Source organism: Saimiri boliviensis, chromosome 1, assembly GCF_048565385.1.
Source record: "Saimiri boliviensis isolate mSaiBol1 chromosome 1, mSaiBol1.pri, whole genome shotgun sequence".
Taxonomy (NCBI): Eukaryota; Metazoa; Chordata; class Mammalia; order Primates; family Cebidae; genus Saimiri; species Saimiri boliviensis.
This window is the reverse complement of record NC_133449.1, coordinates 19,884,917-19,956,821: the sequence shown is the minus strand read 5'-3', so window position 1 is coordinate 19,956,821 and position 71,905 is coordinate 19,884,917. Positions and strand designations below refer to the sequence as shown.

Sequence of the window (71,905 nt, the reverse complement as noted above, 5' to 3'; positions counted from 1 at the left end):
ACATGCTCCCAACAGGACTTCATCCTCATTTACCACATTTGCTATAAGGCAAATGAAGTTGGCAAGAAAGGATCTCACCTCGGAGAATGTCTCCCTTGTCCCAGATTCACAAGGATATTTTTTACACCCTATTAAACCACAAGAGCCATTTTATAAATGTCATCATCATAGTCTTTTAATATTTTACATTAAAAAACTGTATACACAGCTTATAGAACTTTTATGTAAACATCATAAGCTCACCATTTTGTCATTTGTAAGTTTATTTAAAAAATAAAAAACAAGACAACAATTTAGTAGAAGTACCACTGGGGGGGAAGGGAGGGGAAGAAAGGAAATACAGGGGCAGGGGTATTCTCTGTACAGAGATGCAGAGAAAATTTCACACAGCTTTAGAGAATGCCTTGTGAAAAAAAAAAAATAGGCCCCAATACTTGTTACTGCCCTTTATCAAAATTGTGTGCATAACCTGCACAAATAAAATCACAAAACAGTGTTTCCACTTTCTTCAAGAAAACAAAGCAAAATTTAATGGGTTTCTTTTCCCTCTCCTTGTTAAAAGTCATTTTTTAAAAACATCAGAAGTAGATGAGGTTACAGCGTACAAGTGTGGTCAGAATGCTACTGTCGTATGCAAATGACAAGTGCATTAAGTGTCAATGAAACAATTGTGCAAATAATTTTTAAAAAACAAATTTCAGCCTTTAAATAAATCAAACAACATCAGTTTCTTGGACTGAACAATTTTCACTTGAAGGACAGGCACAAAGTTCGCTTATGGCAAAAACAAGCCCACAGCGCACCCTCCCTCCTCCCGCCGGTGGCTGGCAGAGGGTTCGCAAGGGGCCGGCCCACAGGAGAGGCTGCGCTGGAAGCTATATCCTCCCCAAGTCAGTTTTAATTGTCTTCCCCAGGCATCAGAAAGATGGCCAAGTCCTGTTCATGCTTGGACGGGACTCTGGCCCAGCCTGGGCCGGAGCGCTCACCCATCACCACCCTTAAATAACACCATCTTAGCTCCGAAAATAAAATTATATCTATATTTATATAACATCCCCCCATCCTCCCCGGCCCTCCCCTCCCGCAGTACCCCGGGTCTATGTTACAGACAAGGGATATCAGGCGCACGCTGGTGAAGGGCGAACATCTGATGGGGCGCGGCCACACTCCCGCGCCAATCTCGCCCCCGGGGATCAGAGACGGGGGTGGGGTGAAAATGGGGCGAGGAGAGTCGAACAGACACACAGCCACACACTCTGAGGCCCGGCTCTTCAGAAAAGCATGCTCAGGGGACCCTTGGCACTCAGCGGGGAGCCCAGGCCTGTGCAACACAGCTGGACGCACACAGACACTGGGAAAGGGGCGCCCGACGCCCACGCCGAATCCTGGCGCGAGCCGGAGCCGCTAGCAAACAGATGCCAGGCAGTCCAGTAGGGTCCTTGTGGAACACGGGTCTCCTCTTCTCCGGGCTCGTGGGAGACGGGTCCAGGAGGGAGAGCCGCGCCGACAGGGGCAGGCGCGACGGGCGCGGCCCTCATAGCACCTTGCAGCAGTTGATGCAGCCGTTCTGGGAGCCGTAGCGCTTCTGCAGCGCGGCGCGCGTGGCCGTCTCGAAGACCTCGCGCACGCCTTCCTTGGTCTTGGCCGAGCACTCGAGGTAGTCGTAGGCTTGGATGCGCACGGCCATGGCGCGGCCGTCATCCGTGCGCACGGGTTCCTGCTTCATGCGGGCCAGCTCTGTGCGGACATGCTCGTCGCTGCGCAGGTCTTTCTTGTTGGCCACCAGGATGATGGGCACGTTGGGGCAGAAGTGCTTCACCTCGGGCACCCACTTCTCGGGGATGTTCTCCAGTGAGTCCGGGCTATCCACCGAGAAGCACATGAGGATGACGTCGGTGTCCGGGTAGGAGAGCGGCCGCAGGCGGTCGTAGTCCTCCTGGCCCGCTGTGTCCCACAGCGCCAGCTCCACCTGCTTGCCGTCCACCTCGATGTCGGCCACATAGTTCTCGAAGACGGTGGGCACGTACACCTCGGGGAACTCGTCCTTACTGAACACGATCAGCAGGCACGTCTTGCCACACGCGCCGTCGCCCACCACCACCAGCTTCTTGCGGATGGCCGCCATGAGCGGGCCGGGCCCGGGCAGCAGGAGGGGGCCCGCGAACGCCTCGCTGCCGTCCCGCTCGCCGCTCACTGCTCACCTCTGGCTGCGCGCAGGGGGCGAGGGTCGCTAGCTGCAGCCGGGCCCTGCGGTGGCGCGTTCTCTCGCTGCGCTCCGGCTGCCGCGGCGGGGGCGATGGGGGCGCGGGGGCATAGGGCGCACAGTGCGTCTCGCCGCGCTGCTTCCGGGCGGTGGTCGCTCTGCTCGCCCCGGGCCGGGGGTCGGCGGCTTTGTGCGTTACGCGGGCTTGGGCGGCGGACTCGGCCTAGCTCCCTCCCTGGTCTCTCCGGGCTTCACCGAGCAAACAAGAGAAAACACGACTAAGCCAGACTGCGGCGGCAGATGAGGGCTGCGGCCCTAGCGCCCGCTATTTAAAGAGTCCGGCCACTTTCTTAATATAGCCGTCCAATGGGAAACGAGCCGGCTGAGCTCATCGCTGCGGAGCTTGGCTCTGATTGGCCGCTCGCTGCAGCCCAAAGGCGGGGCAGGGCTAGTTTGATTGACGGCCCAGGCCGCGGGGCTGGGAGACGCAGCGAGCGGGGAGTCTGCGCCGCCGCTGGCGCTGCGGGGCTCTGGCGGCACCCGGGTCCCCTCCTTCGCCGCGGCGTCTGCGCGCGGGGCCCGGGAACTGGCTGCCTGGACCCTAGGAGGTCTGGGAGAACGGTTCCGTCGCTGAGGCGGCACTCAGTGGGCGTTGGCGCCTCCCCTTCAGAATTGCCCCTCTTCCTGGCAAACTTGGGCGGGTGGTCGGACCTGTAGAGGAGGGGCGGCTTTTTTAACGTGGTTTTGTTTTTAAATAAACAGACACACACGCACCCACCACACACACACTTTTGTTTCCAAGGAAGAGGGTTTTCTCCTTTTGGCGGCCTCCCTTCCTGTGGTCTAGGGCCCCACCCCGGTACTCGCCCTGGGCCAGCCTCGGGTTTGGACCCGAGAGGCGACAGGCCAGCTGCAAACTGGCTCTTCCAAGTCCCGCCGCTCCCCGCTTCCTAACCCCCTAGGGCTCCACGTGAAGATTGAGGGAAGGAGTGCGGAGTGGCAGAGCTGGACAATGGAGAGGGAAGGTCGAGGCTGGAGCACTTGGAGGAAGTCACCCGGCACGGAGAAGCACCCTCGGCCCCCCTTCTCACGATGAATTCTGATCCCGGTCCTTAAAGCTGCGAACTGTCTGAGATAAATTGTGCAACAGAATATACAATATTGTACAATAGAATGTACAATATTTTGGATACGATAGAAGCCAACCACCCCAAGACCCCTGAGGGGACGAAAAGGCTTGAGGCTGGGGAAGAGGGGCGGAGGGAGGGGCTTGCAAGGGGTGGGTACAGCAAATTTGTGGGTGTCTCCTCTAGTGGGGCGCCAGATCCCTGGCCTCTTGACGCACACCAGGACTGAACTCATTTATCCTGTAGATCCTGCAGGAGCTAACAGTACCTCTGATCCGGAAAGACCCAAGTTAACCGATTTCGACGGACAAAAGAGGAAGAAGAGGGCAGGGGGAAAGGGGAGTCTGGGAGGGCTCCCGTGAGGAAGAGACAGCCTGAACCCAAGCAGGAAGGTGGGAAAGGGTAGGGCAGACCCTAGGAGCTGCGCGTGCTGGGGCTCCTGAGCGCCGAAGTATTAACTACATGGGCTGGGCTCTGTCCATCCATTGCAGGGAAAATGGATGCAGTCTGGTTTTTCAGCAAAGGAGGAGTCCACCACATCACCCGGAGATTGCCTCCGGTCTCCGCCTCTGTCTCACTCTCTGTGAGTTATCGGAGGGCCAGGATTCCGTCTTATTTCCGCATCTTGAAGATCCAGCACAATGCCTGACATTTACAAGAATTCAGTAAATGACTGTGGAGAATTAACCAGAATGTTCAGAAACGCAGGTGGAACTTTCTGGGGGGTTCTTATCTCAGTTCTACACTCTGCTTTAACAACCATCTAACCAAGCTGGGCACGGTAGCTCACGCCTGTAATCCCAACACTTTAGGGGCCCAGGCTGGAGGATTGTTTGAGCTCAGGAATTCAAAACCAGCCTGGACAACATGGCAAAACCCCACCCCTGTTCCTGCAAAAAAATAAAATGGGGTGCGGTGGGAAGGAGGGTGGCCTGTGCCTGTAATCTCAGCTACTCAGGAGGCTGAGGTGGGAGGTTTGCTTGAGCCCGGGAGGTCAAGGCTGTAGTGAGCTATGGTGGCAACATTCCCACTCCAGCCTGGGTGACAGAGTGACACCCTGGCTCAAAAAAAAAAAAAAAAAAAAAGTAAAAAATTAAAACATTTAAAAAGTCAAAAAAATATTTAAGCAAACCATGCAGCCAACTGTGACTGAACCCCGGTGTTTTCACATATTATTCATATGTTAAGAGTTAGGTCCCCATATGGCTCCACAGATGAAATCAGATCAAATAAGGCAGTAGTGCCGCTAACCCCAGAATCCTTCCTAAATGGAACATCTTATTTAGACAACTGTGCTTCCCTCAGACTGGGTTCGCATAACCAGCTTTTTTTGGGGGGTGGGTGTTGGTTTTCAGATCTAAGTAACTGATGTCAGCAAGTAAATAGTTTTTCTGCTAATTGATTTAGGGATCCAATCTGGAAGCTTTTTTTAGCCTATTAGAAAAATCTTATTCACACAAATTTTTCTTCTTTTAGTCAAACCCTTTTATAGCCGTACTGTTAATACTGCTTTCCTTGGTCTTAATATAGCTTGGGAATCTTGGCTATGTCCTTAAACTTCATATATTAAGAGATATGAAACAAAGCTTTGTACCACGTGTTGTTTTCTTCAAAAAAAAAAAAAAAAATCTGGAAAAGGGGTTGAACTCATTCGTGTTCTGATTTCCAGGAATATATATGAAGTGTTCCAAGCTCAAATCTCAATTTTTTTTTTTTTTTTTTTTTTTTTTTTTTTTTTTTGAGACGGAGTTTCGCTCTTGTTACCCAGGCTGGAGTGCAATGGCGCAATCTCAGCTCACCGCAACCTCCGCCTCCTGGGTTCAGGCAATTCTCCGGCCTCAGCCTCCTAAGTAGCTGGGATTATAGGCACGCGCCACCATGCCCAGCTAATTTTTTGTATTTTTAGTAGAGATGGGGTTTCACCATGTTGACCAGGATGGTCTCGATCTCTCGACCTTGTGATCCACCCGCCTCGGCCTCCCAAAGTGCTGGGATTACAGGCTTGAGCCATCGCGCCCGGCTCAAATCTCAATATTGCAGTAATTTCTAAAACTATGCAGTTGGTAAATATGCCAAAGTAAACAAATAGATCTGTGTTCTGCAGCAACTTCTTTTCATGGTATTATTATTATTATTTTTTAATCCAAGATACTTTGACAAGCTCTGCAGGGACTGGCTGCTTCCAAGACTGCCTCACTCACCAGATAAACTTTTCCTAACTAGGTGATATGCCAGACAAGCCCTTCCTGCCCCTCACCCTTCATAATATATTTCCCTCAGACAGGGATAAAATTTGATTTTTCTATGAAAACAAGTCATTTTATTTTATTTTTTTGAGATGGAGTCCCCCTCTATCACCCAGTCTGGAGTGCAGTGGTGTGATCTCAGCTCATTGTAACCTCCGCCTGCTGGGTTCAAACAATTCTCTTGCCTCAGACTCCTGAGTAGCTGGAATCATAGGTGTGCACCACCATGCCTGGCTAACTTTGGCGTTTTTAGAAGAGACCGGGTTTTCCCATGTTGGCCTGGCTGCTCTCAAACTCCTGACCTCAAGTGATCCGCCCACCTCAGCCTCTCAAAGTGCTGGGATTACAGGCATGAGCCACCACACCCAGCCAAGAACAAGTCTTTTTAGCAATTAACTTTATTAACATATTCATCTTATGACATAACGTACCCACAGCAGTGAGACAGGGAGGTTGTCTTTCAGACAAAAGGAGGATATTAATCTATCTCCAATCTTTGCTCTGATTTATTTGATTTTGTTTGCCAAGTGTCTCCTGTAAATCACTCTCCATCCCTCAAAGACCAGACCAGCTTTCAAATTTTCATTAGATTTTAGTGCCACCTTGTGGCATTCTTTATGGGACATTTTTCCTTAAAAAAAGTAGAGAAAATCTTTAGTCAAAAATTATGCATTTTATGGATATTTTTTATTTTAAAACATTTCAGAGCATATAAAACTCTGAATAATGTTTTACAAGTATATGTTTATACTCATATTACTGTTTCATATAAACTTTACAAAAATATTAATGAAAATGCCATTCAGTGAAAAAAATTCCTTCCTAAATTGTCACTTCTAAAAGAAATTAGAAGAAAAAGATAAAGTCTATGGATCTTCATTGACTTACAGACTAATAGACTTCAGTTTTCCTTAATTATAATGTACAGAAACGTAAAACAACTTTAGCCACAAAAATCATTCCATTTTTGCCCCAGTGAAGAAAGCCATTGTTGTATACTCTGGTGTAGTTAGAAGTAATAGTAATTCATGTACTAGGAACCAGCAATGCAATAGACATTCCTGACAGGTATTTACTTTAAAAAGTTTTCCTAATTTAGGAGTAGTTTAATGTCTCTAAAAAAAAGTCAATCTTCTGTCTCTATGCAATGAGCTTTAAAAATGGAAAAGTTGCACTGGCTATACTATTTCATGTGGAAGAACTGAGACAGTCCCGTCTGGTCCATTTGGAGCCCATTTGGTCGGGAGTTTCATGATGGAGGGGCACTCAAGCTGCTTTCTGGGTGGGGCCTCCAGCTGGGAGCAACAGCAGATGAAATATCCTTCTCTTACTCTAAATGTGTCCCAGAGCTCAGAAGGAGAAGGCTGAGCTCATAAAAGAACCACCATAGCTAGACGATTAAACTTAGGCACGTGGGCGTTGAACTCTGATCAAATCCTCCACCTGTCCAGCCCAGAGCAAGGCCAAGGGGAACAGGCATTGGGCAGTGGGACCACTCCTGATCTCTCTAAAACTGCAGTCAAGGTTGGGCACAGCGGCTCACACCTGTAACCCCAGCACTTTGGGAGGCCCAGGCGGGCAGATCACCTGAAGTTAGGAGTTCAAGACCAGCCTGGCCAACATGGTGAAGCCCTATCTCTACTAAAAATACAGAAATTAGCCCGGCATGGTGGCGGGCACCTATAATCCCAGCTACTCAGGAGGCTGAGGCAGAGAATTGTTTGAACCCAGGAGGTGGAGGTTGCAGTGAGCCGAGACCACACCATGCATTCCAGCCTGTGTGACAGAGCAAGACTGCATCTAAAAAAAAAAACAACTGCGGTCAATACAGTAGCCAGTAACCACATGTGGCTATTAAGTACTTGAAATGTCACTAGTGCCACTGGGGAACTAGGCTTTTCATATTATTTCATTTTAATTACATTTAAAAACTGTTATTTGATTCAATTTGAGGAAAACTTTCAGGTATGTTTGAAATGACTTGGGTATGTAAATCTGCTTTTTCAAATGAAAATTTTATGAAATCTAAATACAGATTCTTTTTTTTTTTTTTTTGAGACAGAGTTTCGCTCTTGTTACCCAGGGTGGAGTGCAATGGCGCGATCTCGGCTCACCACAACCTCCGCCTCCTGGGTTCAGGCAATTCTCCTGCCTCAGCCTCCTGAGTAGCTGGGATTACAGGCATGTGACACCATGCCCAGCTAATTTTTGTATTTTTAGTAGAGACGGGGTTTCACCATGTTGACCAGGATGGTCTCGATTTCTTGACCTCGTGATCCACCCACCTCGGCCTCCCAAAGTGCTGGGATTAAAGGCGTGAGCCATCGCGCCCGGCAATACAGATTCTTTTTGATGAAAATTTGGTGTCCATATTGAGATGTGCTCTAACTATAAGCTAAACACTAGACTTTAAAGACTTGGATTGAAAACATGTAAAATAGTTTATTTTTATATGTTTATATTAGTAACATGCTGAGACGGTAATACTTTGGATATAGTGTTTTTTTTAATGTATGAGATTTTTTGAATATATTATTCAAATTAATTTCACCTTTTTAGGTTTTTTTTTTTTTTTTTCTTCTTGAGACAGAGTCTCACTTTGCCACCCAGGCTGGAGGGCAGTGGTGTGATCTCGGCTCACTGAAGTTTCCACCACTCAGGTTCAAGTGATTCTTGTGCCTCAGCCTCCCAAGTAGCTGGGATTACAGATGTGTGTCACCATGCCCAGCTAATCTTGGTATTTTTAGTAGAGACAAGATTTGCCATGATAGCCAGGCTGGTCTCGAACTCCTGGCCTCAAGGGATCTGCCCACCTCGGCCTCCCCCTGTGCTGGGATTACAGGCTTGAGCCACCACACTCAGCCACCTTTTTAGCTTTTTAATGTGACAACTAGAAAACTTTAAATTACACATTTGAGCCACATTATATTTCTACTGGACAACACCGGGCTAAAATGTCTACAAATTCAGATGGCTCCCAGGCTCCTCCTTCAGCCACCATCCTCCCAAGGGAGGGTCACCGCTGAATGAGTCCCCTAAAATTCATTCCATCTTTCTGCTGGTAAGACTTCTTTTCATTTGTCCTGAGCTCATCACTGGGTTTCAGAGAGGGTCAGACACAGATGAAGGCTGAGGTTTGGAGCAATTTGGAGCCTGCCCTCTCGCGTTGACTGACTGCTTTCTATACCTGCCCCTCTGTCCTTTTCAGCTCCTCCCCGATAGCAGCTCCTGCTGCAAAGCTCTCCAACTCCTCCTCAACACCAGACAGCATTTTCTTGAACAGGAGAGGCTGTGTTTGGGCCTTTTTGCATGGTGACCTATTTTCCTTTCCAAAAAAGAAAATCAAAATCTAGTCCTTGTTCAATTGTGGTAGGAAAGTGGTGGGTGTAGATTGTTTTTAGGAAGTCTCCTATGAGCCCCAGTCTTCTCAATCCAATTCAGTAAACACAGTTGGAGGGGAGAGGGTAGACAAGGGGAGCCAAAGGAGGAAAAGGTGAGGGCAAGGACACACACACACACCTCACACCCACGCTACATGATGTCACAAATGTGTAAACGAATAGTGGAGTTGGATTCCCGCCGGACATAACATTTGAACAGAGCCTTGAATAACAAGTAGGATTTTTCCAGAAGGAGAAACCCTGCTGGGTACAGTGGCTCATTCCTGTAATTCCAGCACTTTTGGAGGCCAAGGTAGGAGGACTGCTGGAGCCCAGGAGTTTGAGACCAGCCTGGCCAACACAGGGAGACTTCATCTCTACAAAAAAAAAAAAAAAAAAAAAATTAAATTAGCTGGGCATGGTGGCGAGCACCTGTGGTCCCCAGCTACTTGGGAGGTTAAAGTAGAAAGATCACTTGAGCACAGGCGGTTGAGGCTACAGCGAGTCATGATCACACCACCATACTCCAGCCAGAGCTACAGAGTGACATCTTGTTGCAAAAAAAAGAAACAAAAACAAAAACAAAAAACGAAAGACAAGCCCATTTACACCATCTGAAACATTTGCTGTGTGGATTTTATATGGAGAAAGAGTCTGACTAGTTCCATTTGATAGAAAGGAGAAGCTGCCAGGGGCAGAAGTAGAAAAATGTTGCTCCTTGCCCGTGCATGAGCTTTGCCTCATGACAGCAAAGTATGAGGTTCCTCCAGCCCTGAGAGATGGGAGGGCAGAAGGGAAAGAGGAAGCTTACAACAACTTCCCATTGTGTAAGTGCTGTCACTACAAAATCCACCCCTGCAAATGCTTGCCAGTTTAGTGGGGTATGCTAAAATTGCACATTTATTAATTTAACGAAAGTTACAAGAAAGTGGTATGGAGACCCAGTGAACAGAAGGAGGTGCCAGGGAGCTGGAGACTTGCTTTTTAGCCCTGGCATGTCCTAGCTCTATGGCCTTAAACAAACCATCCCTTCTAGGTCTCAGTTTTCCGATTTGTAAAATGAGAGGTAAAACTCAGCCGTCCTGCAGGTAGCCTAACTGTGTGTAAGCCATCAAGTAGTGGTAGCAATTGTGGAGAGCTGGACCACATGCCATGATTCAACTAAGGAAGCTAAAAATTTAAAAATACACTACTGTGTTGTTCAAAAAATGCACAGGCAGGCCAGGCACTGTGGCTCATGCCTATAATCCCAGTACCTTGAGAGGCCGAGGCGAGAAGATCACTTGAGGCCAGGAGTTCAAGACCAATTCTGGGCAATATAGCCAGACCCTGTCTCTATTTCTTCAAAATAAAATAAAAGAAGAAAGAGAGAGAGAAAGAAAATGCACAGGCAGCACAGGCTAGATTTGGCCAACAGAATTAGTTCATAGCTCCTGAGCTGGATGAATTTCATTTTGAACAGAGCACGGGGATCTCACCTGCTGAAAAGAATACTGTCAATCCTTTCATAAAGTGGAAAAGGAAAACCCTTTTATAAAGCAAACAAATTTTATTTAGTTTTGTTATTCAAGACCTTCTTTTATTTTAGTTGCTTAAACTGAGATCCAAAGAATGAAATATTTTAAAGAATGCAACCTAGAGGAATGTGGTCTTAAGTAAGAGTAAGTTGTTATCCCAGCTGAGGGGGTTTAGTGCACAGAGGGGCGGGAAGTCTTGCCCCCAGTGCCTATCTAGAGGGGAACAAAACATCCAGTTTTTTCTCTTCCCTTTCTTTAGCCTTGAAAGCAAATGATCTAATCAAAGTATATTTACACAGGGATGATTCACTTGTGTACTTATGATGTCAGAATATTACAATAGGGAGGAGTTTAATTCACAATGGATTTCCACACTCCAGTGCATTACCACTGAAGATGTGTTTGTAGCTATTTATAGCATGAGACAGAACCTATATTAGGAGCTACTGCTCAGAACCAGGAAATAGGGGAGTAGGTGATGCATTCGTGGGAGGACCCTGTGCCTTTGCTCCAGCCGCACTGCTCAGCGAGATGTGGCACAGGAAGGGCTCTCCTTTCTCAGGGTCCTCAGCTGGAGAGGAGAGGACAGAAAATCTTTTTTGTTGACAGCTTTTTTTTTTTTTTTTTTTGAGACGGAGTTTCGCTCTTGTTACCCAGGCTGGAGTGCAATGGCGTGATCTTGGCTCACCGCAACCTCCGCCTCCTGGGTTCAGGCAATTCTCCCGCCTCAGCCTCCTGAGAAGCTGGGATTACAGGCACGCGCCACCATGCCCAGCTAATTTTTTGTATTTTTAGTAGAGACGGGGCTTCACCATGTTGACCAGGTTGGTCTCGATCTCTCGACCTTGTGATCCACCCGCCTCGGCCTCCCAAAGTGCTGGGATTACAGGCTTGAGCCACCACGCCCGGCTGTTGACAGCTTTTTGATAGACCTGCTTTATTTGTGGACTGTGGAGTCATGTGGTTTCTGCTCAGCTTCATCACAATGTATAAGAAAGCAGTTGATGCATTTTTAAAATCTGTATAGATGTAAGGGGTCCGAACGCAGTTTTGTTAACATGGATATATTGTGTGTGTAGTGGTGAGGTCTGGGTTTTGAACGTAACCATCCCCTGAGTAATGTACATTGTGCCCATTAAGCAATTATTTATCCCTCACCCGCTCCCACACTTCCAAGTCTCCAATTCCACAACCTATGTCCATGTGTACACATTATTTAGCTCCGTTTATACATGGGAACTTGCAGTACTTGACTTTCTGAGTTGTTTCACTTACAATATCTAGTTCTATGTATGTTGCTTCAGAATACATGATTTTTAAAAAAATTTTAATGGATGAATTGTATCCCATTGCGTATACAGACCACTTTTTCTTTATCTGGCCATCCATTGATGGCACTTAGGTTGATTCCACATCTTTGCTATTGTGAACAGTGCTGGTATACACTTAAAAGTTCAAGTAACTTTTTGACATAATAATTTCGTTTCCTTTGGGTAGATACTCAGTAATAAAATTGCTGGATCAAATGGTCTTATAGCTTGGAAATCTCAATGATATGCCTGGAAAGTTAACTCACTCATTCATTTATTCATCCTACTGATGCCTGTTAGGTGCCTTCTGTATAGCAGGGACCTAGGTAAGGGGCCGAGCTGCCATGCTTTAAGGAGCTCAGGGACTGTGTACAGTTGACATCTCACAGCTATCAAACATCCTAACCCTAAATGAGGTAGAGACAAGGCTTGAACCTGGCAAATATGAAGGAGATGATGATAGTTGCCGCTCTTATTCAAGCACTGATTCTGCAAACATACTCTGGGCCAGGAATGGGACACTGGGAGGAATTAGGTAGAGTCCCTGCTCTCAGAAGAGCTACAGTCCATAAATAGAAGTGACACTACAGCACAATCCTCAACAATTAAACGATTTCAACCAAGTGTGGCAAGCATTGTAATGGGTAAGCACTGGGAAGGAGCATAAGGAGGTCACAGGAGGCTTGTACTATGTGGTGCATTGCGCTTCGTTGCCCTCTGTGAGCTGCACCCCCAGCGTTTATCTTGCATAGTTCTTTACTGTGATGATCTTGAGCTTGGCCATGTAACTAGCTTGGCCAGTGGGATATCAGCATTCATCATATGAATATGCACGCTGAAGCTTGATAAGTACTTGCACACTGGGGCTTGCTCTTTTGAAATGCTTATTCCTGGAGAATACCCACCATGGTTTCAGGAAATTCAGTTAGTCATGTGGAGAAACCCATATTGAGGAGAATTGGGCCCCTGACCCATTAGCCTCAGCTAAGCTATCAGCAGATGGCCAGCACCAACTGCCACCTCCGTGGATGGGGCCATTTGAATCCTTCATCCTAACACCCAGCTAACCCCATGGGAAGAAGAACTTGCCTAAGTCAACCTGCAGAATCAAAAGAAATAATAAATTGTTGCTCTCTTAACCCGCTGTGTTTTGGGATTGCTTGTTCCATGGCAATGGATAACCAAAGCAAGCTGAGTTCCTCATGGCTGCATGGAAGTTAGCTAGGCCGATAGAAAGAGGGCATTCTAGATATAGGGGCATTAGATTGCCTGCGTATCTAGGCACTAGCAGCTCAGTACGGTGGGAATGTGGGGTATAAGGTGGCAGTTACTGGCACTGGGGAGGCTCACCTGAAGGTGAATCCAGAGTCTGCAAGACCACCCCTCATTTTGCAGATTTGCTAAAAGAATGCATAGAATTCAGCATGTAGTTGTACTCACAGCTGTAATTGATTACAGCAAAAGTACACAAAGCAAAATCAGCGAAGGGAAAGGCACATGGGTGAAGTCTGGGGAAAATCAAGTGCAAGGGAAACTGCTCTTCTGTCCTCAGAGTTCTCTCCCCGTGGCATCACTCAGGACATGCTAATTATCCAGCAATGACTTGTGACAACCCATGTAGAATATTGCCAACCAAGAGGATTCGATGCCTAGGATTTTTCTTGGGTGCCTATGCTAATTTTTTTTAAATTTTTTTGAGACAGAGTCTCGCTTTGTCACCCAGGCTGGAGTACAATGATGCAATCTCAGCACACTGCAACTTCCGCCTCCCAGGTTCAAGCAATTCTTCTGCCTCAGTCTCCCAATAGCTGGGATTACAGGTGCCTGCCACCATGCCCAGCTAATTTTTTGTTTTTTTCATAGAGACAGGGTTTTGTCATGTTGGCCAGGTTGGTCTTGAACTCCTGACCTAAGGTGATCCACCAACCTCAGCCTCCCAAAGCGATGGAATTACAGGTGTGAGCCACTGTGCCCAGCAGTGCTGGTTAATCTTTATGTCAACTTTGTTAGGCTATGGTTCCCAGGTGTTTAATCAAACACCAGCCTAGATATTGCTATGGAAGTATTTTTTAGATGGGATTATAATTTATATTACTCAAATACTTTGAGTAAAGCAGATTGTGTTCTGTAACGAGGGTGGGCTTCATCTAATTAGTTAAAGGCCTTGAGAGTAAAGACTCAGAGAAAAATATTTAAAACTCCATATAAATAATGAAGAAAAAGGAAAAAAAAAAGATTCAGGTTTCCCTAAGAAGAAGAGGGTATTCTTCCCAAAACTGCTACACAGACACCCTGCCTGAGCTTCCAGCCTGCAGAACTGGGGCTCGAGGCACGGCATCAGCTCTGAATTTTTAGCCCGTCAATCTGCCCTACAGATTCTGAACTTGCTAGCTCCCACAATCATGAACCAATTCCTTAAAATAAACCTCTCTCTCTTTCTCGTTCTGGAGAACCCAATTCAGGGGTGGTCAAATAGGTACCTTCTACCTGGCATGTACCCAAATTTCAGGCTTTCAGAAGGAAGGCAGGTGTTCAGCATAAATCATATTGTTTAGACAAACAATTTAGGCACAGTGAGCCACTTTGTCACTTCCTGGTGAGAACTGTTCCAACCCCAGGCAAGAACCAACGTGCTTCTTATGAAGCAGGCCTTCCTAAGAACAGGCAGTGGAGACCACTGCGTTCTTATTTTCTGTAGGGAAGGAAAACAATTTAAATTGAGGGAACAGGGAGCCAGTGAGGTTTTTTTATGTAAACATGTTACTGCACTGAAGGTTTTAAGAAGGAAGTAGCATGGTTGTGTTTTGTTCCATGAGTTGTCGGCGGTGTTGGGGGTGGCTCACAGAGCAACGGAGGGAAGCAGGCTTGAGATTAGGAGGCCTAGGCCAGGCTCCATGCCTCACATCTGTAATCCCAGCACTTTGGGAGACTGAGATAGGAGGATTACTTGAACCCAGGAGTTTGACACAAGCCTGGGCAATATAGGCAGACCCTGCCTCTACCAAAAAAAATAAAAATAAAAATAAAAATTAGCCAGGCACCTCCCTATAGTCTTAGCTACTTGGGAGGCTGAGGCGGGAGGATCACCTGAGCCTCAGAGGTCGAGGCTGACTGTGATTGAGCCACTGCATTCTAGCCTGGGTGGCAAATTGAGACCCTGTCTCAAAAGAAAAAAAAAAAAAGATGAGTGGCCTCTCTGGCTATCAGACAGAGCAAGGGTAGAGAGATGGGGATAGATATGAGAAAACAACAGGACCCTTGGTAGGAATGTCCCCACCTCCTGAGCAGTCACCTCCACTCCCACTCAGTGGGAGCCTGGGAGCCTCAGAGAAAGTTGTGTGTGTGTTATGTGTGTTGAGTGTGCTGTGTGTGTGCTGTGTGTGTTGTGCGTGGTGTGTGTGTGGTACGTGTATTTGTGTGTGTGTGTGTGTGTGTGTGTGTGTGTGTGTGTGTGTGTGTGTGTTTGTGTCTTGAGCCATCCTGACTCTCACTTTCCTCTCCTGGGTTACCAGGTGAGAGATGAGATGGGCACCTGCCGTGGCTGGCAGAGAGGAGGCAGGGGGAGTGCTGTGTCTGTATCCATGGTGGTGGTCACTCAACCACCTGGAGACCTAAAGCCCCCACAGGGACAGGGACAGGCCCTTGTCCCCCTCCCACCTCCCATCGAAATCCACATAAGGCTTGTGCCCTCCAGAAACTCAAGGGCACACCTCAAACTTCATAGCTGAAGGGATTTGGTGAAACATTAGGCTTTCATTACTCGAAGCGCTGGTCTCTGGACCAGCAATACTGGCATTTCTTGAAAGTGTTGTAGAAAAGCAGAATCCAGGCCCCAGCCGAGCCCAGGCCCTACATGATCAGAATCTGGGTTTTAACAAGATCTCTATGTGAACATTAAAGTATGAGAAACACCACCCTCTGCTTGTCCTGCTGAGCTGGTGATGGTGTGGCTGTGGCGGTGAAATCCAGGGCTGGGTACCATGAAGGCAGACTGCAGCCTCCTGTTTAACTTTTGGCTGATGTTCCTGGAATTCAAAGTAAATCAAGTCCCTAGAATTTATGTAATAATAGAATACTACTAATACTAATAAGTTATACTATTATAAAATAAATAAATCACACTTAAATATTACTAGTAGTACTAATTATAATGATTCTAACAGGAATTATCATTAACAATTTGGGGACCTTGTGCGTTGGCTCCTATTAAGGTCTTGATGCATGCAGTATCTCGTCTAACTTCATAACAACACTTTTCCTAGTGACGGAGACAGAATGTGTTCTTGATGAGTGCCTTCTTCAGCAGCCACCTCCCCTTTGTCCCTCTTCCAGGTGATTCCGAGCTGGCCTGCCAGCCCTCACCCTTTCTTGTTGTCCTTAACGGAGAGGAGACTTGAAAGGGGACTAGCAGCTAAATTGATGCACTTTTTTTTTTTTTCCGCTCTTGTTACCCAGGCTGGAGTGCAATGGTGCGATCTCGGCTCACTGCACCCTCCGCCTCCTGGGTTCAGGTAATTCTCTTGCCTCAGCCTCCTGAGTAGCTGGGATTATAGGCACACGCCACCATGCCCAGCTAATTTTTTGTATTTTTTTTTTTTTTTTTTAGCAGAGACGGGGTTTCACCATGTTGACCAGGATGGTCTCGATCTATTGACCTCATGACCCACCCACCTCGGCCTCCCAAAGTTCTGGGATTACAGGCATTGATGCCCATTTTTAAAGGGCCTGGAGCTTGTCTTGGAAGCAAGCACCTGGTCCAGAAGACCACAAAGGAGTCAAGAGAGAGTGGAGGTGGGAGAGGAAGGAGTCAGCCCAGGACAAAGATGCAGACAAGAGAGGAGGAAGATTTGGGGGAGAAGCAGCTCTGGTTTTGATGAGCCAACTCTGGAATGGGCTGGGTAAGGAGAATGTTCAGGGAATTTGTGTGTGTGTGTTTTGCTCTGTAGCTCCCCTTTGCCACCTCCTTGGGAGAGTTTTATGTATATATTTACATTTCTTTCCCAAATATTTTTTGAGTTGGAATGATGTGCCTTCTGAATGCAATGTGGAACTGAGCTTGAACCCAAAGCGATCCGACCTTATTTCTGTTACACTCTTAGCCCCACAATTTAGAGATAAGGAAGCAAAGGTTAGAGAGTTTGAATAAATTGCCTAGGGTTACACAGCCAGCAAATGTTGAAACAAGTTTCCCATAAGCAATCTGTGCAGGTGGACAGCAGTCCTGTGCCACATGATCGGTTCAGATGAGTGTTAAACCTCTTCTTACTATTCCCATTGCTATTTCAGATTCCTCCAGGTAGAGGGTCTTCCTCCTCCTCCTCCTCCTCCTCTTCCTCCTCCTCCTCCTCTTCTTTGTGAGACAGGACCTCACTCTGTTGTCCAGGCTGCAGTGCAGTGGTGCCATCACAGTTCACTACAGCCTCAACCTCCTGGGCTCAAGCAATCCTCCCACCTCAGCCTCTGAAGTAGCTGGCCCTACAGGTGTGTGCCAATACACCCAGATACTTTTTGGACTTTTTGTACAGATGTGATCTTACTTGTTGCCTAGTCTGGTCTCATGCTCCTAGGCTCAAGTGATCCTCCCTCCTAGGCCTTCCATAGTGCTGGGATTACAGGTGTGAACCACCACACCCAGCCTGGGTAGAGGGTCTTCTAATTGCCGGTTCGCACACAGAAGTAAGTCTAGAACTCTTGAGCCGTGAATGGCATTTCATGCACTCCCTTCATTGAAGTATGTTTCCCAAATTGCCCCCTCATCCTCCTTTCCCTTCTCAATGAACCACCTACTCCCTTCCTAAAACACCCTCTGTATGGGCCTCTCACAGGTGCCGTCTGTATGAGTGGACATTTCCTGAGGTCTTCATCAAGGTTTGCCCTTGTACCTTAGCCAGCAGCTGGGGTGGCTGATGAGAAGATGATGGGCATTTTAGAGCACAGCTGGTATAGGAGGTCTTGCCAAAACCATGCCCTTCCTTAGAGATCATTTACGGAGCCCATACTGAGAAAATAGCCCTCCCTGGAGGCAACTCTCTCTGCTGCCCCTCCAAAACCCTCTCTGACTTAAAAGCTCTATTGTTATTAAATAAAACTAAGTTCACCAGGGACCTCTTTACCCACCAAGGGTCAGAAGGGCTTCAGCTAGGCAATGTTGAAGACATTGGACTGTGGAAAAGGCTAGTTAAAAGAGGGAAAGGGAAACGTCTACATTTTTTATTCTAAAATGACTCCAGTATGAGAAAAATACAGGTAACAATATCAGCCACCCAGCTTTGCCAGTCTTTGAATTTCTTGCATTTATGTGAAATCACTTAGGTACATGTGAAACTCCTGTGTACCCCTCCCCAATCCTATTAAACATGCTATTTAATATCCCTATGATATATTTATAACTTTACCACATAGGACGATATCAGAAAGAATATCTGGTTGGGTTTTGCATGTTTTTTTAACTTTTATGTAAATAGTACTATATATAACTTCTACAATTTGCTGTTTCCACTCAATGGCATGTCACACTGAAATTTAGCTATGCAAATGCATGTAGCTCCTGTTCATTTATTTTGCCTGGGTAGTATTCTATTTTGTAACACTTATCCATTGTTCCGTGGTTGGACATTTGGGCTATTTGCAAGTTTTTTCTGTTACCAACAGTGTAGCAATGACCAATATTGTAATTGGATAGGTATGTGTATGCATGTGGAAAAGATTCTAGAATATATACATGTGTCATAGGAAGGGTTGTATTTCAAGTTTAGCAATTGTAGAAAAGGGGGTATGAGATGAGCATGGTGACTGCCTCCAACTTGCACTTTGGGAGCCCCCATGTCCTAAGTGAATGAATGTGGCCATATTTCAGCAAGAATGTGGTCCGTGACTGTGCCCTTACATCCGGGCCCTGCAGTCACACTTGTAGACCCTGCTGTGAATCATTTATCTCATCTGTGTTCCTTTTGGATCTACAGTTGGAAACAGTGACAATTTGAAGGGTTCTGATGAGTCACACTGAGTGTGACAGTGAGAGAGCTGGGGAGAGGGTGTGACTGTTTAGAGAAGAGGAAATGGGTTTATGAGGGGGAAATCAGGAGGACTAATGTCCATTAGCCTTTTTGGGTAATCAACCACCCAGCAAAGATTTCTTATTCTCCTGATTCTGTGGGTTCCTCTGTTGGTCTCTTGGGCACTTTTGTGTGGTTAGTTTCAGCTGGAGGCTGGCTCAGAAGGAAGGCCCCATAAGGTCTCACTTCAATGTCTAGAAGTTGGTGGGTGGGCACGGTGTCTCACGCCTGTAATCCCAGCACTTTGGGAGGCTAAGGCTGGTGGATCATGAGGTCAGGAATTCAAGACCAGCCTGACCAACATGGTGAAACTCTGTCTCCACTAAAAATACAGAAATTAGTTGGGCATGGTGGCATTCACCTGTAATCCCAGCTACTCAGGAGGCTGAGGCAGGAGGATTGCTTGAACCCGGGAGGCAGAGGTTGCAGTGAACTGAGATCAGGCCACTGCACTCTAGCCATCTCAAAAAAAAAAAAAAAAGTTGGTGCTGGCTGTGTACTGGGTCACTGTGATGTCACTGCACACGGCCTCTCACCCTCCAAGAAGCAAACCCAACTGCCTTACATGGTGGTCTCAGGGCAGCATTCCAATAGAATGGAAGCAGGTCAAGGTGGGGCCTAAAACTGTATATTAAATCACATCCCTTTCACTGGATTCTACTGGCCCAAGCAAGTCACAAGCCTAGTCCAGATTTAAGGAGAAGACAAGTGGATGTCCCCTCTTGTTGGAAGGAGCGGGAAAGACACATTGCAAAGAAGCATGGGATGAATTGCTTCTGTTATCTTTGAAAACAATCTCCCATGGTTGAGCAATTTGGACAGAGATGGAACTTTAACATTCACCATCGGCCGGGCGCAGTGGCTCAAGCCTGTAATCCCAGCACTTTGGGAGGCCGAGGCGGGTGGATCACGAGGTCAAGAGATCGAGACCATCCTGGTCAACATGGTGAAACCCCGTCTCTACCAAAAATACAAAAAATTAGCTGGGCATGGTGGCGCGTGCCTGTAATCCCAGCTACTCGGGAGGCTGAGGCAGGAGAATTGCCTGAACCCAGGAGGTGGAGGTTGCGGTGAGCCGAGATCGCGCCATTGCACTCCAGCCTGGGTAACAAGAGCGAAACTCCCTCTCATAAAAAAAAAAAAAAAAAAAAAAAAAAAAAAAAAAAAAAAAAAAAAAACATTCACCATTGAGATTTTAGCTGGAGTCTTCTGTGCAATTTCCTAAATAGATCAGGATGATACAACTCTCATCAACCTGGCTTTCCTGGCTAGAAGGTGATTCACAGGACTGCTGGTCCTCCTCTTTATTAGAAGTCCAACAAGGCGTCTACCCTCAAGCTTTGTGAATTCTTTTTAGTTATTTTTTAAGCACCTAGTGTATACAGTGCCTTGTGCTCGGTGCCTGACATGCAACAGTGAACAAAACAGGTGTGGTCCTACTCTCTTGGAGCTTTAATTCTATGAAAGGCAGAGAAGCATCAATGAATTGTACAGCTACATATTGGATGTACATACATACAATGTCACATACAATTAATTGTACATACAGTGTTACATACGATTAATTGTACATACAATGTTACATATAATTAATTGTACATACAGTGTTACAGACAAGTAATTGTACAGTTACATATTTGATGACTATGATGTTCAGTGCTATGGGATAAGTGAGGTATGTGCAGAGAAAATGCAAGTGGGTGCTCTGACCTGGTGTCATGAGAAACTTCCTGAGGAAGATATGTGAGCGAAATTTTGAAGAATAAACAGGCATTATGCAAGCTAAGGAAGTGGGGAGGGTGGTAAAGGGAATTCTTCAGGCAGAAGAAACATGATGTACTAGAGTCCTAGAGAGGCAAGAAGGTTGCACATTTGAGGAACTGAGAATTAAACAGAAGAAAGGGAAGAATTGATCAGATGAGATCAGAAAACAGGCAAGTGCCACGTGGGACAGGGCTTTGTAGAGCATGTAAATAAAGGCTTTGTTCCGTCCTGAGAGTAACAGAAATGTGTAGGCATGTGTTATGGACTGAACTGTGTGCCCCCAAATTCATATGTTGGAGCTCGATCTCCCAGTGTGACTATGTGGAGACAGAGCCTTTAAGGAGATAATTAAAGTTAAATGAGGTCATAGCATGGGGCCCTAAACCGATAGGACTGGTGTTCTCGTAAGAAGAGGAAAAGATACCAGGAGAGCCACGGCACAGAGGCAAGGCCGTGTGAGGGCACGGGGGAAAATGGCTTTCTGCAAGTTAAGAAAACAGCCATAGGATAAACCAACTTGCGGGCACCTTGCTCATGGACTTCCAGCCTCCAGGTTGTAAGAAAATAAATTTCCGTTGTTTACGCCACTCAGTCTCAGATACTTTGTTACGGAAGCCCTAGGAGACTAATACAGCCTGTGAAATACCGAGATTTATGTTCCCAAGAAATCACACTGGTTGTCTTTTGGGGGATGGCCCCAAGGAACAGAAATTGTCACAGGAAGATAAGTTAAGAGGCTGTAGCAAATATCTGTGCAGGAGCAGGGCTGGCCTGCAGCAAGCCGGCGGCAGTGAGGATGGAGAGAATGGAGGCATGACCCAGAGGGGAGGCAGGGACCACTTAGAGGGAGGACAGGGTGGAGGCCTGATTGGAGAAGACAGATTGAAGAGTTCTGGGGAGGAATGTCAATGCTCTTCAGTTTGGCTGCAAGAAGAGAGATGGGCAATAGCTAGAGGGCGAAGTGGGGCAGAGTTTTGTTTTCTTATAAAATGAATGACACATAAGCATTTGTTTGTTTGTTTGTTTGTTTGTTTGAGACGGAGTTTCGCTCTTGTTACCCAGGCTGGAGTGCAATGGTGCGATCTCGGCTCACCGCAACCTCCACCTCCTGGGTTCAGGCAATTCTCCTGCCTCAGCCTCCTGAGTAGCTGGGATTACAGGCACGAGCCACCATGCCCAGCTAATTTTTAGTATTTTTAGTAGAGACGGGGTTTCACCATGTTGACCAGGATGGTCTCGATCTCTTGACCTCGTGATCCACCCGCCTCGGCCTCCCAAAGTGCTGGGATTACAGGCTTGAGCCACTGCGCCCGGCTGTTTGTTTGTTTTTGAGACAGGGTCTCACTCTGTCACCCAGACCAAAGTGCAGTGGTGTGATCATAGCTCACTGCAGCCTCAAACTCCTGGGCTCCAGTGATCCTTCTGCCTCAGCCTCCCAAGTAGGTGGGACCACAATTACACATCACCACACCCAGCTAATTTTTAAAATTTTTGTAGAGCCGGGGTCTCTCCATGTTGCCCAGGCTAGTCTTGAACTCCTGGCCTCAAGCAGTCATCTTGCCTCGACTTCCCAAAGTGGTAGGATTACAGGCATAAGCCACCATGCACAGCCCCACATACGCATTTTAAATGCCACTGGAAAGGGTGACTAGAAAGAAGACTTGAATAAAAGTGTCAGGTTTCACCTGGGGAGGTAGGAGGGGTGCTTTATGAGGGAGGGAATGAATGAAAGAAAGCAACCCATAGATAAGAGAGTGAATGAATGGAAAGCCTTCCTGTATGCACTAAACGATGTTGGTGGTTAGAGGCTGTGATGCAGCAGCCATCCATTTTCAGTGTACACTGCCTACCCAGTGAACCCGTTCAGAAAGCAGCCTGCACTCTCCCCTCCTTCAGCTGCTTGTTTCCGATGCCCCACATGGCCATGGGCATGAGCTGAGGGAGCTGTTGCCCAGTAATCCTGCTTGCTTGTTTCCCCCAGTCCGGTTCACGCCCAGTTCCAGGTGTGCCTCTTCCGTCTCAGTAAGGCCCGCAGCTGGGTCTGCTCCACTCTGATTTGGTGGCTCTGATATGACTCAGTTCACAACGGGCAGTTTCAGCTTCATGGTAACTTGGTGTCCCATGCTCAGGTGATCAGTCCACTGTAGGGCCCAGAAGAGGCATTTAGTTCTCCACTGCAGAGGCCATGGCCTCACTCCAGTACCCAAGGGTCTGCAATGGTGCAGCCTCCACTAGGACTGGCTGTAAACCCCACATGGAAGATTTCCCATCACTGACACCTCCCTCTCCATGGTCTAGAGGATGGCACGGCCCAAGAGGCAGAGGCGCTGGTGGCCGCAGCTGCGCCCTGCAGCGGAGCCCTTTCATGTCGTCCAGTGGATGGGAGTGGCACAGTCCACTCAGCCTTTACTGAGTGCAGACCAAGTGTTTGACGCCCTCTTGTAGACTGATCAAACCAAATTCTTTTTTTGCTAAATTCTTGTGTGTGTAGTCTCAGCTACTCAGCAGGCTGAGGCATAAGAATCACTTGAACCTGAGAAGCAGAGGTTGCAGTGAGCTGTCTTTGACATCATCCAGAAACACCTTCACAGACACACCTAGAATAACATTTGCCAGATATCCAGGCACCCCATCGCCCAGTCAAGTTGACTCATAAAATTACTTATCACAGATGCTGTTGCTGGTGCTGTGTGACCAGACTTTGAAAATCATGGCTTGGGAGTGTCTGCTTCCCTTTGAGGTGGGATTAAATCATCATCCCCTTGTCTCAGAACCCACAGGGGAACACCTATGAGCACGTGACAAGAGTCACAGCAGCATAGACACAGCCAGCCACAGTGGCCACGCTCGACTGGTTGGCAGGCTGCGGGAGGCAGAGTCCTTGGCTGAGTGGCTGGAATCCTGTGTTGCTTGTCATCAGGTCCCAAAGCCACTTCCTCTCCCTGGGCTTCAGCCTCATTTAGGATCTGCAGATAAAACACAGGACCTACTAACACTAAAAAATTATTTGCTATTTATCTGAAATTCAGATTTAATCTGCATCTTCCTTCTCTTTCTTTCTTCTTCTTTTTTTGCTAAATTGGGCAAGAGGGCAGGCCACTGCTGCTGTCATCAGAAAGACTACTTTCAGCCCAGGCAAGCAGAGGAGAGCAAACGCTGAGGTGGTAACCTGCTCCCCCAGGCCGGAGGAAGCGCGGACCTTCTCACCAGGACCAGAGGGTGGGGGACGACCAGCCTCACTTAACCACAGAAGGACGGCCCTCTCAGACCAGCACGGCCACCAGCAGTAAACAGGAAATGCCCTCTGACCGCAGAGTGGAGAAGATTCTAGTCCAGATGCAGAAGAGGAGCTGGTACTGGCCTGTGGCAACCCCAAGCTGGATCCCCAGCTGCGGAGGCAGAGGCGCCTCAGGTTTCTCAGGCTCCTGGCCAGAGGAGGCTCCTACACCCACTTCCCCCACAAAGTTGGGGCCCAGGCTAGAGAGAGCCCCAAAGCTGGGTTGGGGGGCAGGGGGGCAGGGAGGAGCTTCCCTACAGGCCCTGGAGATGCCAGGAGTGGGTGAGGTACGGGGTGGTGGACTCCACTGCCTGGGCACGCAGTGTGTCCAGGGGTTCTCCTGGCTGCTGGCATGGTGGGCAGGAGCTCTTGTAGCTGCCGCAGGCAGCCCTCTTTCCCTGTGAGCTCCATGGACGGGAAGTGGGGTGTGGAATGTGTGGTACTAGAGTCTGCCATCTCCAGCCCTGTGCTTCCCGTTCCCAGCTCCAAGACAAAGCAAGAGGAATGAGAGGAAACAGCGGTCAAAGCTCCAGGCCGCCAGCACAGAGGCAGGTGGTGGCACCGAGATCCCTTCTCCATAGCACCCATGAGAGCACAGGCAGGGGAGAGGACAGAGCCCTGGCCCGAGGGGCCAACCACCGGCCTCTCAGCCAGCTCCGCCACTGACTTGCTGCTTGGAAAGTCGCGTAACTGCTCCAAGCCTCAGTTTCCACTTCTGGGAGTGGGGCTATGACACCCTGCCTGCCTCTTCATGCTGGTATAAGAATCAATGGCCTGTGACAGGACTTCTTTGTAAACTGTAGGTTGGTATTAGTTAGGGCTCTTTAGTCATAAACGTGAGAAACCAGACATTAAACAAGGCAAGGCAAAAGGGCGATTCACCAGCTCAGAGGCCCAAGACCCAGGGCAGGGCGAGGCGCTCTCATCCGCTCTCACGCCTGTGGCTCTCTGTGAGTCAGTCTTCTTCCACAAGCCTGGGGCCAGCTTCACCTCCTAACAGGAGCTTCTCTGCTCTGTGACTTCTAACGTGAACAACCGTAGGGAGGCCCTGAATTGTGTCACACGTCCACCCATGGCTGTGAGACACTATCTTACGTGCTTCTTCTAGAAGTCCCATTGGAGAGCTGGGAAGAAGCTGGGTTTTCCCAAAATGAGAGAGGTATTGTTCCCCAGAGAGGGAGAGTGTGACAGGGAGACATCATTGTAAAGATAACATTTTATCAAAATTTTTTTTTTTTTGAGGCGGAGTCTTGCTTTGTCACCCAGGCTGGAGTGCTGGAGTGCAGTGGCATGATCTCAGCTCACCGCAACCTTCACCCCTGGGTTCAAGTGATTCTCCTGCCTCAGTCTCCCGAGTAGCTGGGATTACAGGCAAACGCCACCACACCAAGCTAATTTTTGTATTTTTAATAGAGATGGGGTTTCACCATGTTGGTCAGGCTGGTCTCAAACTCCTGACCTCATGATCCCCCTGCCTCGGCCTCCCAAAGTGCTGGAATTACAGGCGTGAGCCACTGTGCCCAGCTCAATCTTCTTATTTTTATTATTGGCATCAGCATTATAAGTTTGCCACATTTTCTGATTTCAACCATCCTTGGGCAAAATCACATAGGAGCTGAGGGCACAGGCTCTGGAACCCAGATTGCCTGGATTCAAGTCCTGGTTCTGCCATTTTCTCACTGTGTAATGTTGGGCAAGTCACTTAACTTCCCTGCACCTCAGTTTATAAGTTTCTGAAAATTAAATGAGTTGATACATGGGAAGTAGGAAGAATTGTGCCTGGCGCCAGCCAGAGGTTCAACAAATATGAATCATTATTTTGTCAGAGAAAAGAAGGGCAGTGTTTGGGAATCCCAGGATGAGAGACAGCCTGGAGAAAAACCAGTCCTCTCCACCCACTCCTCAGCCTTCTTCCAGAGAGAGCTTACAACTGAGGGAGCTACAGCTCAACAAAGATGTGCAGAGCTATGCAGTAAGCCCTGAGAACTGCAAAAGTTGACAGGCAAAGACGCCTTTTCTCCAGAAGCTCATTGCTGAGTAAGGGAGACAGAGGCATGAAGAGATCATTTTGCTTCACATTAGCCTGTGCTGAATAGAAGCGTGTGTATGTCTCTGTGGGAAGCCATAGTGGGACATCTGGTCCAGACAGAGCTGTCTGGAGGAAATGACACCTGGCGAAGGCTTGGAACAGGGGCAAGAGCTTGCCAAGCATGGAAAGGAGGGCAGGGTGTTTTGCTGTCCATTGGCTATTGAGTGTCAGCTCCAGATCCCCGCTTGTCAGCTTGGCACCACTGGGGCTTGACCTATGCAAATTACACGTCCCCTAGGTCAGCTGGTTCTGGCAGTTTCTTCCAATAAGGGGCACTAGGAGACTGAGGGCAGGAGGAGGGAAGGAACTCGTTCTTTCATCTTTGCTTGCTTCTCCCCAGCAAGCTTTTTGCCCCAGAAGCACCCAGTGAAGCCTCCAGCTTTTTTCAGCCTCAGCAGCTGGAAGCCATGGGAAGCAACTGATATAAACAGCTGGCAGCTGAGACACCTGCTGTGTGGGGAGCGAAGCTTTAAACCAGTGGGCATGTAGCATCAGACTTCCCGATGGATGATAGGTAAGGTCGGGTGTGCAGATGACTTTCGTGTCCAGCACTGGGTACCAGAAAGAGGCAGCTAGGAACAGGGGCCAGCCCCAGGGTAGGTTCGGAACCAAGATCTCGTACTGTGGGAGAATGGGGCCCAGCAGGTGGGGCCTGGGCCCAGGGAGCTCTAGTGCAGATACATGAAACCAAAGCACCCAAACCTCTGAGTTCCCAGCACTGATGGTGTTTTCAGAGATCACCATGGCTCCCAGCCCCGGGGAGCCAGACTCGGGGCCAGGACTCTGAGTGTGGGGGGTTAGAAGAGGGGCAGCTCTAAGGATAGAAGTTGGTGGCTGACAGCAAGGGGCAGGCTCTATCCTCTGATTATCTGGGAGCCATCATGGATCAAGGTCCCCTCCCATTTTAGGAAAATCTTTAAAAAAATTTCTCCAGTCAGTGCATTCTTGTTTCTCCAATGTGGGACGGGAGCATTGTGCCCCAGATGTGCGAAGTCCTGGGCCAGGCCCTACTTCTCTGGACCAGAAGTGCTGTGTCCCCAAAATCCACCAGAGAACTGGGGCTGTGCCATCCAGGCGAGCCTGAGCAGGTCCCTAGCCTTTCCCAGTTCCCACACTTGCAATGGGAATGCAGCTGGTCAGAAGCAAGGGCCAATGGCTCCATGCCTCGGCAGGGCAAGGCTGCCCACAGGACTATTCAGCCAAGGTTCATGGACCCTGCTGGTGCTGGCCCTGGCTCTGGTAGAGGAATGTCCCTAAAGGGCTGAGGACCTTCCTCCTAGTGCTGCTCCTGGATGGAGGGTGGGGCACAAAGACGCAGAGCGTGGACACAGAGGAACCAGGCTGTGAGCTGTCACCCTCCACTGGGGCTGGGGGTGGTGGAGGGGGAGGATGGATGGAGAGATGGGAGAGGGGGTTAAGTGAGGGAAGGAGGAAGAAAGGGAGGCAGGGAGGTAGGGTAGAGGAGTCACACTGACGTCCAGGTTACGGACAGAAATGGACAGCCCATCAGGGCAAACCGGTGCCGATGAGGCCGAGTACACATGCCCTCCCTCTGGCAGTTCCACTTCTCTGGGAATTCCTCATGTGGCACCTGGTTTGCACTTCAGTCTCTGTGAGCGCCATCCAAGGGAGTCAGTCCTACACTCCTATTCTGCTCTGGGAGCCACACCCGCTCAAAGAGCATCTGAAGCCACTGAGGCAAGCAGCAGACCTGGTGGCCCTGCTGCGAGTGGATTAGCTCATCTTCCTGGGACCCACAGAGCCGTCAGCCGTTCTACAGCATCAGCCTCCTCACTGGTTTCTGCCCAGCTGCTGAGGGATTCCCCCTGGACTTGAGGGTTGACGTTTCACTGCCTCCAGCTCATGGGGACTCGTGGGGAGAGACGTCTGCTGTAAAGGCAAGGGATCATTGCCCACCCCCTGCCATTCCAACAAGAGGGAGATGTTCTTTTTCATTGTAGGGATTAAAACTTACAACAAAAATACTCAAGAAGCCCCAGCTCCGATGCACTGTCAGAGCCTTCCAAAGTCCTCTTTTGTCACCAACTCATGGGGGTGGCTTCCAAGGACTACAGAGCAGACCATCGGGCACTTATTCTCTGGTCATTCCAGGCACATGACACATTGGCAGCCCCAGGCATTGCCAAGAAGCCTGGATGAGCTGCTACCGTGATCACCTCAGGGGCATTACAAACAGATGTGCCCTAAGTATTAGAAAGTTAATATTTATTTATTTATTTATTTATTTATTTATTTTTGAGACAGAGTCTTGCTCTGTTGTGCCCAGGCTGGAGTGCAGTGGTGCTATCTCAGCTTACTGCAACCTCTCCCTCCCGGGTTCAAGCAATTCTCCTGCCTCAGTCTCCCAAGAAGTTGGGATTACAGGTGCCCGCCACTACACCCAGCTAATTTTCTGTATTTCTAGTAGAGATGGGGTTTCACCATCTTGGCCAGTCTGGTCTCGAACTCCCAACCTCAGGTGATCCTCACTCCTCGGCCTCCCAGAGTGCTCGGATTGCAGGCATGAACCACTGTGCCTGGCCAAAGTGGACGGTCATATCATCCAAAAACAGAGGTTCTACAGAAACTGATATTTACTTCCCTTTGCACCGAGGCCCTCTGTGGGGAACATTCCCGTGTGAGACCCCTAAAAGGCGTGAGTCTCACTATACGGTGAGTTTGATCCCAAACACAGTTTCCTACTGGAGGCAGTCGAGCTATCCGGAAATATAGGAACTTAAAGATGAATGATCAGTTTCTAATATCAACCACAATATCGTTTGGGCCTAAAACTATGCGTTGCTGCTAGACCGAGTGACCCCCTGCTGGCAACCGGTTCCTGCTTTTAACCTTTTTATGACTTTTTAAGAATAAGCCTTAAACCTTACCTGACTGCCTTGTACCCTAGATAATGGTTTAACTGTCGATATTTGCAAAGCAAAATGCCACCATAAGGGATGGCTTTGATTTCTGACTCAGAGACTCCTGAATGGGGAAGTTGAGTTAAGTTGAGTCAGGAGTAGACAAAGGAGAATCCAATTAAAAGAGATTCTGATGAGCAAAACCAAAAAACCTTTTCACATCTCAGTTCTAAAACAAGGTCAAACCAGAGATACCTGCAGCCAGGAGGAATAATGTTTGGATGTAAACAAGCTTTGTGAATAATGTTTGGATGTAAACAAGCTTTGTGAATAATGTTTGGATGCAAACAAGCTTTGTGATTACAGGAAATTCTGTTACTTTTTACAACCACTGATTGTGTATCTGACTTCTCTATTGTATAGGCCATGTGAGGCATACATTTGCATTCCTCTTACTATGACGTAAACCAGAGCCAAGAAAGTGTATTTATTCCTGGCCTTTGAAAAATAAAATTTGCTGTTTAGGCACAACCTATCAGCCCTCCAGATGCCTCGCTTTCTCTCTCTCTGTCTTTATTAATTTTCCAGGTGCACTCCCTCTTCCAGCTATTGGGACCCTCTTGCAGGTCGAGAGACCCCCCAGGCAGACGTGCCTACCCGTCCCGGACGGTCCACGACAGCCCACCTGAGAGGGCAATGGTTAGGTGCACATGATGTAAACCAGGCAACGCTAGGGTGTGTGCATACGGTATCTGTGCGGGGGCAAGGGGGGCGTGTGGCGTGAACACAGGCCTTGGAGAGGTCTACGAGATTGGTCATTTCCTTAAACAGCTTATTTCCGGCATCATAAACTTGTCTTCAACACTCTTACTCCCTCCCATTACTTCAATTTCTACCTTTACTCCTAGGTGCGCAGCTACAGCCTTGACTTGGTTCTTGAGCTCCAGGTTTGCCAACTCACTTCTCTCTACAGGGTCTCACGGCGCTTCCAGCTGAAAAAATAAAATGCCTCTTCTTGCTGTCAGTCTGCTCCTCCTCCCATCTTCCCGTGAGTCTGCTCCTCCTCCCATCTTCCCTGTTCATGTGACCCGTAACACGTTCACCCAGTCATCAAGGGTCAAACCCTTAGGGTCCTCACTGACAGCTCGTCACCCACACCAGGAAGGCTGGGCAGTGCGCCCTCACTGCTTGCCTCAGACCCGTCACATCCCTCATAGCTACTGCCACTGCCCCAGGTCACCTAGAGAGCTGCTCTCCTCCCTTCTTTTCTTACAGAACAAGGAGCCAGATTCATCCTCCCAGGCACCGCTTTCTTCTCCAGGCTGCTGTCTCGCCCTCTTGCCTTTAGAGTAAGCCCGAATGCCTACCGAGCTTCCATGATGCAGCCAAGCTTCCCCTGCAGCCTTTCCTCCCCACACCCCACGGGCACCCCCTGGGCTGCCCAGTCAGCCGCCACCAGATTCCCAGGCAGGGAGCCATAGGGGAGTGCCCAGGGTTGGAGGTGGAAGCCGGAGACGCTGACTTTAGAACTGGCTGGCTCCTGCATGGAGTCTCCCCCAGTTTGTCTCCCCGTTTGAGGCTTGTACTCCAGAGCCCCCGCCAGGCGATGATGAATCACTAGGAGTGGGTCCAGGATCGATGGATCCCAGACAGCGATGGACTGCCTGGAGCAGGGTCACCAGGACCAAGACACTCAGGTCTGTGAGCGACTTTGTCCACGTTGTCTGTCCCTCAGGCAATTCCTAGGGCTGCAGGAGGGCCCAGAACATGCCCAGCCCTAGTGAAGATGAGGCTGGTTGCTCGTCACTTCTGTTAAATCAAACTTAATTTGTCCTGAGAAAGCCTCTGTACTCACACAGTTGAGTTCTTACTTATGAACAGCAAGCTAACTTAGTATCTAAACATACAAAACTCAACTCAGCGGTTCGCTTCTCTAACAATAGCTGAGTCTCAGCCAATCGCGGGCAGGCAGCTGTTCAACCTTGTTCCAATAAGGCAAATGCTGAACTGTAACTAACCCAGCTGTTTCTGTAGCTCACAATTTCTGCGCGTCACGTTCCTTTTTCTGTCCATAAATCTTAGCTGATCATGTGGCAGCCCTGGAGTCTCTGAATCTATTCTGATTCTGGGGGCTATCAAATTCAGAAATCATTTTGATTGCTTTTTTTCTTTTTCTTTTCTTTCTTTTTTTTCTCAATTAAACTCTGTTAAATGTAATATGTCTAAAGTTTTTCTGTTAACAGATTTGTCAGAAGTGAGAATACAAAGTAAAATTTCAGCAACCCCCAGGAACACCAGGGAACCAGACCAGATACCCGCAGAACCAGCTGTGCTCACTGATCTCTTGTTTGTAACTGGAGGTCGTGGCTGAATTTTCTCTCAGACTCCAAGATCCGAGAATTTGTGTTCTGAGCTCTCCAAGTTTGTTTGAGCAATCTTTGGACTCTACTGGGTCCGGGATTGGATTGGATTCGATAATCAACTGGGTTGGATTCGGTTAGAAGCTGAGGGCCTCAGGTAGGTACCTTTTTGGTAATGAATCTCAATTCAAAGAGTCTGGGACTCCACCTTCTGGGATGCCAGCCACTTTTATGTATAAAATTATGGGCCCAGAACATGTGCATTTTCAGAAAAATGGGTTAACCTCACTGAGACAACTTAAAATTAAGATGGTCATAATGGGGAAGTTTCAATTTGGTTAAAATTATTTATTTGCAAGTCATACGAGAAAAAAAAGAATCAGAATCCCACACAAAAACAATAGTATATATTCTTTAATTAGTATGTGGGGGCATCTAAAAGATAAACAAATCAAAAATTGCATTCCTAAAAGATTCTTTGAAAAAAGCAAGTGAAAATCTTAAACAGCAGACTAAAGACATCATGAAAGTGGTCGGCCTTAGACCACGGTGACACACACCTGTAATCCCAGCAGTTTGGGAGGTCAAAGTAAGAAAATCTCTTGAGTCCAGGAGTTTGAGACCAACCTGGGCAACATTATGAGACCTCATCTCTACAAAAAAATAAACAAAATTAGCCGGGCGTAGTGGTGTGCAGCTCTAATCCTAGCTACTTGGGAGGCAGAGGTTGGAAGATTGCTTGAGCTCAGGAGGTTGAGGCTTCAGTGAGCCAAGATTGCACCACTATACTCCAGTCTGGGCAAAAAACCCTGTCTCAAAACAATAGTAAATAATAATAACAATATATTAAATATATTTTTTTAAATTCCCACTGGTAAGATACTTTGAAAAAAAAAATAAGGAGGACTATGCTTTTACTGAACTAACCACAACTATTTATTCTCTTTCTCCATCTCTATCTAAATATTCTGAGTCCACTAACCTTGCTAAATTACCCTTTCATCCTGAAGATGATGACAAAAGAGAAGCAAATAGATGCCTTACAAACGAAGTAAGGCCTCCGACCTTCCTGGCTTCCAGGAAGCCAGGCCTTCCTGCTGTAACCACTTTCATTCAATCCAAAATTGACCTTAGAGCCATTGTAAAGGAGTTCCTTAATGCAAGGAGAAATCCTCAAATATTTACTGAGGAATTTAGAATCTTCCTAGGAGCATAGGATCCAGAACTCCTTGACCTTTACCAATTTATTCACATGATATTGGGGCCTGGCAAATGGATGCCAGCCACAGAATGGAACACACATGAGAAGGATATTAAAGACCCCTCCAAGACTGCCTCATGGGAAGGGCCAAAAGGAGCCTGAAAGAATGCTGAACCCCTTCTAGATACAATGTCTAAGATTTTTTTTACACATTTTTGTCTGCTGGTTTGCATGATGAACCACTCACCTCCATCAAAAATTGATCGATCCATAATGCGATCCTGCAGACAAAAAAAAAAAAAAAAAAAGAAGAAGAAGAAGAACCAGTTTCAGATTCTAGAACTCACTTAGAAACACTATTTCAGAAACACTCCGGGCTCAACATATAGCAAGGAGCATTTCCTGCAGAGACTGAAACAGCATTAACCGCTCTATTTATAAATGGACTTTGTCTTGAACTTGGCAGTTTAATTAAAAAGCATAAACCTAGACGGGAAGTGACAGATATGAGTGAATTGGTGGCTGTAGCTGAATGTTTTGAAAGGACTCTACACGAAGAGAAAACCCAAAGGTTGCCAAGCCTATGTCCCTTCAACCCTCAAAAAGCTGCAACCTGTGAAGCTTCTTCAACCAACAGGTCCTAAAACAAGAAATTATCCCAAAGTATTTGCCTTTTTTTTTTGCAAATGACTAGAAAAGAATCACTGGAAAAGAGATTCTCCATTTTTCTGTCCACCAGTAAGCCTGTTTCCTTTAGGCTGGACTGTTTCACCACTAGAGGGCGCCTAAGAGATTTTTTTTTAACTCGCGATAATTGACCATGCTCTAAGGGATTTTCCTTGGTAAAGTGCTACCCATAATACCCCTAAATAAACATAGAGAAACAAAAGTTAGAATAAAGGAAATCTTATACAATCCTGGTAGATACCAAAGCCTCCTTATATAGCATAAAGCCACTTTAATAGATCAACAAATCCCTCAGAGTAAAAGTGTTATTTTTTTGGTGGGGGTTTTGAATGAAGTTCAAGAGGTTTCTATGTTTGAACACATTCAATTGACTTTGGGGCCATTGTCAGAAAAAAACATACTTTTGTACTATGCACACGGACAGAGCAGTGTGTGGAGACTCACATCTTGAACTTTTCCCCCAAGAACTACTGCAGGAACATACCAGGAAAGCCCAAAGAATCCACAGATGCTTTGAAGTAACTGGATCATGCTGCAGGGTCCCTGAGACGCCCAAAAAACTTTGAGTCTGCTTGCTTTCTCTTGTGGTCTAGGGCAAGTTCTCAGTCCTGGTCAACAGTTGCCTAAAAATAGACTCATGCTGTTGGGGGGCCACGGTGAAAGTGAGACTGGCCTTTAGGATTGTGGGCTGCATGGCAGTGGGGTGAGGTCTGTCATTGCTGGCTTTCCCCCACTTCCCTGGCAACCTGTATGACTCAGCAGAGGCAGATATAATGCCCCGCGGAATAGAACTTCATTGGACTGAGAACCACACCCCCATCTCCCACAGCAGCCACAGCAAGCCCCACCCAAGGAGAGTCTGAACTCAGACATGCCTATCCCTGCCCCCACCTGGCCGTCTTTCTCTACCCATGCTGGTAGCAGAAGACAAAGGTCATATTCTCTTTGGGAGCTCTATGGCCCTCCTCACTGCCTGAGAAACCTAAATACTTAACCAGGTGTCTCTAGGGCAAGTTTGCGGCCTTTTTAGAAGACTGCAGCTGATGTGTTCTTGAAAACGCCACCTCCTGGCTGGAGGCCAACCAACACAAAACCAGTGCATTAAACAAAAACACAACAAAGAACCTTCACGGAGTCTACTTCACCCCATGCTACCTCCACTGGAGCAGGTGCTGGTATCTACAGCTGAGAGACCTGAAGGATCACGTCACAGGACTCTGCAGACACTCCCCAGCACCAGCTCAGAGCCTGGTAGCACTGCTGGGTGGCTAGACCCTGAAGATCAAAAGCAATCACTGCAGTTCAGCTCTCAGGAGGCCCCATTCTTAGGGGTAGGGGGAGAATGCTGCATCAAGGGAACACCCTGTGGGACGAAAGAATCTGAGCAGCAGCCCTTGAATCTCAGCTCCTCCCTCTGACATAGTCTGCCCAAATGAGAAGGAGCCGGAAAAACAATTCTGGTAATATGACAAAACAAGATTCTTTAGCACCCTCGAAAGATCATACCAGCTCACTAGCAGTGGATCCAAACCAAGATGAAATATCTGAACTGCCAGAAAAAGAATTCAGAATGTCAATTATTAAGCTAATCAAGAAGGCACCAGAGAAAGGTGAAGTCCAACTTAAATCAAAAACATGATACAGAATATGAAAGAAAAATTCTTCAATGAAATAGCATAAATAAAAAACAATCACAACTTCTGAAAATCAGTGACACACTTAGAGAAATGCAAAACACACTAGAAAGTCTCAGCAATATAATCAAACAAGCAGAAGAAAGAACTTCAGAGCTCAAAGACAAGGCTTTCAAATTAACCCGATCCATCAAACACACACACACACACACACACACACACACACACACACACAAAATTTTTAAAAGAATTTTAAAAAATGAACAAAGCCTCCAAGATATTTAGGACTATGTTACATGTCCAAACCTAAGAATAATTGATGTTCCCAAGGAAGAAGAGAAATCTAAAAGTTTGGAAAACATATTTGAGGGAATAATGTCTTGACCTTGCTAGAAATCTAGACATCCAAATACAAGAAGCTCAAAGAACACCTGTAAAATTCATCACAAAAAGATCATCACCTGGCTGGGCATGGTGGCTCATGCCTGTAATCCTAGCACTTTGGGACGCCAAGGCAGATGGATCACCTGAGGTCAGGAGTTTGAGACCAGCCTGGCCAACATAGCAAAACCCCATCTCTACTAAAAATACAAACATTATCTGGGCATGGTGGCAGGCACCTATAATCCCAGCTACTCGGGAGGCTGAGGCAGGAGAATTGCTTCAACTCAGGGGACAGAGGTTTCAGTGAGCCAACGTCACACCACTCCAACCTGGGTGAAAGAGCAAAACTCTGTCAAAAAAAAAAAAATCATCTCCTAGGCATCTGATAATCTGATAGTCATCAGATTATCTAAATTCAAGATGAAGGAAAGAATCTTAAGAGCTGTGAAGCAAAAGTATCAGGTAGTCTATAAAGGAAAATCTATCAGATAAATAGGAGATTTCTCAGCAGAAACCCTACAAGCTAGAAGGCATTGGGGTCCTATTTTTAGCCTCCTTGAACAAAACAATTATCAGCAAAGAATTTGGCATACAGTGAAACTAAGCACATAAATGAAAGAAAGATACAGTCTTTTCCAGATAAACAAATGCTGAGAAAATTTGCCACTACCAAGCCAGCACGATGAGAACTACTAAAAAGAAGCTCTAAACCTTGAAAGAAAGTCTCAAAATACACCAAAATGGACCTCCTTAAAACATAAATTTCACAGACCTATATAACAACGCAATGAAAAATATCAAAGTATTCAGGCAACAAATAGCATAATGAATAGGATAGTACCTCACATCTTAACACTAGCATTGAATGTAAATGGCCTAAATGCTCCACTTAGAAAATACAGAATGGTAGAATGGATAAGAATGCACCAACCAAGTTTCTGCTGTCTTCAGGAAACTCACCTAACACATAAGAACTCACATAAACTTAGATAACAGGGTAGAAAAAGATGTTCCATGCAAATGGATACCAAAAACGAGCAGGAGTAGCTATTCTTACATCAGACAAAAGAAACTTCAAAGCAACAGCAGTTTAAAAAGACAAAGAGGTCTATTATATAATGATAAAAGAACTAGTCCAAAAGGAAAATATCACAATTCTAAACATACATGCACACGCACCAAACACTGAAGCTCCCAAATTTATAAAACAATTAGTACTAGACCTAAGAAATGATATATACAGCAACACAATAATAGTGAGGGACTTTAATACTGCACTGACAGCACTAGACAGGTCATCAAGACAGAAAGTCAACAAAGAAACAATGGACTTAACAGATATTTACAGAACATTCTACCCAACAACTGCGGAATATACATTCTATTCATCAGCACATGGAACATTCTCCAAAGCTAAAAGAACAGATACATTCTTGTCAGAAAGAGAAATAATCTTAGGGTTTCCTGATGCTTCTGCACAAGAATTGTTATGCTCTTTATGGGCAGAAATTGATAAGATAAAACATCAGGACTGTAATGCTCATGATTTTTCTAAAACACCTGAATGTTTATGGGCCTCTTCCTCAACTGACACAGGAAAGATTGAAAATGTGAAACCTACAAAAATCCAAAAGATTATTCTAAACCTTTGCTTAAGTTACTCCAATAGTCATTAAAACCCAAAGCATTTCAAGGGCTCTCACCAATTGTGGACACTTTAATTAAACAAGGACTTACAATTGTATGTACCAGTGCTGGTAATTCTGAAATCCTACCAGCTAAAAAACAAGAGTCCAGAGCAAGATGGCCAACTAGTATCCCCTAGCACTTGTCCCATTCATGAAGATGGCTAGAACAGTGAATAAACAACTACATGTTAGTGGAAACAATTGAGAGAGTGCTGGCGTACATCAGAGTAGTAATAGAAACCATGGTGAGCTCAGAAACTTGAGATGGCCACAGAAAGAATGGAAGGAAACACCAAGCCTCCACCATCACATCTCCCAGCTGGGGTCAGCTGGAAACCAGGAGGAACTTCTTTCTATGGTGAGGAGTTAAGCCTGAGGTTCCCAGCAACCCTCATCACCACCTTGGACACCTACAGACCTCATCACGGGAGTCCCTTGCAGTCCTCACAGGTGCTAAGCCCAGCTCAAGGAGCTGCCTGGAGTTCACACAGCTGTGCTTCCTCCCAGAGAAGGAGCCGATACTGTGCTCGCCCCCGTGTGGCCCATGCAGCTACTGCAATATGTCATACTGGAACTGGGACTACAGCTGGAATGCTATGCTGCAGGGGTGGGTTAATACCCATGGCTTCCCTTTATCCCTGTGGCTAAGCTGTCAATGGACGATCCCTGGCCACTGACCCAACAGCCCCATGCTGAGCTGCAAGCAACTGTTAGGCCCTTCCCAGAGAAGCTAAGCAAAGGTGGAGCTGCTCCACTACCTGTCCCTCCAGTCCCTTGGGCCAGAATTGAAGTGGTAACCTTCTTCCTGGGAAAACAGTACCTGAGCCACTTAGAGAAGTCACATCTCCCGAGTACCTAAGTTAAAGCAGTGCCCAGTATCCCAGGGTGCCCTCGCCCCCTGGAGTGGTCACACACACCAGTACCTAAGCTGAAGGGATGCTCTGCATCTCAGGGAAACAGTGCCTCGGTGTCCCAGAACAGTTATGCACCCATAACCCCAGGCTTGAGCTGAAATGACACATAGTCCTCTGGAGAATAGGTGCCTTTGGCAAGCTGAACAGCTGCATGTCCCAGGGCCGAGCTGATGTGGTAGCCCACATCCCAGGGAAGCAGCAGTGGCTGAGCAGACACCCTGTTCTACAGGCCAAACAACTTTAGTACACTGTTTTCCTGGAGCGAGACTAGCTCCTTAGAATCTGAGCTACTGAGATGGTCCTCTCCCTGAGGAGTGGAGTCATCTGTGTGTTCTTTCCTGCCCCTCCAGAGCCCAAATGATGGCTGCACTTCACCATTCTGGAGTACTTGCTGCCACTGCCCCTGGCCTCACAGAGTCTGGAATACTGCCTAGCCCCACCACCTCAGGATCTAGAGTCACTACTACATGGTGCTTCATCCTCTGGAACCTGAGTCGTCACTGAGCTCACTGACTCTGGTTCCTGAATTGCATCCCTACTGCACTCACCAAGGCCACACCGCCAGAGCAACTCTTCTTCCCTGGAGTCAGGCCAGTGCTATGTCCTTCCCCCCAGGGGTAGAATCACAACCATAACTTGCCCACCTGGACCTGAGCTGCCAAGGAGCTCCTGAAGGTCAGATATCCTGATTCTATGGGCAATCTACATCCAACTCTTCAGAAAACAAACCTGTACCCCAAGACCTGGGTGCCACAATAGGTTTGTAAGACCCTGAACCTAGTTCCCTGATCTCACAGCCTCTCAGAGCACGTGCACCTAGACCCCAGTGCCTCTGCACCTGCTTGTATGCTATGTCAGACCTAATACTAAGTGATCTCCCCAGCTGTCTCTCCATTGTGGAGAAAATGAGACTAGGAAGTCCCTAAAAGCCTTTGCATCAAGGACATTTACAACCTACACTGCTGCTGCCACAAACTTCTATAGCATACTAAGAAGTTACTAAGGCACCCACAGTTATTGCCATCATAGAACACAGCTGAAGAAATGTCACAGAAACTAAGCCACTGCACCTATCTAGAAATAGCGTCAGCACACCTTTCCCAATTGGCACACTAAAACCCAAAACTGCAAGTGAAATTCCTTCTCTACAAAAGCCACACTAGGAAGTTTGGGAGAGCTGATTTTTCCACCAGATGCACAGATGTCACTGTAGGGACAAAAGAATCATGAAAAGATACAGAAATACGACACCACTAAAGTAACATAACAATCTACCAATAGACCCCAATGAAAGGAAATCAACAAATTTTGGGAAAAGAATCCAAAATAATGATCTTTAGGAAACTCAATAAGATACAAGAAAATATAGATGATTCAATGAAATCAGGAAAACAATTCACAATACACATCAGAAATTCAACAAAGAGATGAAAATCATAAAAAAGAACCAAACAGAAATCTTGCAGCTGAAGAATTCAATTAGTGAAATAAAAAATACAATAAAATGTTTCAACAGCAGACTTGAAAAAGCAGAAGAATCTCTTCACTTGAAGGTAGGTCATTTGAAATTATTCATGAAAAGAAAAAGAAGTTAAAATAAAAAAAGAAGAAAAACTATAAGACTTATACAATAGCATTATGTGAACAAATATGCATTTTATGAGAATTCCAGAAGGAGAAGAGAAAAGATGTAGAAAATTTGTTCAATAAAACAATAGCTGAAAAATTCCCAAGTCTGGGAACAATTATGGATATCCAGATCCAAGAAGCTCAAAGTTTCCCCTAACAGATTCAACTTCAAAAGGTCCTCTCTGAGGCACATTGTTATCAAACTATCTTAAGTCAAAGACAAAGAATTCTAAAAACAGTAAGAAAAAAGTGTCATCATATACAAGACTGCAGCAGATTTATCTGCGGACAGCCTTGTAGGTCAGGAGAGAATAGGATGATATAGTTTCTTTTCTGGCAGAAAAAAAAAAAATACCACCAAGGAGCAAAGCTATCCTGAAGAAATCAAGGAGAAATAAAGTCTCTCCCAAGAAAGTAAAAACTAAGGGAATTCATCACTACTATGCTAGCCCTACAATATATGTTTAAAGGAGTCCTACATCTGGAAATGAAATGATGAAAACACACAAAAGTGCATAAAACTCACTGGTAGATGAGATGCACAAATGAGAAAGAAAAAGGATTAACTGTTAGAGTCAACTGGTACCACTACAGAAAATAACCAAACTGCAATGAAAATAAGAGGACGAAGGGAACAAAGGATATGCAAAACAATGAGAAACAACATAGAAAACAATAGGAGGGAGGGAAAAGGAAAGGAAAGGAGAGGAAAGGAGAGGAAAGGAGGGCAATTGTTGGGTTTGCGGAGTCAGAGAACAATTCCATTGATGTCAGTGCCTCTCCATGTTCCCAGTGAGAATCATCCTGAAATTTCACAGGAAGAATGGAAAGCTATCCTTGATATTTTAAAGATGACTGCTACTTACTTCACTGCTCTTGCTATAAACAACACTCTAGGTTGGGCATGGTGGCTCATGTCTGTAATCCCAGCACTTTGGGACGCTGAGCTGGGCAGATCACTTGAGGCCAGCAGTTCAAGATCAGCCTGGCCAACATGGCAAAAAACCCATCTCTATTAAAAATATGAAAATTAGCCAGGTGTAGTTGCGCATGCCTGTAATCCCAGCGACTCCAGAGGCTGAGACGGAGAATCACTTGAACCTGGGAGGAGGAGGCTGCAGTGAGCTGAGATCATGCCACTGCATTCCAGCCTGGGGGACAGAGCAAGAGTCCATCTCGAAAGAAAGAAAGAAAGAAAGAAAGAAAGAAAGAAATAAAGAAAGAAAGAAAGAAAGAAAGAAAGAAAGAAAGAAAGAAAGAAAGAGAAAGAGAGAAAGAAAGAAAGCTCTAACTTTTCCCGTGAATAGAATAATCATTACCAAATATAGAAAACCTATCCAAGTAATATCTGAAAAAGAATATTGTGCTTCCAGGCATCATGCACTGAAGACCTGGGAATTACCTATGTAGGGACAGGTATTGTTTACATCATGTAACCAGACTAAATTCAGTAGGATCCTTTTTTACTAAATGTGGTTATATACCATTACAGCATGTTATTAAAAGGCCACAAAAAAGTAAATTTTTCACAGAAACTTGTGTAGAAGGTATGCAGATTTATGGGTGAACAAATTTAACTGACCCCTGCTCCAACACACCTAAGTGACTAGCTTTTCTAACCTCTGGGGGCTTATACTGGGTCTGTGTAGGCTGCTTATTCTGTTCTGCCTCCTCACTGGTTTGGATCTTGCTTTTTGGCTGGCTCCCTTCTGCCTTTCAAATAGCTTCCTCTGAAAGTTCCCGAAGTAATATCTATCATCAAAGATGCAATGGTCAATAATCAAAATTAGCACCAACTTTGAAACAGATGAAGATAAGCTAGTTCCACTGAGGAAAGATTCCAGTGGAATTCGTGGGGGCCTACTTTCAGCAGTAGTGAGCTACCAGTAAGATGGAATTTAAAGCTAATCCATAAATTGAGAAAAATCTTGGATTTTGCAGCAAATCAGACTTGAAAATGAATGATAACATATGTATTCAACAAAAACATTTAATAGAACATCGTGTAGTGTAAGTTCCCTTTTTGTTTAAGTTAGGGACTTTTGTTTGGTATTGAGCAAAACTGAATGTTTTACCTATTTCTCCTTTGATTTTGTTTTTACAGAAAACCACTGAGCATTGAATGATCTCACTTCAAATAGATCAGCAAGAACATAAAAAATTGTTTTTCTGATGTGATGTTGTGACTCATGAATTCATACTGAAACCAAATAAGTCATTATGATAGTGACAGAGAATGGTGTCAATGCCCAGAGTTTGGGTCAATCTCTCAAAATTGAAAGGCTGACCAAAAGGAGGGTAATTATTAAATCAGACTAAATTTGGCCTGAGAAAGCCCCCATACTTGAGTTCTTATGTATGAACTGCAAACTAACTTAGTACTAAACAAACTGTAAACCTAATTTAGGAGTGAGCTTCTGTAACAGTAACTAAGTCTCAGCCAATCACAGGCAGCCAGCTGTTCGGACCATATTCAAATAAGGCAAATACTGGGCTATAACCAATGAAGCTGTTTCTCTACTTTACTTCTATTTTCTGTACATTGCTTTTCTTCTTCTGCCATAAATTTATCTGCCCATACAGCAGCCCTGAAGTCTCTCTGAATCTGTTCCGATTCTCAGAGCTGCCAGATTTCATGAATCAATTTTTTTTCTTTTTCTTGCTCAATTAAACTCTGTTAAATCTACTTTGTCTAAAGTTTCTCTTTTAACCCTGCCAGGTGGCTTTTTCCATCTGGTTCTTGTCTCATCATCTAAATGTTTCTCTGCCTTTTCATCTCTGAAACAGAGTCACCTGGCATTGGTAATATTCTGTTCTGATCCCCCCAGGGGGAAACTAGCTCTAAAGATGCTGTTTACTATTACGGTCAGAAATTCACGTCTTCTAATGTTTTGCTTTGTGTTATGTTTTAAAGATAGCATCATATGTTCTTTTTTCTGAAGGGCCTAAAGAAGCCTTTGGGCCAAAGCAATACAATTCTGACCTTTTAAAAAATTATGTCACATAATTTTCTACCTTTAAAAATTACATAACATTTTAAACTCTAAAATAAAAAGCATAGGCACACAAACCTAAGCTTTATTCCCCCAAAAAAATGTTTCCTACGGGAATATATTCAGATTCCAAAATGCCATTTTTAGGGAGCTAAATAATAAAAACTTAGGGACACAAAGAAGGAAACAACAGATACCTGGGATCTCCTCAAAGGGAAAGGTGGGGAGGGAGAGGAGCAGAGCAGGAAACTAGCAGGTACTGAACTTAATACCTGGGTGATATAATAATATGCACCACAAAGCCCATGGCAAGCGTTTATCTACATAACAAACCCTCACATGTACCCCCAAACCTAAAATTAAAATGTTTTTTAAATGCTATTTTTTTCTTCAATGTATTTAGCTATTTTAGTGATTCCCAAGTGATTTATATTCAATTCCTCATTACATGATAAATTGTGGGGTCAGTGAAAAAAAAAAAATTAGTTAGAAGCTTCTTCTTCTTCCTTTTTTTTTTTTTTTTTTTTTTTTTTTCAGAAAGTCTCACTCTGTTGCCAAGGCTGGAGTGCAGTAACATGATCGCAGCTCCTTGCCTCTCAGGTTCAAGTGATTCTCCTGCCTCAGCCTCCCGAGTAGCTGGGACTACAGGCGCCACCATGCCCAGCTAGTTTTTGTTTTTGTTTTTGTTTTTGTTTGTAGAGATGAGGTTTCACCATGTTAGCCAGGCCTCAAGTGATCCACCCATCTCAGCCTCCCAAAGTGCTAGTATTACAGGTGTGAGCCACCGCTCCCAGCCTGGAAGATGCTTCATTTCACAAAAATTTTAATTTAGATTAATATAATTGAAACAAACAATAATTGAAGAGCATTTCTATTCCCTACGCAAATCAGCAGTTAATAAAGCCCTCAGTACATGCCACAATAACTATAGCTTAGATGTACCTCACTATATCTAAAACATTTATTTAATTTATAGGAAAAAAATCATGAAAAATGAATTTAGGAGGAAGACTATAACTTAAAACAAGTAAACAGTGATGATTCAGGGAAGAAGGAGGATGCCTATGGTTTGTTCATCACTTTCCTCTGTATCAAGCTGGCCCCTTCAGCTTTGCTTATAATAAAGAGAAAACAATATAAAGGATACAAATGAACAGTCGAGATGAAGATGTACATAGAGCAAGGTGGGAAAGAGGCATGGAGCTTGCCTGCCCTCTCCAGATACACCACCCTCCCAGTACCTCCAGGCATTCACCAGCCTGGGAAGCTCTCCAGACCCCTTCATTTAGGGTTTTTATGGAGTTTTCATTATGTAAACATGATTGAGTCAATCATTGGCCACTGGTGATTGGGCTCAATCGCCATCCCCTCTCCTCTCCCTGGAGTTGGGGGCCCGGAGCTAAAAGTTCCAACCCTCTAATCACATGGTTGCTTCCTCTGGCAACCAGCCCCTCTCCTAGAGTCGCCCGATTAGTATAAGCTCATAGTTGAAAGGGCTTATTATGAATAGAAGAAGATGCTCCTCCTACCAGTACCACTCAGAAAGTTACAAGAGTTCTAGGAGCTCTGTGCCAGGAACTAGGGACTAACATCAAATATATTTTTCTTATTACATCATCATATCACAAAGGTTAATTTTGTTGGCTGAGGGCTGGCTCTCCTCCATGACATTTGTTTTTTTTGGAGACAGAGTCTTGCTCTATCACCCAGGCTGGAGTGCAGTGACATGATCTTTACTCATGGCAACCTCCACCTCCTGGGTTCAAATTATTCTCCCCCCCACCCCAGCCTCCCAAGTAGCTGGGATTACAGGTGTGTGCCACCACACCCGCACCATGCCTGGCTAAGTTTTGTATTTTTAGTAGAGACAGGGGTTTTGCCATGTTGGCCAGGCTAGTCTCAAACTCCTGACCTCAGGTGATCCACCAATCTTGTCCCCAAGATTCAGAACATTTTTTTCCAGACCAAAGGCCAGAACCGTGACACTTACTATGTCATCCTTGACCTTATAGCAGAGAAATAACTATGGAGATCATGAACTTGACTTGAAGCAAGAACGTCCCACATATTTATTCCCTGAGAAGTCTCAGATTCCCATCTGGGATCACTCCCCACTACCGTCCTGGGGCCCATGAAAGGGCCTGGAGTAGGACAGGTGCTCAGGGAGGGTGTGCCAGGTAATTTGAGGGATAAGAAGCTGCCCTCACAGAGCCCTGCCTTGGGAACTTTTGTCCACCTTGGAGCTTTCTTCCATCACAAGAGGAGTGGGAGCCAAAAGGCAGTTGGTTTGGGGAAGGATGGGAAGATTGAATAACAAAGTGAGACTCAGTCTAACAGGTGCATGACTCAGAGCCTAGCCTGTGCCTGGTTCAGCCACCCACTCTGCTTCCCACCTCCAGGGATGTGTCCGTGACAGCTAGAGGGGACTGCTCAAGACATGGAAGATGTCCCTCCTCCTTCGAGAACATTCTTGGGACAGAGCCTTGGAGCCAGGGTTACGGGGAAGACGAGCGTGGGTGCGAGTCTTAAAAATATAAATGTGAGTCATTCTCTCATCATTCAACAAATAGTTCATTATTTTGATTCGCCAAGTATTATTGATCAGCAAAGAGCCCAGAACCATGATGGGAACTGAGGGATGTACAAACGTGTCTGAGAACGAGCCCCCACCCTAACCAAACCTTCATCCCAGAGAGTAATACAACATGCAGCCAAACGCCAGTGTTGAGGACTCAGCAAAGCTCTCAAATGGCACAGGCGCAATTTGGTGGGAGGCCAAAGGGGAAAAGGACTAATTCCTGCTGGAGACCCCAGAGCCTTTCCTGGCGGATGTTCAGCTGAATTCATTGCCTCTTTTGAAAGGAGCTGGATATGACCAGTCTCTCTTGTAATCTTTTTCTCTAAGGTAGGCTCTCCTGCTGGGAGGAGAAGAAATGTGAAGATTTTCCTAGGATTTCACTGGTATCCATGTTCTGGGGAACAGGGCTAATAAAGTGTTCAGAAATCAGAAGCATGGTATAACAAAAACAAGTATCTGATGTATGTCCCGGTTCCTGGTACACAGTTCCTAAAAGCCTTGGAATCTCTACAATAGTAAGAGTGACTTTTTATGCTAATGAGATGACAGGTGGCTGAGGGCCCCTGGATAGTTTCAGGATGGGGTCTCCTTGCCGGAAAGCCCAAGGTGTGATTAGAGGGTTGGGACTTTCAGCCTCAACCCTAAACCTCTGGGGAGGAGAGAGGGGCTGGAGACTGAGTCCAACCACCAGTGGCCAATGATTTAATCAATCATGTCTATGTAATGAAACCTCCATAAAGTCCCTACAGGACAGGATTTGGGAAGCTTCTGGATTGGTAAATGCCTTGAGTTGCCGGGAGGGTGGCTCCCGGGAAGAGAGCATGGAAGCACTGGGCCCTTCCCTCATGCTGTGCCCAGTACAGCTCTTCCATCTCTCCATACCTGAGTGGTGTCTTTTGAAATTAACTGGTAATAGTGAGTTAAGTGTTTTCTGAGACATCTGAGTCATTCTTGCAAATTATCAAACCTGAAGAGGGAGGCTATGGAAATCCCCAACTTCATAGCCAAGTCAGACAGAAATGTGGGTAACCTGGGCACCCAGTACTGGTGTCTGAAGTGAGGGCAGTCTTATGGAACTCAGTCCTTAAATCTGTGGAGTCTAGAATTGAATTGAATTGTTGGATATTCAGTTCATGTCAGAGAAATGGAGAATTCATTAATATGAGCAAAAAGCTCCCAACACAGAGGCTCGGGAAAGTGCCCTGCAAGTGTCCTGCCTCCATGTCTATGAGCAAAGCCACGTGCAGGCTGCCTGGGCCATTTTCAGAAGTGCAGATGCTGAACAGCATCCTCTGTGCCTCCCTTTGAGTCACGTCTCGGGATGCAACCAGGAGCTGCACTCCAACTTCTTTCTAGGCACAGCGTCTTTCCAGCCACTGCCATTTTCTCCCTTGGGCAGCCAGATTTCTCTGCTCCTTCATCTCTATTTAGTCTCATAACCATGTTAGCCTTCCAGGGTTAGCTCTAACTTTCAGTCCTTTCTTCTAGAAATGTGACTGTCCTCTCTTCTACTCAAAATCAATAACCTTTCCTTCCCAGGGATACGTCTCTTGCTTCTTTCCCAATTCAAACCAATTGGCAGCTTCAAACAGGAACTAAAGAACCGTAGTCTCCTTTTATCCAAGGTTTCAGTTATGTGTGATCAACAGAGGTCTGAATATATTAAATGGAACATTCCAGAAATAAACAATGTGTATGTTTTAAATTGCACACCAATCTGATAGCATGACAAAATCTCTCGCCATCCCACCTCATCCTGCCAAGGACATGAACCATCTCTTTGTCCAGCATATCCATCTCGTATATGCTCCCCATCTGAAAGTCACTTAGTAGCTGTCTTGGTTATCAGGTCTATAAAACAGCATGTATAGGCTTTGGTACTACCCAAGGTTTCAGGCATCCGCTGGGGGTCTTGGAATGCATCGCAGGAGGATAAGCAGAGGACTACTACTATTGTTTCTTCCTGAACAAGAAGACTTATCAGAGCCAAGATTTTTCCAGCTGCAAGAAATAGAAGCCTGTTCTAACTCACCTGAGTTAAGATGGGAAATTTATTTCCAGGTATCACATTGTCTCAGACAATCAAAAACCAGGAAAGATCATTAGATGGCAGTTAGACCACAGAAAGACAGGAACCAGAACTGGAAAACAATCAGAAATCAAAGCCGCTACTTTCTCAGACTTCCTTCCCAAATCTTTAGGGTCACAGAATTTCTCAGCCCATGTCATTACGGATCTTCCTCTTTCTCCCCGCCACAACGGCTTTCTCTGCTTCTCTGCTCACATGATAAACGATGGTCCCACATAGAGCTCAAGATTAACAATGCTTTAGCTCAAGCAACTATCAGAGCCTGAATAGGACCATAGAATTCTCATACCAAAGTCCCAAAGAAGGAAACTTATTCCATGCTGCCCACATAGGCTACAAAAAAACTATGAAAGAACTAAGAACCACAGAGGCCATCATGTAACGCCAGCCTGGCTTTGTCGAAGGAATACTTCTTAGAGAAGGGGAGCACTGTCTGGGGAGGATAACCAGGAGCACCTGGAAATGTAGGGTGGCCAGCTGCAAACACCTGGGCTGGCACTGAAAGAGGACAAACAGGAAGTACACCAGGAAGCCACTGAGCAGGAAGAGGGAGATATATAGGAACCCTCTCTGGGGATGGTTGATGACGGGCACCAGCACCAGGTAGAGATAAACCAGAAGCATGATGGTGGGAATGAAGGGGGGAACCTGCAGTGGGCACAGTCGGGATTTGGCCCGAGACCTGGATGATGGAGGGGGAGCAGGAGGTGGTGTATTGTTCCCAGGCTCTGTCCCTCCTGCCTGCCTACCTGTTGTTTACACCTGCCAGCAGCTCCTCTCTTTCAGTCCCTGCCATTAAACTTCACCTGGACAAAGGGAGCCACCTGCTGGGCTACTGGAGGCTCTCCAGGGAGCAGAGCCTTGGGAGCCAGCATTCTGCTCTCTGTGCTGTGTGAACCCAAATGTGTACATGGATTGTCTCTGCATCTGTTTTCCCTCAGAGTCCGCAAGAGGAGAAATGAGTCCCTGGCAAGTAAAGTGAATGCCTTGTGATTCAACTGTCCCTCCAGCCCCAGGTAATATGGAAATCCTCTGCCAAATATAATGATCATGACAGCCCCTTACAGTCTTCTTCTTAGCTCTGAGTGAGGCTGTGGCCCAAAGACTAGGGTTGGAAAAGCCCAAAGTCTGTCTCAAAATCTACCTCGTAAGGTCAGGGAAGTTTCTTCTTTATCTGCAAGTACAGAAGAGAGTTGATGGTAGTTCCATTGATGAGACAGGCTAGGAAAACATGGGTTGCTCATGACCAGATCCTGCTGTAGGTGGGCGCACAAGACGGGCTGACCCAGCAGGTGCAAACCCAGGGCAGTGTTGTCAGCCCATCCAGGGCCATTCGGCCACCTCAGCTCCCTGATCCATGCAAATCCAGGAGCAAAGGCAGGGCCAGGGCCCAAGGAGAAGGAGGCACTGGGGGTTAACCTGTAGCCTGTTCTTCCCTTTGTCTTCAGGCACACAGTGGCATGCACACAAATTCAGTCACCCACATGCCTTCAGATCGGCCTCTCTGACTTGCCCTGACTGGATAAGGAGGACATTTTCAAAGGGAAAAAGGAGTGTTTGTGTTTCTTTAAAAAGGAAAGCATGGGCCGGGCGCGGTGGCTCAAACCTGTAATCCCAGCACTCTGGGAGGCCGAGGCGGTTGGATCATGAGGTCAAGAGATCGAGACTATCCTGGTCAACATGGTGAAACCCTGTCTCTACTAAAAATACAAAAAAATTAGCTGGGCATGGTGGCACATGCCTGTAGTCCCAGCTGCTTGGGAGGCTGAGGCAGGAGAATTGCCTGAACCCAGGAGGCGGAAGTTGTGGTGAGCTGAGATCGCACCATTGCACTCCAGCCTGGGTAACAAGAGCGAAACTCCGTCTCAAAAAAAAAAGGAAAGCATGGGCAGGATGCAGTGGCTTGCGCCTGTAATCACAACATTTTGGGAGGCTACAGTGGAAGGATTGCTTGAGCTCAAGAGTTCGTGACCAGCCTGGGCAAGAGAGCGAGTCCCTATCTCTACAAAATATTTTAAAATTAGCCAAGCATCATGGTGCAAGCCTGTAGCTGCAACTGATCAGGAGGCAGGAGTGAGAGGATCCCTTAAGCCCGAAAATTCAAACCTACAGTGAGGTGGAGAAGAATGCACCGCTGCACTCCTGCTCAGGGGACAGAGCAAGAGCCTGTCTCTCTCTCTCTCTCTCTCTCTTTTTTTTTTTTTTATTGTTGTTGTTGTTGTTGTTTTATTTTGCTTTGTTTGGTTTTGAGATAGAGTCTCACTCTGTTGCCCAGGCTTACTGCAGCCTCCACCTCCTGGGTTCAAGCGATTCTCCTGCCTTAGCCTCCTGAGTAGCTGGGATTACAGGTGCACACCACCAACCCTGGCTAAATTTTGTATTTTTGGTGGAGATGAGGTTTCACCATGTTGGCCAAGCTGGTCAGGAATTCCTGACCTCAAATGATCCACTGCCTCAGTCTCCCAAAGTGCTGGGATTACAGGCGTGAGCCACCACACCCACCGATCCTGTCTCTTAAAGAAGGAAAAAAGGAAATCTTGGTAGAATCTGAAGGAAGCCTGTGCTCTCTTTAGGGACAGTACATCCACAGCTCGCATAACCATGTATCATTTCCCTCTGGGCTGGTGGCATGGTAAGCCGGGCCACTGAGCACCCAGACGAACCCTTTGCTATGCCCATGCAGGTGCTTGTAGCTGGGTGGCTGATGTTGGTCTGTTCAAAACTCCTTCTAACCAGGGAGGCAGAGTCCAGACCAGGTCATCTTTTGAGGAGGTCAATGCTGGGAGATGCTGGGTCCTACTTGGTAAGGACCATTCTGGAATCCTCATTCTGCAGAGACATTCTCAGCCACATGCCCCAGTCTCAGCCTGAAGTCCCCCTAAGCTCACTGTGGATTTGATTTTATTCTTATCATATACTGATTTTATTCTTTCTTATGAAAAGAAAAAACCCTTGTATGCTACTTACTGTTCTTAAGAGAGTTGCATCAAGCACAGTACAACCTGTTCCAGATTGATTAGACTATGACAACAAAGAAAGAAAACAGGCAACGCTTAAAAACTTCCAGGCTGAGCACGGTGGCTCACCTGTAATTCAGCACTGTGGGAGTCAGAGGTGGGAGGATCACTTGAGTCCAGGAGTTTGAGACCAGCCTGGGCAACATAGCAAGACACTCCTATTTATTTAAAATCTATGTATATAATAATTTTAAAAACTTCTTAGAACTCTCTCTGAGAACTCAGACATTACGCTTGCCTGCTGCCCATTGACCCTGCTTCAGATGAGGTTATAAACTGGATATGACAACACCCCATCATTTCTGCCCTTGGGAAAGTAATAAACGGGGCCAGAACATCTCCCCATTTTGATGTGATGATTGTGCCTGGGCAGGTTGGCTGTGGCTCCGACTTGAGTTCAGTAGAGATCACATTAGGCCAGAGTTCAGAATGCAGACCTCCACCACAAAGGGAAAATCGTAGCGCAGCTGAAGGCTACCGGTAGTGAGAAGAATGCCTGAATATCCTTTAACATCATGTTAGCAACAGACTAGAGAAACGAGAGAAAAGGAAAATTGACAAAGACAACACCAGCCTTTAATGTGTCTGTCTCTCGGTGAACATATTGTCTTACTGAATTTTTAGAAACAGGGCAAGGGAGGAGAGAGCCATGTTAATTTGGGGCACATGACTGGGAGAGCATGACTGAAATGTAGATGCATGTTCAGAGGACCTGAGCTGGGACTTCCAAAAGTATGCATGGATGTGTTTGTGTCTACATGCACATGTGTGAGTGTGTACACATAGCGGTCTCCAGAAGCGTGTGTACACATGTTTACGACATGCACATATATGAACGTGGTAGGAGGGGTCCAGGAGTGTGCATGCATGTGTTCATGTATAAATGCATGTGTGTGAATGTATACACATGGGGACTTCAGATACACTATGTAGGAGGACCATCTCACTTGCCTTATGAAGTTCACTGTGTTACTGAAACTTCCTGGAATGACCAGCACCAAAGCCACAGCCATGGTGAACATTAGGGCTGGAGTTGGTGTGAGATGATAAATACGAGCCGTGGACAGAATTCAAGGCTAGAAAGAAGAGCTGGATATCAGGCAGGCCCTAGGGAGCCCCAGGGAGCATCTCTTCCTCTGTTGAACATTCTCTGGACACCAGAATGACCAACCTCACAGTCACTAGTCACCACAGCTTCCACAGGCAGGTCTCTGTGGTCCATCTATATCTGCACTGTCCTCTCCTCCCTGGGGTAACCAGGTCCAGGAAGATGGGCTTATTGTAGAGACTGTATTTTTATTGAGATGGAGTCTTGCTCTGTCGCCCAGGCTGGACTGCAGTGACACAATCTCAGCTCACTGCAGCCTCTGTCTCCTGGGTTCAAGTGATTCTCCTGTCTCAGTCCTCTGAGTGTTGGGATTTCAGGCAACCACCACCACACCTGGCTAACTTTCATATTTTTAATAGAGATGGGGTTTCACTTTGTTGGCAGGCTGGTCTTGAACTCCTGACCTCAGGTGATCTGTCTTAGCCTCCCAAAGTACTAAAATTACAGGTATGAGCCACTGTGCTTGACCAAGACTATTACTATTCATCAAATATTCAGCCTTCCTCTCCCTACCTCTGTGGAAGGATTATCAGCCCCCATTCATTGACGTGGAGTCTGGCTATGTTACTTGCTTGGACCAATAAAACATTGGAGTGACAAGTAGTTTCTCTAAATATGCTTATGTGGTTTGGTTTGGTCTGTTGAACCTCTGCCACCTGCTATAGGCAATGTCATGCCCCCGGTAGTGGCTACTGCTTCAACCTTAGTACCTAAGATAAGGATAGACTCAGACCAGGGTAAGACTCACAGCAAGCCACAGCCTGAAGCCAAGCCACAGCTGGCCCACTGACTTGGGAACAACAGTTAAATGTTGTTATAAGGCCGGGCGCGGTGGCTCAAGTCTGTAATCCCAGCACTTTGGGAGGCCGAGGCGGGTGGATCATGAGGTCAAGAGATCGAGACCATCCCGGTCAACATGGTGAAACCCCGTCTCTACTAAAAATACAAAAAATTAGCTGGGCATGGTGGTGCGTGCCTGTAATCCCAGCTACTCAGGAGGCTGAGGCAGGAGAATTGCCTGAACCCAGGAGGCGGAGGCTGCGGTGAGCCGAGATCGCGCCATTGCACTCCAGCCTGGGTAACAAGAGCGAAACTCCGTCTAAAAAAAAAAAAAAAATGTTGTTATAAGCCACTGAGATTTGGGGGCTATTATTCAGCACTATTACAGTCAAAGGTAGCACCAGGAGAGAGGCCCCAGCAGGAGAAGACCCAGAAGGAACACAACCGCACGAATAGTGTTTCTCCTCCCCATGGCCCCTGCACCACAGATGCGCACAAATTTCCTTATTGCCTACCCCCGACCCAGTGTAACCCAGTACTGCGATCTCCCAAAAACCCCAAAGTAAAAGGATTAGAGTTAAAGCTGAGAGATATGGGGTGCCTACGTTCCGTTCTCAGAAGAAAACAGGGCTGTGTCTTACAGGGAAAATCCTGTTTGGGACCAAACGCTAAGCTTCAGGCAGGAGAAAGCGTAGCTGGCTGGCCCTGTAGCTCCCCTCCCGCAGCCCCACCCTCTTGCCCAGCCCTGAGCTCCGTCTCTCACCACGTGGCCCTCTCTCGCAGCCACACAGCACAAACGATTTCCACTGAAGAAAATCCATCAGTTCCATTGATGGAACCGAATGTCCACACTGCAACAGCCAAGGACACTGGCCAGGCCCAGGGCCCCAGAAACTGGGAAAGGAATTCCAGTGGCATCCTGGAAGAACGCCACAAGGCCCCACTCAGAAATAGAGCAAGCAATACATTCAAAGGCAAGTTTAAATACACATGGAGCACTTTACTTCTCCAGCCTGGAAAGTCTGCTTGGTGTCCTGGGGATATACCATGTGATGCAGTCATCCCCCCGCCTCACCCCCGCCATTCACAGCCATAGCAACAGCAGAGAGGGTCTCACTGGGTGATAGCACTAACAGGTAACCGAGGTTGACCAGGATATACAGGCTGGTGACCAGGGGGATGGCGATCATCTGTGCCCATGCCAGGTTCCGCTGTAGGATTGGGGAGAAGAGGGCACATGTTAGCCAGGGAGACCTGGCTCAGGTGATCAGGACGAGCTCCATGGCACAGCATTAAGCTCGTCCCTGCAGCAGGGAGTTGTGCCAGGCCCTGGGGGATGAGCCAGGCCAAGTACCCCTCTTCTATGAGCTCACAGTTCCCACAGCCTGGACACGCATTCAGGCAGATGGGCTGGGAGTCTGTGAAGGTCACTAATTAGAGTCAGAGCAGTAGAGGTACAAGAGGGCAGGCAGGGCTGGGAAGAGAGAGGAGTGATCACCAAAGCTTCTGGAATGAGGAGGGCCTGAAGCTTGGCTCTCCTTGAAGAATGGAAGAGATTCAGGTGGCTAGGAAGGAGAAGAATTTTCAGCAGGAGTTACCAGAAGAGCAACCACAGATGGGAAACAGGGAAGGTAAAGATCTCATTAGTCTGCTACTCCCTGATGAATCCCCCTGGAAGATCTCAGGACCCGCTGCTCCAACCCCACCTAGTTCCTGGGTCCTCAGGAACTGGATCAAGGGCCATGACACTGGGTTTCTATTCTGACCCTCGGCTTCTGCAACTGGAAATGGGGAATCACTGGGGATCTGTAAAATAGGACTCCTCACTGCTCTGCCTCTGCATGGGTGAGACCCAGTGGAGAAGATAGGCTGGGAAGGGTCTAGACACAGGGGTTTTGGGCACTTGGACTGGTTTGCACTGTTGCAGCCTCAGCCTCCAGCTGACCTACAGTCCCCCAATAAATGCACTGAACAGAACATTCAGTGCATACTGAGGAATGAATGAAAAGTGCGTTAAACCTGAGTGTAGACAGCTCACTCCCACTCTGCACCCCCAGCCCTAAACACAATTCTGAAGCCAAGAGCAAATGGAGGGAAGGAGACTCCCTCTGGACCCACAGAACTGTATGTAAGATTGTCCAGGCTCAAATCAGCCCCAGATAGGCATCTTTAGATCCCTGAGTAGGAAAACATTTTAGGAGAAGCCATGTCTGAGGCATCGCTGGTCTCCTGCAGGGCTTGACCTAGGTGTCCTTTGGCTCACCTTGGGAAAGACAGGCAAGCACTTGCAAGCCTTTCTCCTCCTTCGATGTTTGGGCATAGTGCCAGGCTGTGCATTGGAACACAGAGTTGCTATTACTGACATTTAAAATGTAACATTCAAGAAAACAGAGAAGAGGTGATTCTTTACCGAGATGCAGGCAGATACCTTGCAGAGCTCAGCACAGACCAACCCCCATGGGGGCTGCACCAAGGTCCCAAACAGGCCTCCTCCCAGCCACCAGATAAGGCCCTCCCCACATTTAAGCATCTGCTTCTTATTAGCATATCTACTCCTCTTCAGCATGATATAAAAAGCAATTTTCAGATCTTTCTGCCAGGACTAAGATCTGCCTACAGAAAACTTCGGAGCTGGGTATGGAAGGGAAGGCATGGTGGCACTGAATGGTAACCTCAGGACTCACTTCTGGTCCCTGTGATCAGCCCCAGCAACGAGGCTGTCCTCACTCCCCCGCATGGTTCCTTGTGGCTCAGACATGCCTCACCCTTTTTGGCATCTGGATGATTCATGGCTACTCCCCGTAGCTGTGTTGCTACAGGCTGCATCTGCCCTTGGAGGCTGGGCTCCAGACTCCTCTCCCAGGAAGCCTCATTGAGCTTCTTTGGGCTGCTCTGCCTTCCAGGTCACCCTACCTGGCAGGCCACATGGCAAATTTGTGAAAAGTGAAGCCAATTGCACAGCAGTGGATTCTTATATGAGGTGGGTCCTCTCAGGTTCCACCCAACTCTAAAACTGGGGACTGATGGAGTCTCACTCTGTTGCCAGGCTGGAGTGCAGTGGCATGATCTTGGTTTGCTGCAACCTCCACCTCCCAGGTCCAAGTGATTGTCCTGCCTCAGCCTCCCAAGTAGCTGGGACTACAGACGTGCACCACCATGCCCAGCTAATTTTTGTATTTTTAGTAGAGACAGGGTTTCACCATGTTAGCCAGGATGGTCTTGATCTCTTGACCTTGTGATCCACCTGCCTCAGTCTCCCCAAGTGCTGGGATTACAGGGGTGAGCCACCGCACCCTGCCTAAAATTGGGGATTCTTACAAAAATTAGCCTGGTATGATGGCGCATGCCTGTAGTCCCAGCTACTTGGGAGACTGAGGCAGGTGAATCGCTTGAACCCAGGAGGCAGAGGTTGCGGTGAGCTGAGACTGTGCCACTGCACTCCTGCCTGGGTGAAAGAGTGAGACTGTCTAAATTCAGGGATTCTGAGGGCAAAGGAAATTGCCCCAACCACCACATAGGCATAGCTGCTAACTCCTCATCACTCCAGTGCTGGAATTACAGCTGTCCCCAAATAAAGCACCCAGATGAGGCTGCCTGTAGCCAAAGTGGGCCAGTAGAGTGGAGAGTTCCCTCCCACAAGGATGGGCTTCAGCAAGATGAGCACCTACCATGCATGGCCCAGCCCCACAGTCAGAGGGCGGGGCTTGGTTTGCTTCTGAACTTGACCTCATCTTAAGGAGCTCTCCCACCAGCTAAAGAGCTGTAATCATTGCAGAGCCCTGTGCTGTGCCACAGACAGGTTTTTTAGCCAAGACAGCAAGAACAGTCACATTTTCTAATTTCATGCTCAGGTATCTTCATTCTTCACTCAAATCCCAGGAAGTCTGGGCATAAAGCTGGCCCTGGTTTGGCAAAGGTTTTGCAGTTTCTTGAAAAAAGTATGAAATAATCAAAGATACACCTAACATGTGCTTTAGAGGGCAAAGGCAGAGCCAGAATCCCAGCATTCAGAGGAATGGCCTTATGTTTGCTTTGAAACTCACCTTTGTCAAAAATGCTCTATACACAGCAAGGATCAACAGACTATGGTGCTAGACCAACTCCAGCCCACCGCCTAATTTTGTAAATAAAATTGTATCGGAACACAGCCCCACTCTTGTATTTACCTTGGCCATTTCGATGCTACAACCGAGTCAAGAGTTGGGTCAAGAGTGACTTGACTTTAAATGCTAATCCCCGGCTGGGCACGATGGCTCACACCTGTAATCCCAGCACTTTTGGAGACCCAGATGGCTGGATCATTTGAGGTCAGGAGTTTGAGAACAGCCTGGCCAATGTGGTGAAACCCTGCCTCTACTAAAAATACAAAAATTATCTGGGCATGGTGGTGGGTGCCTACAGTCCCAGCTACTCCAGAGACTGAGGTGGGAGGATCACTTGAATCTGGGAGGCAGAGGTTGCAATGAGCCGAGATCATGCCACTGCACTCCAGCCTGGGTGACAAAGTGAGATTGCATCTCAAAAAACAAAACAAAACAAAATAACAAAATAAAAATAAATGCTAATCCCCCAGGAGACTTCTGATTAGCCCCAACTTTGGGAATGCCCCCGAATTATCTAGTTGATGTATGATTCTTTGTGTGAAAACACCTATTCACTGTAAGTTTCACCTTTCCTGCAAAACAACCTTTGCTGTTGGTCCATACAGCACAGGCTGTGACACCCATGGCAACATACATGTTCCTTCCAAAGCACAAATACTTTTTCCCCAACATAAAAGCCCTGGGTCTCGGGGGTGGGGTGCAGTACAGAGATCTACCTGTCTTGCAGACACCCAAGACCACGCTTCTGTCTGCAGGTTCCTCTGCCTTCTATTGACAAACTGGATTTGTCTGCCTCATTCTTTGGTTTCTCAGCTCTTTTGGTGGTTGGGGCCACTTTGCATATATGGCCCTTTCACAGAACACTCACAAAGCCTGAAATATTAACTCTCCGGATTCTTTATAGCAAAGGTTTGCCAGTCCCTGTGCTAAGCATGGGGGCTTGTCTGGTCAAATCTGAAACCCCTATTCTTTCCTGAGTCCAGCTCTGAACCTTCAGAGAAAGAGGGCGCTCTGAACGGAAGGAGCCAGTGCCTCTGCTTATAGTTCCCAGTTACCTCCAGAACCAGCCTGACCACAGGTGAACCATTCACCTGAGAGGTGCACTGTCTACCTGTGTAAGGTACTCAGAGGCCTAGCCATCTTCCAAAGATAATTGTCTCATTGATATCCCAAAGCCTTGTGAGGTAGGCAGGGCAGCTATTAGAATCCCATTTGATAGGCAAAGAACTGATGCTCAAGGAATTACATGCAAAAATAAAAACTAGGTCCCAGAACTCCTTGGTATCCAAGATGCCCGTCTTCTCTGAACATCTCCCAAACCCCACTCCAAGGAGCCTTTGCCAAGACTGTGAGAGCTGTAATGGCCCTTAGACCAGCCCAGAGGACAGAGGAAAAGATGAAGTTCTCATTCCGTGAGAATTTAAAACTTCTGCAGGGAAAAAATAAAACATATAATACCCCAGACAAATATATTTAAAATGGTAAAGAGTTAATATCTGTAGTAACCAAAGATCCAAATGTTCCACTTGAGTCCCAAGCTGTCCTGAAGACCGTCCCTACCAGGGCAGTGACCAGTTGCCCCAGGTCCCACAGGCAGGATGAGCCAGGCAGGGTTGGCTCTTCCCCTGTCCCAAAGTATCCTACGTCCCGTGGTAGCTCCCACGCTCTAACAGCTGTGAATTAACTACCTGCTGCAGTGCTCTGGAGAGAATGATCCAGGAGACAGACATAGAGCTGAGGCGTCAAGCATGGTCTGTTACAGGCAGTGTGGCCTCAAAATCATTTTCCCTTTCGAAACCTCAGTTGTCCCATGTACAAAATAGGCTCATAATGCCTACCTCTCAAAGCAGAAAACAGAGACTGTGGGTGTATTACTAGAAAGTTCTATGCTTATTTGCACAGTGATTATTTCTATAGTTACATAAACGAATCGAGATGGTCAGTGGGCCAGCATGCAAGTCTCGTGAGTGCAGGAGGGGAACCCACATTTCCAGCTGGATTGCTCATAGTCTTAGTCACCCCAAATCTGGATGATTGCACATCCAATTATTGGAGTTGCTGAAGTTCAGAGATTGTACCCCTAGAAGCGACGTTATGGACTCACATGTGGATTCTGGAGCTCCTCCATCAGATAGTTGTTATTCCAGCCATCAAAGGACCACAGGCCAGGTGTCGTGGCTCACGCCTATAATCCCAGTGCTTTGGGAGGGATGAGGTGGGTGGATCATTTGAGGTCAGGAGTTTGAGATCAGCCTGGCCAACATGGTGAAATGAAACCTTATCTCCACTAAAAATGCAAAAGTTAGCCAGGTGTGGTGATGTGAGCCTGTAATCCCAGCTACTCGGGAGGCTGAGACAGGAGAATTACTTGAACCCAGGAGACGGAAGTTTTGCAGTAAGGTCAGATTGCGCCACTGCACTCCAGCATGGGCAACAGAGCAAGACCCCGTCTCCAAGAAAAATTTTAAAAAAGAACCACAGGCCCTGGTAGAAGGGCCAGAAGGCCATGCCGATGTGCCCCACCTGCTACATCATGGGGGAAGGTGACAGAAGGGTTCTGTGCAGCCCCAGCCCTGGCCCAATACCGCCCCCCAAGGATGACCAGCAATGAGAATACTTCGGTAGCCATGCACGCGCTTGTCAGCATGGCGGCCAACCTCGAGCTCCAGCAGGTAGCCACCATCAGCAGGAGGATGCTGGTGACAGCCACACTCTTGAACACAGCCTGGCACAGTGAGGCACGGCCAGGGTAAAAGGGAGCCATTGCATTCTCAGTAAAGCTCAGAGAAACAGCAGAATGGTAGCTGGTCTGGCCACCAGCACATACGCGTAGATGACCAGTAAGGCTGGCAAGGAGACAAAGGTTGACAAGATGTAGGCATTCTCCCCCCAGATTCAGGGGGAGGCAGGAACAATGCACCCAGCCCAGCATAGCACAGGGTGCCCAGCATAGCCAGGAGGCCACAGCCTGCCCAGACCATAAGACTGGCCCCAGGACTGCCCATATGGACTAAGACCCCCTGTGGTGACATGAAGATGCCAGAGCCAATCACACAGCCAGCGATCAGGGATACAACACTCCACAGACCAACCTCCCTTCATAGCCTCAGCCCAGGCACCCCCGCCCCCGCAACAGGCGCCTCCTTACTTCTCTCCATCTCAAGACTTCAGCCAACACTGCCTCTGGTTGAGCGGAAGCTGGGGCTTTGATGCCCATCTATCCTGTGGAGTTCTTATAGGAGTTAATGATGACAGCGCTGGAGGGAGTCTGAGCTAGCAGCCAAAAAGCCAGGGCATAGTGCGTCAAAAAAAAAAAAAAAAAAAAAAAAAAAAAAAAAAAAAAACTGAGGCTTCACTGATCTAGCCCACACCTGTGCAGCTCAGACCCTGGTACAGGGAGTTTGCTAGAGCTATTTGCCAACACAGCCCAGAAAAGGTCAAGGAAAGAGAGGTTTTTTGTTTTTTGCTTTTTCTGAGGTGGAGTCTCGTTCTGTTGCCCAGGATGGAGTGCAGTGACTCCATCTCAGCTCACTGCGTCCTCCGCCTCTCGGGTTCAAGTGATTCTCATGCCTCAGCCTCCTGAGTAGCTGGGATTACAGGCACAGGCCACCATCCCTGGCTAACTTTTGTATTTTTAGTAGAGGCAAGGTTTTACCATGTTGGTAAGGCTGGTCTTAACTCCTGACCTTGTGATCTGCCCACCTCAGCCTCCCAAAGTGCTGGGATTATAGGCATGAGCCACTGCACCCAACCAAAAGAGAAGTTTTAATAGAAATCCCTGTTGCACTGGGCATGGGAACTCACGTCTGTAATTCCAGCATTTCGGAAGGCCAAGGCAGGAGACTCACTTGAGGCCAGAAGTTCAACACCAGCCTGGGCAACATAGCTAGACATGCTATTGATGGCCATGTTCTCAGAGTCGAGAACTGTGACAGGAACTGTGTGCACTGCAAAGCGTAAAATATTGACTAGGTGGCATTTTTCAGAAAAAGCTACTGACCCTTGGCATTGGGCACAGACAGGAAGAATTGGAGCAGGAGAAAGAACAGAGTAGATGGCATACACAGACTGAGGCTGGCAGGCTGGCTTTGAGCACAAGTAAGACATTTCATGAAAAGAAATATTTCAGACAACTTTGCAGAGGCCTGGAGATCACATATGATTAAGGTGGTAAGAGCAGGAAATATGAATTTTTGATGTCAACATAACCTCTTCATAGGATAATGGGACATTAGGATTTTCATGTTATTCTCATGAACACTTTTGTGGGAGAATCATCAGCCCATTCCACAACTGTCCTGGTTAGTAGATGGCTCATACTTACAGAATGGTACTGGTCTCTACCAAAAAAATAAAATAAAAAACGTATACCAATGTGGTGGCGTGTGCCTGTAGTCCCAGTTACTTGACAGGCTAAGGTGGGAGAATCGAGGCTAGCTTCAGCCCAGGAGGTCGAGGCTGCAATGAGCCACAATCACACCATTGCCCTCCAGCTTAGGCAACAGGGTGAGACCCTGTTTAAAAAAAAAAAATAGGCCGGGCGCGGTGGCTCAAGCCTGTAATCCCAGCACTTTGGGAGGCCGAGGCGGGTGGATCACAAGGGCAAGAGATCGAGACCATCCTGGTCAACAAGGTGAAACCCCGTCTCTACTAAAAATACAAAAAATTAGCTGGGCATGGTGGTGCGTGCCTGTAATCCCAGCTACTCAGGAGGCTGAGACAGGAGAATTGCCTGAACCCAGGAGGCGGAGGTTGCGGTGAGCCGAGATCGCGCCATTGCACTCCAGCCTGGGTAACAAGAGCAAAACTCCATCTCAAAAAAAAAAAAAAAAGATAAAAAAGGAATCCCTGTTGCCCAATTCCACAGCAATATGTGAGGAATAACAGTTGGACATGTGCTTTGTACATCAGAAGCAGCTGCATCAGGAACCTGGGAAATCTTTGCAACAGTTTTATCAGCCAAGCTATCAGGAAACAAAGGTTGCCATGCAGTCAACCTATAATTAAAGTTGCACAAACCCTACCCGGAAGAAGACAGGTGGGGCAGGCCACAAAAGCACTTTTTAGCATCCTCACCAGTAGTTCCATAAAGATGATCATTTTTTCTGTAGCTCAATGGCAGAAGTCATGCACAGTAGTGAACAATGGAAATTTCATGGTGTCTGGCAAAACAAGCTCTTAATTTGGCCCAAACCAGAGTTTTTTTCTTTTTTTTTTTTTAAATTTAAGTATTTTAATGTATTAAAAAAAGAGATAGAGAGAGATGGGGATCTCTCTATGTTGCCCAGGCTGTTCTCAAACTCCTGAGCTCAAGCAATCCTCCCACCTAAGCCTCACAAAGTGCTGGGATTACAGGCATGAGCCACCATGCCTGGACCAGAATTCTTTCTGATCATCAAACCAGTAGCCATTATTTTTCCAATTTTGTTTTTTGACCTCTGGTGCCCAATTCTGTCCATCTTTAGTAATTGTTCTAAGATCATCTTTTGGAAACTTTTCCAACTGGCCATGAGATTTGGTCAGCAGGAGCTCTAAGGACAACATTTCGTATAGCGTTATCAGCAAAGTGCTATCCTTCTGACCTCCACGAAGTCTAGTTTCAAATGTCCTGGAACCTTAATAATGGCCAGAGCAGCAGGGAGCTATTTTGCTATGTCTTTTATATGAGGTTCATTATTTATTTTGTCTCTGTTAGAAAAAAGGAGTCCCTGAGCCTACTCTGGCTCAGGAGGCTTTTCTGATACAAAAATTGTAAAATTATTCTCACTCCCCTACATTGCCCTCTGTTAAATAGAAACAGGGGGCCAGGCATGGTGGCCCATGCCTATAATCCCAGCACACTGGGAGGCTGAGACAAGTGGATTACATGAGGCCAGAAGTTTGAGACCAGCTTGGTCAACATCTCTATTAAAAGTACAAAAATTAGCTTGGTGTGGTGGTGCACACCTGTAGTCCCAGCTACTCGGTGGCTGAGGCATGAGAATCGCTTGAACCCACGAGGCAGAGGTTGCAGTGAGCCAAGATCCCACCGTTGTACTACTTCAGGCTGGGTGACAAAGCGAGACCATGTTTCATAAAAAAAAACTAAACAAAACAAAAATAGAAACAGGGATTGATTTATGTCCTGCTCCTGAACACATGTAAACTTTGTGCAAAAATATCTTCTATGAAAAGGATTTGTCATCTGTAGACTTAATATCTAGGAGATGTCTTGAGATGTAAAATACCATCCTCTGGGTTGTGGGATTTTTGTTTTCTCCAAAAATACCCTGATATTTAAAGTTTTTAAAAAAAGTTTTAAATTAAAATTTTAAAAAATATGTTTAAAGAAAATGAGAAAGTAAAAAAAAAACAAGTCAGAAAACATCTCTGCTTCTACAGTCTTTCAGAATCATGAGCAAGTTCGAATGCATATCTACTATCTGTATAAATGTTAGTGGTTTTTCTCTTGTCAAGGAAGCAGGCTTGAATGAGGGCAAATAGTTCTGTCTGCTGGGCTGAAGTAGCTAAAGCAAGGGGGCTGCTTCAGCAAAGGAAGTGGCAACAGCATAACCTGCACGTTGTTTACATCCTGTATGAGCCACCTATAAACCAGGACAGTTGTAAAATGGGGCTGATGATTCTCCCACAAAAGTGTTCCTGAGAGCAACATGAAAATCCTTATGTCCCATTCTCCTATGGAGATGAATGAAGTTATGTTGACATCAAAAACTCACGCATCCTGGACAGGCACGGTGGCTCACACCTGTAATCCCAGCACTTTGGAATGCCAAGGTGGGCGGATAGCCTGAGGTCAGGAGTTCAAGACCAACCTGGCTGATATGGGGAAACCCCGTCTCTACTAAAAATACAAAAATTAGCCAGGTGTGGTGGCAGGTGCCTGTAATTTCACCTACCCGGGAGGTTGAGGCAGGAGAATTGCTTGAACCCAGGAGGTGAAGGTTGCAGTGAGCCAAGATTGCACCATGGTACTTCAACCTGGCCAACAAGACCGAGACTTTGTCTCAAAAAAACAAACAAACAGCAACAACAAAAAAACACAGCTCACACTTCCTGCTTTTACCCACCTTAATCATGCATGATCTCCAGGCCTCTGCAAAGTCTTCTGAAGTATTTCAGGGACTTCTCAGAAAATGTTTTAGCTGTACTCAAAGCCAGCCTGCCAGCCTCAGTCTATCTATGGCACCTACTCTGTTCTTTCTGCTGCCCCAATTCTCCCTGTCTGTACCCGGTACCAAGGGTCAGTAGCTTCTTCTGAAAATACCAGCTAGTCAATATTTTAGGCTTTGCAGTACACACAGTCCCTGTCACCATTACTCAACTCTGCGACAAAGTAACCATCGACAATATGTCAACAATGAGTGTGGCAAGTTTCCAATAAAACTTTATTTATGAACAATGCAATTTTAATTTTAGTTTCATATAATTTTCTTTTTTTTTTTTTTTTTTTTTTTTTTGAGACGGAGTTTCGCTCGTTACTCAGGCTGGAGTGCAATGGCACGATCTCGGCTCACCGCAACCTCCGCCTCCTGGGTTCAGGCAATTCTCCTGCCTCAGCCTCCTGAGTAGCTGGGATTACAGGCATGCGCCACCATGCCCAGCTAATTTTTTGTATTTTTAGTAGAGACGGGGTTTCACCATGTTGACCAGGATGGTCTCGATCTCTTGCCCTTGTGATCCACCCGCCTCGGCCTCCCAAAGTGCTGGGATTACAGGCTTGAGCCACCGCGCCCGGCCCTCATATAATTTTCATATATCATAAAATATTTTTTTTGTTTCTTTCCCTCAATCTTTTTGAAATGTAAAAACCATTCTTAGCTCACAGGCCATAAAAGAAAGGCAGGCAGCAGGCCAGGTTTGTCTCACAGGCTGCAGTTTGCCAACCGCTGCCCTGGACCCGTGACACTGCAGTGGGACTGCTCACTCCTGTCAAAACGCCAGTGTATCCCAGGATGCTGCCTGCAAAGTCTGATGTGGCCTAGACTTTGCAGGGGCCTGGAGATCATATACGAAAGCTTCCAGTCCTCAACATGCTGGGAGGTGCTGGGATCCGTGCAGATATGAAGGACATTGCCTTTCCCCAACTTTGTGAAATACCTTGTCTCCTCAACCTGAAAGCTTCAGTTGCCCATATGCCCAGAGATAATCAAAGTTGCAACCACACAATGAGGTCATATCCAAAGCTGACTTGAGTCCTCCTCTTACAACCCCACCCAGGGGTGGATCCAGGTTTTGCAGCACTTGAAGCATGTAACATTTAGAGGCCCTCTTTTAGGCTGGGCACAGTGGCTCACTCCTGTAATCCCAGCACTTTGGGAGGCCAAGGTGGGTGGATCACGAGGTCAGGAGTTCGAAATCAGCCTGGCCAATATGGTGAAACTCTGCCTCTACTGAAAATACAAAAATTAGCTGGGCGTAGTGGCATGCACCTGTAGTCCCAGCTACTCGGGAGACTGAGGCAGAAGACTCTCTTGAACCTGGGAGGCGGAGGTAGCAGTGATCTAAGATCGTGCCATTGCACTCCAGCCTGTGTGACAGAGCAAGAAAAAAAAATTGAAGGCCCTCTTTTAATACAAGATGGGTGCAATGGCTGCATCAGTGAAAATGGTGGAATAAGAAACTCCCAAAGTCTGTGCCTCCCTAAAATCAATGAAAAATACTGTAAAAATTAACTTTTTCAGAATTCCTTTTTTTTTTTCTTTGTAGAGTTAGGCTGTCACTATGCTGCCCAAGCTAGTCTCAAACTCCTGGCCACAAGTGATCCTTCCACCTTGGCTTTCGAAAGCTCTGGGATTACAGACCTGGGCCACTGCACCCAGACAATTTTTTCAGAATTCTGGAAACTAGTCAAAAGCTTGCAGTAATCAGGAGAGTGTTTAAGCTAGTAAAACAGTCACATCCTGGTAAGAGCAGGGGGCTCTGTGGCATTTTAACTGACTCTGGTCTCCTCTTCTCTCCCCAGCTCAGTGGTAGTCTTGAAAATAACAGCCTTATCCCCAGTATTAGAACGTGTCTCAGAGGGAGCAGAATGGGAACACAAAGCATTGTCATTATTTGTTCTGACTGTCGGTGGCTCCCTGGAAGTGCAACACAAAAGGTTTGCCCTTATCTCATCTAACTTGGAACTCAGCCAAGCTAACACAGCAGGTAGCAATTGCTGACAGTCAGGGCAAACAATAGGCTAACCAACACGCCTGGATGGAAAGCCTGGGGAATGAGCTCCTTCGGGGAATAAGAACTTTGAAAACCTCTGATAGTTTCCTGGAAATCTAGAAGGCTACATACCCAAAGCAGTGCGTATGCTCAGGAAAGACCTGTTGAGGCTCTAAACTTCCACCTCTGGTTGACCTTCCCTTCAGGCTCTGTTCAAGCAGAAATTGAGGGCTAAGGTACAATTGCAACGCACCCGACTGAATGATGAAGATGTGTCCCAACACGTACAGAGAGCCCATCTGCAAAGACTGGGAGATACTTCGAGGAAAGCTCTTTCTAATCATTAGCTGACTTCTGTAAGTCATGGATAATGGAATAGAATTGAGAGTGTATAGAAATAAACTCAAATATTTATGATCAACTGATTTTCAAGAAGGGTGTCAAGATCATTCAAGGAGAGTTGTCTTTACAACAAATGATGCTGGAACACTGGATAGCAAAGTGGAAATAAATGAATTTGGACTCTACCAGGCATCGTATCTAAAAATTAACTCAGAATGGATCAAATACTTAAATGTAAGAGCTAAAACTATAAAACTCTTAGAAGGAAATAGTTATGAGTCTTCATGACCTTGGATTAGGCAATGGTTTCTTAAATAGGCCACCAAAAGTATAAGCAACAAAAGAAACATAGATAAATTAGACTTCATCAAAATTTAAAATTTATCATCAAAGGGCCCTAACAAGAAAGCGAAAAGACAATGTACAAATGAGAGAAAATGTGGTTGACCCTTGAACAACACAGGCTGGAACTACATGGGTCCACTTACATGCAGATTTTCTTCTATCTCTGCCACCCTAAGACAGCAAGACCACCCCTTCTCTTCTTCCTCCTGCCTTTAATTTTCTTAATAACATTTTCTTTTCTCTAATTTGCTTTACTGTAAGAATACAGAATATAATACATATGATATCAAAATATGTGTTAATCAACTGTGTTATCAGTAAGGCTTTCCATCAACAGCAGTCTATTATAGTTAAGTTTTTGAGAAGTCAAAAGTTATACTTGGAGGCCAGGTGTAGTGGCTCATGCCTGTAATCCCAGCACTTTGGAAGGTCAAGCAGGAGGATCGCTTGAGCCCAGGAGCTCAAGACTAGCCTGGGCAACATAACAAGACTTCATTTCTACTAAAAAAGAAAAAAAAAATTAGCCTGGTATGATGGGTCCTGGTGTGAGGGAGGACTGCTTGAGCCCAGGAGTTCAAGATCAGCCTGGGTAACAGAGTGAGACTGTATCTCAAAAAAAAAACAAAACAAAAAACGGTTGTATGTGGGTTTTGGTAGCACGAGATATGTAGGGGTGGGGTGTCAGTCCCCTGACTTCCACATTGTTCAAGGGATAACTGTATTGGCAAATAATATTTCTGATAAGAATCTAGAACCCAAAATATATAAAGAACTCTTACAAGTCATCATCAAAAAGACAAACAACCCAATGTTTTAAATGGGCAAAGGATTTGAATAGACATTCCTCCAACAAAGATATCCAAATGGCTCTCAAGCACATGAAAAGATTCTCAACAGTCATCAGCCATTAGGAAAATGCAAATCAAAATCCCAACGTTGGTGAGGATGTGGAGAAATCTGAACCCTCATACATTGCCGGTAGGAATGTAAAATGGTGCAGCCGCTATGGAAGATAGTTTGATAGGTCCTTAGAAATGTAAACAGAAAGTTACCATATGACTCAGAAATTCCACTCCTAATTGAAAACACATGCTCACACAAAAATGGGTACACAAATGCCCATCAACTGATGATGGGTAAATAAGCTGTGGTATGCCTATACACCAGAGTATTATTGAAAATTTTCAGCCATAGAAAAGAATGAAATAGTGGTACGTGCTACTATCTGTGTGAACCTTGAAAACATTATGCTGAACGAAAGCCAGACACAAAAGGCTATGTATTGTACAATTGCATTTATATAACAATGTCTAGAATAGGTAAATACGTGGAGACCAAAAATGGATGAGTGATTGTCAAGGGCTGGGAGGAAGGGGAAATAGGGAGCTACTGCTTAATGGGTATGAAGTTTCTTTTTGGGGGTGAAGAAAATCTTCTAGAATTAGAAAGTACTGATGGTTGCACAACATTATGAATATGGTAAAACTCACTGAGTTATACCCTTGAAATTGTTAAAATGGTTCATTTTGTGTTATGCAAATTTCATCTCCAGTTTTAAAAATTAAACAAAAGTTTAGCTGCAGAGCTCTGGAAGGGGCCTGTGCACGTGTCTGTGTTTTGTTCGCTTCAGGGGAAACTGGCCTCTGTTCCCCCATCACCAACATGGCAGGAAGTGCAACTCACCCTGTGGTTCTCCCCCATAACCCAAGGCCCCTGGAGCTTCATACACTGCTGTGAGTCAGTCTTCCTGTCAATCACCTGCTGCTCCGCTGGGAGGGTAGAAGTGCAGACATCTCCTGAAGACTAGACCCAGCCATCACCCGCTTCTAGAAAGCCCCATCTGTTAGCTTGGCTTCCTCCATGGCATGATGTACACCAAGTACCCAGAAAATACAGTGCAGTAGATACATGAAAGACTGCTCATAAAGGCACAACTTTTGTCTAAAACTAGCTAAATATTAATCCAGCCCTAGTGAGGCACTAATGTCCCCCATACTGAGCCTCTGTAATGCAAACAGAGCCCTAGAGATGAGCTGATCCAATACCATCTTCTTTCCTGGCAATGACCATGAAGCTCAATGTATGGCAGAGCAGGGCCCAGGACACAGGTTCAGCTATGACTCCAGCCAGCCTGAGTGGTGACTTCTGTAGCCTCCACACACAAATATTAGTGAACTCCGCAAAACGTTCCTCCCCAAAATGGCATCTGTGTACAAGTGGGGTGTCAGGTGACTGCTCAGCAATGGGAGTGAAGGGCTCTTAGGGATGGGCATGTGGGACACTGTTCAGCCTCTGGTCCTTCCTCTGGACTCAGCCACAATGCCCTAGGTCCACCTAGGTATGGGACAGCACATGGGCACCCATAGTTTGGTCTGTGTCTGGTAAACTTTCAGTCTGGTCTGGCTCGGGCAGGTCCTAGTGACTGTCCCCTCATTGATCCGCCCTCACTTCCACCAACATGGGTGTAGAACCCTCGGAGTCTCAGCCACATCCTCCACCTGGCCTGAGGCTTAAGCTGGTCACCCCTTAGACTCTGTGATGACACCACACTGCCTCTCAAAATCGTAGCTTACTGATTTTCCACACTACTGCCAAGTACCTCTTGCTGTGGAGCCTGTAAGAACAACCTCATCTTTTCCACTCCACGTGGGATGCTGGGACACACTCGCTCAGGCTCCGCCCCTAAACAGCCACACCATGTGGCTTGCACAGGGTTCACCTCCAATTGTTGAGATTGCCCTGCATACCGGTCCCTTCCTAAAGTCGCAAACAGGAGTGAGATACAAACCCCTCTGCCTTCGGTTTTCCCTTAGTCTGCTTATCTATACACCACCCCCCCACCAGATGAGGGGCAGGAGGAGGAAGTCTGAGCCCACATACCTGATCTTTTATTTCACCTGTCTCTCTCTCTGTTATCCTTGCTATACCCTATCAGGTCAAAAAGCTCATCTTCCCTGCTCCTGACTGGGTGGAACTCTTCTTACCTCATATCCTCCTTCTTCCCTGGGACAGGAGGCTTTGGGGGTTGTTGTGGACTCAACCAAATCCTTGCTTCTTTATGGGAGAATATCTGTGATAAGACCCTCAAGCTTGGCTCTTTATTTATTTATTTATTTTATTTTATTTTATTTTATTTTATTTGAGATACAGTTTTGCTCCTGTTGCCCAAGCTAGAGTGCAATGCTGCGATCTTAGCTCACTGAAACCTCTGCTTCCAGAGTTCAAGCGATCCTCCTGCCTCAGCCTCCTGAGTAGCTGCAGATTACAGGCATGCACCACCACACCCAGTTAATTTTGTATTTTTAGTTGAGACGGGGTTTCTCCATGTGGGTCAGGCTGGTCTTGAACTCCCAACCTTGGGTAATCTGCCCACCTCAAGCCTCCCAAAATGCTGGGATTACAGGCATGAGCCACTGCACCTGGACAGGGTTGGTTCTTGAAAGGAGAACCAGAGGGCATCCAAAAAATAGGGATTACCAAACCCCCAGTGGCATTGTCCTAGGATCCCCCAATACCACCCTCATCTGCCACAAACAAGCAGGATCTCAACAGACCAGGGCTCCACCCTTTGTGCTCCTCGAAGAAGAAAAGGGCAGCGAGCCCGAGGAAAGATGGGTCAGCTACCCAAGCAGCAGCGCTTCTTCTGTGCCGGTATTTTTACAGAGATAGAAAACAACCAAAATCCAACAACCAAACAAATAGAGAAATCAAATGTCCACAAAACCACTAATCTCAGTCTCCGCTGTGGTCTTCATGGCTCTCACGGAAGTGAGCCCCTCAGGGGTCAGGGAGCCAAGCATGAGAAAAGGGCTGGGCTTGACCAGGGCCCATGGGCGTGGTTGTCTGCCAGGTTGCGCCAGCCTCATGAAGATCCACTCCTGGCCTGACCCAACCTGCATCCAGGGCCATTCTTTGGTGGTGTTTCTTAGCACCATCCAGGCCTCACTGTTTATTGGGTTTCTACCTCCTATCAGCAGGACCCACAGAGCCAGCACTTAACCACGTTGGCTTAGCAAGAGCGGATGGAATGGACTAGTCCTATAGAATGGTGTGGCTGGATCTTAAGGTAAATGATCCCAGTATCTAGACACCTACAGGACACTGTCAGAGCCAGATACTTGCTAAGGAAGTCCCCAGACTCCTGGGTGCTGCTCCTTAAACTCCCATTCGTGGGAACTGTCCTCTGAGCCCAAAGTAGGTGAGCCTGCCCACTAAGTGGTCACAGCTGTGAGGCTGGTACGTGTCCTATTACAAGCGTGAGTCACCGCACCCCGCCTGTTTCTTGGCTTTTTAATAATTGCCATTCTGACTGGCATGAGATGGTATTTCATTGTGGTTTTGATTTGCATTTCTCTAATGATCAGTGATGTCAAGCTTTCTTACATGTTTATTGGCCACATAAATGTCTTCTTTTGAGAAATATCTGTTCATATAGCAAGGATTTCTTGACACCAGTATTATCCAGGATATCCAAAGCCAAGTGCTACACCCTGGGCTGCTCCACTTCACCTCAGCCAGGACCCTCTCCCTGGGCTGCTGGGGGAGGGAGAGGGTAGAACGGAGGAGTGGCTGCTGGGGCCCCCTCCAGACAAGCATTCTGGTCCACAACCTGCTGCTCTAGGAGTTCCTTCCCAGCACACTCTTTCCCCAGCCAGATCATTCCATTTTTGTCCCCATCATTTGGAAAAATGTAGTTGCTCTTAGCTTAATGGTGCCTTCAGCAACACAGAGCCAGACAGGCTGCTCAGACACAGCTCCTTGGATCTCTGGTCACGAGGGGCCTTTTAGGAACCACTGAGGCCTCACACACCCTGGCAAGGAGCCCAGGGAGAGGGTCCCGAGTGAGGTGGAGTGGAACGGCCCAGGTTGTAGCACTGGGCTATGGATACCTGGAAAATATTGGTGTCAGGATATCCTTCTTATATGAACAGACACTTCTCAAAAGAAGACATTTATGTGGCCAATAAACATGAAAAAAAAAGCTCGACATCACTGATCATTAGAGAAATGCAAATCAAAACCACAATGAGATACTATCTCATGACAGTCAGAATGGCAATTATTAAAAAGTCAAGAAACAGGCGGGTTGCCATGGCTCATGCCTATAATCCCAGCCCTTTGGGAGGCCGAGATAGACGAATCACCTGAGGTCAGGAGTTCAAGACCAGCCTGGCCAACATGGCAAAACCCCATCTCTACAAAAACTTACAAAAATTAACTGGGCATGGTGGCATACACCTGTACTCCCAGCTACTTGGAAGGCTGAGGCAGGAGGATCGCTTGAACCCAGGAGGCGGGGTTGCAGTGAGCTGAGCTCACACCACTGCACTCCAGCCTGAGCAGCAGAGTAAGATTCTGTCTCAAAAATTAAGTCAAGAAACAACAGATGCTGGCGAGGCTGTGGAGAAATTGAAACAGTTTTACACTGTTGGTGGATATGTAAATTAGTTGAACCATTGTGGAAGACAGTGTGGCGATTCCTTAAGGACCTAGAACCAGAAATACCATTAGACCCAGCAATCCCATTACTGGCTATATACCCAAAGGAATATAAATCATTCTGTTCTAAAGATACATACATGTGTATGTTCACTGCAGCACTAACCACAATAGCAAAGACATGGAACCAACCCAAATGTCCATCAGTGATAGACTGGATAAAGAAAATGTGGCACATATACACCCTGGAATACTATGCAGCCATAAAAAGAAATGAGATTATGTCCCTTGCAGGGACATGGATGGAGCCGGAAGCCATTATCCTCAGCAAACTAACACAGGAATAGAAAAGCAAACACTGCATGTTCTCACTCATAAGTGGGAACTGAACAATGAGAACACATGGACACAGGGAGGGGAACATCACACACTGGGGCCTATTGGTGGGCAGCAAGAGGGAGAACATCAGGATAAATAGCTAATGCATGTGAGGCTTAATACCTAGGTGATGGGTTGATAGGTGCAGCAAACCACCACGGCCCACGTTTACCTATGGAACAAAACTGCGCCTCCCGAGCATGTACCTGGAACTTAAAATACAATTTTAAAAAAAGAAAAAAGAAATCCTTTCC

At 46.6% G+C, this 71,905-nt stretch overlaps 1 protein-coding gene and 1 long non-coding RNA gene across 2 annotated transcripts; both read right to left on the bottom strand.

The window, feature by feature from the left end:
• Positions 1 to 148: 148 nt before the first annotated feature.
• Positions 149 to 2,519, bottom strand: RHOB (ras homolog family member B). Its single transcript, XM_003935237.3, has one exon. The coding sequence runs from the start codon at positions 2,123 to 2,125 to the stop codon at positions 1,535 to 1,537; it is 591 nt and encodes a 196-aa protein (XP_003935286.1). The 5' UTR covers positions 2,126 to 2,519; the 3' UTR covers positions 149 to 1,534.
• A 25,448-nt stretch (positions 2,520 to 27,967) lies between these two features.
• LOC141583688 (uncharacterized) lies at positions 27,968 to 63,186 on the bottom strand. Its single transcript, XR_012516463.1, has 3 exons — positions 63,062 to 63,186; positions 32,638 to 32,671; positions 27,968 to 29,821 (listed from the first exon to the last, which is right to left on the bottom strand). It is a non-coding gene; the product is annotated as an uncharacterized LOC141583688 (long non-coding RNA).
• Positions 63,187 to 71,905: the final 8,719 nt, after the last annotated feature.

Coding starts and splice junctions, on each gene's coding strand:
- RHOB (XM_003935237.3), bottom strand. CDS start 2,125: ATGGCGGCCATCCGCAAGAAGCTGGTGGTGGTGGGCGACGGCGCGTGT.